The sequence below is a fragment of the Simochromis diagramma genome, unplaced genomic scaffold (assembly GCF_900408965.1).
Source record: "Simochromis diagramma unplaced genomic scaffold, fSimDia1.1 OVJJ01000368.1, whole genome shotgun sequence".
Classification (NCBI taxonomy): domain Eukaryota; kingdom Metazoa; phylum Chordata; class Actinopteri; order Cichliformes; family Cichlidae; genus Simochromis; species Simochromis diagramma.
Genome location: NW_024386800.1, coordinates 148,348 through 213,734, shown reverse-complemented (window position 1 = coordinate 213,734; position 65,387 = coordinate 148,348). Strand labels below are relative to the sequence as shown.

General features: G+C 41.6%; 1 protein-coding gene and 2 long non-coding RNA genes across 3 annotated transcripts; all 3 read left to right on the top strand.

The window, feature by feature from the left end:
• Positions 1 to 7,852: 7,852 nt before the first annotated feature.
• On the top strand, positions 7,853 to 23,703 carry LOC120729374 (NACHT, LRR and PYD domains-containing protein 12-like; the record flags this gene model as incomplete). The annotated part of the gene is made up of 11 exons (XM_040024904.1): positions 7,853 to 7,892; positions 7,973 to 8,074; positions 8,606 to 8,722; positions 11,673 to 11,751; positions 11,914 to 12,118; positions 12,247 to 14,041; positions 16,767 to 16,940; positions 17,491 to 17,664; positions 22,514 to 22,560; positions 22,736 to 23,336; positions 23,370 to 23,703. Coding segments are annotated over 10 exons (3,263 nt in total), but the record flags the coding sequence as incomplete, so codon positions are not given.
• A 10,243-nt stretch (positions 23,704 to 33,946) lies between these two features.
• On the top strand, positions 33,947 to 37,492 carry LOC120729375. Its single transcript, XR_005694922.1, has 3 exons — positions 33,947 to 34,149; positions 36,500 to 36,602; positions 37,462 to 37,492. It is a non-coding gene; the product is annotated as an uncharacterized LOC120729375 (long non-coding RNA).
• Positions 37,493 to 57,076: 19,584 nt separating this feature from the next.
• On the top strand, positions 57,077 to 65,082 carry LOC120729373. The gene is made up of 5 exons (XR_005694921.1): positions 57,077 to 61,245; positions 61,319 to 61,426; positions 62,134 to 62,244; positions 62,616 to 63,740; positions 64,864 to 65,082. It is a non-coding gene; the product is annotated as an uncharacterized LOC120729373 (long non-coding RNA).
• The last annotated feature ends 305 nt before the right edge of the window (positions 65,083 to 65,387 follow it).

Here is a 65,387-nt window from a genome sequence, read left to right as displayed (position 1 = left end):
GAATTCCTATCCCCCCCCCCGGATCCCTGGATCCTGCTCGTCATTTGTATATACAGTTGCACTTTGGTGATTTGTGTGAATAAACTGTGAACTCTGTTTTCAGGCTGGGTCTGCACTTAAATCCATTCAGTCTTGCTTGACACCTGCTAGCGAATCTGGTGGATTTGGTGACAGATTTGTTTTGATGTAGAATATTTAGAAGCTGTGTCATTGTTGTGAAGAACTGTGAAGGTTCTCAGTCATCCAGGTCATCATAGTCAAAGGAGCTTGCAAAGAAAAGCGTCTGGACTTCTTTAAGTTACTTGAAGACGTTTCACCTCTCATCCGAGAAGCTTCTTCAGTTCTAAGGTCAAATGGTGGAGAGTCCCAGATATAAACCTAGTGGGAGTAACCCCCCACAGAGGGACAAAAGGACCCCCTGATGATCCTCTAATCGCCTGAGCCAAGGTGTGAAACTGGGCGTGGGCCCCAATCAGCCAGAGTTTCGGGTGGGTTCATTGTGAAACCTGGCCCCACCTTATCATGCGAATTCCTGAGATCAGATGGCCCAGGATGTGAGTGGGCGTTAAGGCGTCTGGGAAGGGATCTCAAAACTGGATTATAGATGGCAGACAGTTGGTGTCGTAAACCCCCGCCTCTGTTCAAAGATGGTCGCTCACAGTGGACATAGATGGCCTCTTTCCCTCCTCTTTCAAACCATCTGTCCTCTCTGTCCAAAATGTGAACATTGGCATCCTCGAAAGAGTGTCCTTTATCCTTAAGATGCAGATGGACAGCTGAGTCTTGTCCTGTGGAGGTGGCTCTTCTATGTTGTGCCATGCGCTTGTGAAGTGGCTGTTTGGTCTCTCCAATGTAGAGGTCTGGACATTCCTCGCTGCACTGTACAGCAAACACCACATTGTTAAGTCTGTGCGTCAAAACGCCAAAACACAGTCGTAGTATTTGTTGTTTGTATTTGAATCAGAGCTTTTTAATAGACACTTCCAGTGGGTGTGAAAAATCTGGGACTCTCCACCAATTGTTCTCAGAACTGAAGAAGCTTTTTCTGACATATTGTCTTCAAGTTCAGACACTTTTCCCCCCCAAGCTCATTAGACTACAATGACCTGGATGACTGAGAACATTCACAGACATGGACACAGACACTCACTTTTCTCTTCTGACCACCAGAGGGCGAAAAATCAACTTCAATGGTGCACCAAACCCTTTCACATGTTAGTTACAGTGGGGCAAAAAGTATTTAGTCAGCCACCGATTGTGCAAGTTCCCCCACCTAAATGATGACAGAGGTCAGTCATTTGCACCAGAGGTACACTTCAACTGTGAGAGACAGAATGTGAAAAAAAAATCCATGAATTCACATGGTAGGATTTGTAAAGAATTTATTGGTAAATCAGGGTGGAAAATAAGCTTTTTAAAGGAGTCAGTAGAGTCTAGACAGCGTAAAGACAACGGCAGAGAGTTCCACAGCCTCGGTGCCAGTGCCTGAAAAGCCTGATCCCCACGTGTTTTGAACCTCGTACGTGGGACCACCAGTAGCCTCTGACCTGAAGACCTAAGTGCTCGGGATGAAGCATGAGGTTTCAGCAGGTCAGAGGTTACTGGGGAGCTTCACCAAGCAGAGCTCTAAAAGTTACAACTAAAATTTTAACATGAACCCAAAAATTTACAGGCAACCAATGAAGAGAAGCCAAAACTTGAGTAATGTGTAACCTCTTGTTTGTACCAGTTAAAAGTCTTGCTGCTGCATTCTGTACAGACTGAAGGCGATCCAGAGCTGATTTGTTGAGACAAGCGAAAAGACCGTTACAATAATCCAAACGAGAAGAGATAAAAGCACGAATAATTATCTCAAGTTCTGCCTTTGACGCTATTTTTCAACACTAGTATCTGTACGTTAAATAAATAATGTCTGTACTTTTACCACCTCTGCTGATAGCTTTGCATTGTTAAGAGCTGTATTTTCTCGTACAAAGGGCATTCAGCCCTTTTATTTACTCTCGAAACATGGTTATATGAAGAATGTGAAGGAAGAATGAGAGCTGAACGTCCGAGTGTTTGCCTGTCGACAGCCCGACCACCTGACTGCTGAATTGAGTTGTTGAAAAGAACGTGCTAGCATTAGTAGTATTACTGCATGTAGCTACAATCACCACTAGTTAAAGATCACCTTAGTCTATTAAAATATTACGTTCCATGACAATATTTAGTCTCTATAATGGTGGAGACAAATATGAGGAGGAAAATGAGAAGACCAAATTTCCTTTCTTTATGCAGCAGTTTCTTTGATATCTGATAGTTGAGATTCACTAACATAGACATCTACCTTGGTGTAGGCAGCCATTAACATTCAGTTTCATTGAGCTGGCATTTTACAGAACAATACGCACAAACAAACACAGAAATTGTATTTGAATGAAAACATGAAATGGGAGGATACAACACAGTGAAACAAACACATGTATTAAAGGTGGAATGTAGTTCTTGTTTTGCTGCCATGCACACACTGGTAAAAACAAACACATATAGTGCACTTAACATGACCTATAATAACTCTGCCTATTTGGGGTTTTTTTGACCAGCAGGGGGGTTTGTGTACACATGAAGCCCTCAACATTTGAACCTCCTTGAGGCAGTTAGCTGAAAGGCTTCAAACCCTGATGAAACTTTATCTTGCCATTACTAGGGAAACACAAACTAACACACAATGAACACAGGTTTCTAGACTGCTGCCTAATTATTTATTACTGTAACACAGAGTATGCACTGCTCTGGTTTCACAATACTGCCCAGCCAGCTGCTGTTTCCTTTTGCAGTGTCTCTACTGTCAGCTTCACTCTCCTTCTGACACAAAAACCCTCAGTCCCAGAACACTGCTGTGAAATCAGAGGGATACAATGAAAGCTTTGAGCTTTTTCAGCATTTCCCTGCAGCTAAGCACTCATGTTTTAAGACTGAGACTCTGAGGAAGGAGAGAAGGACAAAGAAGGTGGGGACAAGGGACTGATGGAAGGAAAGAAGTAAAAGAAGGAGACAACCAAGGAAAATGAGTTGGTGAGATGGAGGGAGGAAAGGAGAGAATAGGAAGTAAAAGGGAGAATGGGAGGACTGAGAAGATGATGAAGGAGTAAAGGAAAGAGGAGAAAGTAAAGGTGTAAGGAGGTATGAAGCAGGGGCTCCTCTTAATTGAAGCATGGCGTTCAGAGATTCCTGTCCTGCATCTCACAGGAACATCTGCTTCTCTTTAAAGTGGAGAAACACCTCTGAGCTTCCTCTGAACTGGGGACTCTCATAGAGGAGCGCCGGCTGAGCATGAACCTCAGCCTTCCTCAACTACTACACTGCTGTCAGACAGGCAACGTGAGTTGTATATGGAGCTGGCTCGTTTCTGGTCTGCTTGTTGTCACCTCAAGCCTCCAATTGAATGGAAAAACGTGCGCCATGGTAGAAAATAATCCTCATCAAAATCAAAAGAAATGGAGCTGTCACATCACGGCTGTGACGGCAGCAGCATCGACAAACTAAACTCGGAAAACTTATGAGAGCTTGTCACATTTAGAAATGTGGGAAGTGGAAAGGGGTCCTCTGTAGTGATGGGATTTCCGGCTCTTTTTAGAGAACCTGCTCTTTCGGCTCGGCTCACTAAAAAGAGCCGGTTCTTTCGGCTCCGAACCGGCTCTTCAGGTTGTTTTGTTGCTTAATTAATTTATTATTAACAATAATATAAAATTATGCACAAAAGGAATTACTAATGTTAAAAAAAAGTGGTTTTATTCATATATGTTTATATATAAATATATGCGGTGGCCCCTAGTGACGAAGCACGTACAAACTCCAAAAAGCATGTACAAATTCCAAAGCACATTTCTAGCGTTAACTGAACATCCAAAACAGTGCCTAATTACTATATTTTTCGAATGTGATGTTGTTGTCCCTGGCTCTCTTCTCTCTCTTTCCCTCTTGTTTTGTAGTTTGTAGTTTATCATTATCATTAGTTTTTACTTTGTAGTTTATCATTAACAGGAACACAGTGGAAAGAAACTATAACATTCGGATTGTCTACATTCAAAGGAACTATTTCCTCTTCCCGCCTTTCATAGTCATGTGCGAAACACGGCTGTATAAATGTCTCGCAGCCCCTTTGGCGTGCGCACTCACAACACTGGCTGAGCTTAATTGTGCGGATGTATTTTACCTCCACAAACAGCTGAGACGTGGTTTGTGATACATGTGGCAAAAAAGTGAAGTGCTTGCCAACCTTGAGACCTCAGAATTAGGGAGACATTCAAAAGGGCTGTTGGGGGTGATAAATACATTTTACAGTGTTTATTTATCGGATAAAATACGTTAAATGTCACCCGGAAACAGTCGGGGTGTCCAAATTCAGAGGCTGCTTCCACCTGGGGACCCGCCTTCGCGGTCTAAAGAAAGCCGGGTAGTACATCACGAGCTTCCTCGGTGGAGTGAAACTCGGCCGTCTGCTCCTTGGTATCTAAAATATAACCCCGCGCTGGAGCAAACTCTCGACCGTCTCACACTTTGTTTAATTAGTTTTCTGTTTGACCTTTATTCAGCTGTGTAAAAACCCCGGAGGAACCCTCCCGAGGGATTAATAAAGTAAAATTTAATTTAATCTAATCTAATAACTTTAATCTCAGCCAAACCAATTTACTCACGAAGAAATAAAACACTGAAAAAGCCAAACAATAACATAGAGTTGTGACATTTCCTAAATTTTAGAAACATCAAAGTTCTTCACAAACCATCTTCATCTTTAAAAGAGGAAATTGGGGATGTGGAGGTGACTTTAAGAAGCTGAAGAGTTTCTTCTTCAGAGGAAACACTAATGCTCACATCTCCTCCACAGCTGTGGCTGTAATAAACATTTGTCCTCCATCTACAGGAGCAGTCAGCTGACTATTTGTAAGTTATGATGTTTGATATTCAGGCTGATGAAAGTGTTTGAATTTAAAATAGTTGTAATGTTGGAGCTGTGAGCTGAAACAAATTCAGTCTGATGTGTGGAAACCATCACCTGCAGTTTATTCATCTACTCATTTTCTGCAGACAGAGGTTGTGTCAGATAACATCAGTCCATCTCCTTATTCTACAGCTCACAATACATCAAAGTCCTCCTGGAACACGTGCTCTTATTGTGAAAATCCACCTTCTTTCTCAATCAGAGGTGGAGCCCTGACACCTTCCAGGTAGCAGCTCACCTGCCTGTCTGTGCAGCAGGTTTGGACTTGGTTGGTTTGAAGCTGAATTTCAGTGAGGAGCTCAGACTTGTGAGACGAGAGGACTCACTTAAAAGGTTTTTTTCATGGAAGTCATTCAGGACCCACAGTGGGCCCACAGACTACGAAGCCTTTGGTTTATTATTTATTGCTGCAGTCAGTGGAACATTTATATAATGTAATATACTATAATATATTATGCATTTACAGCAGTAAAATTAGTTAAATGTTCAGACTGTCAAATGTGAAGTTTAGAACAGAACTCACTTACAGTTCATTAAGCTGTAACTGTACTTTTATGTTAATTTGAGCCTGGATTTTTCCATTTGGATCCATGTAGTTAATGACACTTGAAAATCAGGACTTTAATTAGTGATGTGCGATACCACTAATTTCTTTTCCGATCGAATACCAAGTAAAATTCAGGGTGGTATCGACGATACTGATCCGATACCGATACTTTGTACAAAAACTTTAATCTTTTATTATATCTCAAATTATAGCGTCATAATGATTACAGGACATCAGATTACTTGTTCTTATCACTTAATAATGCAGAATTCATCGTACAGAAATTTAAAAAAAAACTGAAGTTGTGGCTATTTGAACACCTTGCATGCCTGCAACACTAAAGGACTCCGTGAGAGACGTCTGTCTCGCGCTAGCAGCACTTGTCCCTGTCCACTCCTCCTCTTCAGTTCGCCTCAACATACACTTGTCATATTCTGTGATATGATTTACTCTGATGTGTTTGACAAAGTTAGTGGTGTTGCCACAACACCTCACTTTCTTGCCACATGTATCGCAAACCACGTCTTGGCTGTTTGTGGATGTAAAATACGTCCGCACATAACTACCATTACGCTCAGCCAGTGTTGTGAGTGCGCACGCCAAGCGACACATTTATACAGCCGTATTTCGCACATGACTATGAAAGGCGGAAGAGTAAGTAGTTCCTTCCAATGTAGACAATCCGAACGATATAGTGTCTTTCCACTGTAATCCTGTTAACTATAAACTACAAATTTACCCTAAGTTATTAAAATATCGATATTTTAATGTGAGAATCGATTCTAGAACATAAATGACTGGTATCGGAGGAATCGATATTTCAGGATCGATCTGCACATCACTAACTGTAATCCACAGTGAGAACGTCTTCCATCAACATTTTTCCGAATCCTCTAAATTCCTGATTGTGATGGATTTAAGTCCAATCTGACCACATAAAGTTACACAACCACAAATTATCAGTGTGAAATTAAGTTAATTGAAAAACAAAGAGCTCTTATTGTGAAAATCTGCCTCCTTGCCCCTCCCACCTGCCATGCCTCAGTTAGAGTCCCACCTCCTTCAAGGAAGCAGCTCACCTGTGTGTCTGTGTTTAGTGTCCAGGTGTGGAGTGGAGCTTGTTGTTGGTGTGTGTTTGAAGAAACTGTAAGTTTGCTTTATTTCCTTCTTTAACAGTTTATCTTCAGGAACTTTACTGTTTGTTCTGCTCATGTTTGATTTCTTCATACAACAAACTGGTTTTATTTCCATTCTCTCCAGTTTGTAATGTTTTCCTGGCTAACATCAGCTGTGTGCAGCTTAGTTCCTGCACAAACAGCACAAATCTGCCGCTCCATAGTTCACGGTAACGGACTCACAGCTGGACCAACGAGGCCGAGTGTGTCCGCCGTTTTGAGCTACGTTCGTGTTTGTGTACATATGTATAATTTGTACTTTGTTTGTACTTATAGTTTGTACTTTGTGAGTTAGCCTTTACCATCACTGTGATTAATATTTACAAACGAGACACCTGCCAGAGCTTGAACGCTAAGGTAGCCAGACAGCATCCTAATGCTAAGAGCTCTGAAAGACACAAGTTAAAAATCTATTTGAGCACTTTGTGAATGAGAGCAGCAGAGTTAGTTAATGGTCAGATGGTTACAGAAAAAGCAGCAGACTTTGTAAATTATGATTTATTCTAGCTGTAACTTAGACATGACATGACAGGAAGTGATGCCTTAACGTTCAGCTGTCTTTGGATGTTCTTCAGGAAATTTAGTTGCAGCTGTGAAATAAGGCCGACTGTGAGGAGGAAGTGTAATATGAAACAGGAAGCCTGTAAAAGCTGAAGTCACAGTGTCAACATGTCAGCAGAAAAACTCACCCATGACTGCTTCATCAACATGGAGCTCTGAGTGTTTATTAAAGGATCATTGTGTGAAAGACGCTTTAACACAGCTCACTGCAGCCTTTAGCTGTGAGCACACAGTGTCTCACGTTCACATTCACTTTACTGTTAAATACACTCATTAACTTTAAACAGCTGCTGTTATCAAGTGTCTTCTCAGACAGTCAAAACTCATCAGAGCTTCTCATTATCATCAGGACAGATTTAGGTCAATAACATTTCACATTTCTGTGTCATCATCCATCAAATGTTGACACATAGTGGGTTTGTCATTCTCTTAGCTGACACTGAGATGAAGCAGGAAAGAAGCAGCTGATATTTGGACAGCACACAGTTGATGTGCACATGAATGATTTGTGTTTCCTCTGCAGGTGAAGGTAGAACGTGTGTGTGAGCTGATGTGGATGTGAATTCAGCAGCATGGATCAGTGTGAGGACAGAGAGGAGGGAGTCCCTCCCTCTAAAACCACTCAGAGGTGAGATGACCATCTCTAACTGTCCATGACTCTTCTCCATGTCACAGCTCAGCACTCACATCACTGCACATCACTCACAGGGACCAACCTGGACCTCCACCCATTTGTGTGTCCTTAAAGAGTGATGCATCTAAAAATGAAGCCGTTAGATTTAAAGTCCAGCCTGTGTCTGCAGCAGAGAGGTGAGCTGTTAGTAACACAAACTATTTGATGTCAGTTTGGTGTCTGATTTAAATCAACTGCTTGTCTTTGTTTCCCGGTTTCTAAACTGGATCTCAAGGGAAGTCACTGAGCGAGGAATTCCTTTATTCTCTAAAACATGTGCAACATGTACATTTAAACTCCTGCTGCTCACAGTAAGCCCATCAATAGTCCTGCACAGTGTTAATGACTGTGTTTACCTCTGGGTGGCGTTATGTTCTTACATTGCCAACACTAGTTTGGCATTTCCTTCTGCTCAAGCTCAGTGTGCAAACCACTTTGTCTTTGGGATGAGGAAGGTCCAACGGACCCTGGATACACTGTTCTTTCAATTGTGTAACAGTTTTCATTGATTGTGCACTTGTATCAAATTCTCTTGTTCAGCACACATGCCAGCCAGCTTTCCATCTGACTGCACACTCCTCTCATGTCGACCTCACTATAGGAACGGACCACACCTCCACCACAGAAGGTATTCTAAGTCTTTATCAGCTTTTTTTTTCTTCTAACAGGATCCATACGACACCCGCTGGACCTGAACCTGATCCCAGCTGTGTGTCCCTAAACAGTGGCTGGTCTGCAGATCGTCCCATTAATTTTAAATTCGAGCAGGCATCTGTTGCAGAGAGGTGAGGTATTCGTAACTTGAACTCTTTGAGAGCTGATGTAACCGCTTGATGTTGTTGGATATAGACTGCAGTGCAAAGACATCATTCAATCACTCAATCCCATTAAAACTGTCTCTTAAAAATAAGTCTTTGGTTTCCATGCAACTAAAAATCCACTTTGGCGAACAGGAAGTGATCAGAGGGTCTGTCCCACCACCTGTCAGTCTCACCAAACATTGACCATAGATATTATTAATTCGATTAAATATAATAAATAATAGTCTTATTTGGACACTATCGAAAGGGAATACTGTATAATACAAATTTTGGAATAGATTTCTTTAAATGACATATATGATTGCAAAAAAAGAAAAAAAAAACACATCTTAGAATAGGATCTTCATGCATATAAATGAATATTTGATTAACCCATTAATTAAATGCAAAATTAATACATTGATATAGTTAATTAAATATGTGAACTATTGTTAATATAGTGACAAGTTCTTGACACCAAACTACATACTAGTTTCATTAATAAACCAAGCTCTTCGCATGAGGTTTTGAAACTGCTCAGAAAAGACTTCCTTAACAGGGACAGTGAATTTATTTACAAATGCAGAAACATTGTAACCAACAGTTCCAAAAATGTGATGTCCACTAATCCCAGCTCCCAGTGCAGTGTTCCAAATGCAAAACACACTGCACAGATTCTCCTGCACTATTTACAAAAAGTTTCTTGAGTTCTCTCTAATTCCGATGGTTTCTTGGATTTAAAGCAAAACATAGGTAAGTACACTTCACACAATGAGGTCTTAACTTACGAGCTGGGTTTAAACTGACTGGTTGTCACACAACAATCCAGCATCAACTGAAGCTAAACAGAAAATGACTAAACAGAAAACATATTTATTGATCACCTCTCCTATAAACCTGAAACTTGCTGAATGAAAAACTGCTGGAATCAGATGTTATCTGCCGAACAACAACTGCATCATGCAGACACACTCAGCTCCGTCAGTTTGCTGCCCTGGTCAGATTTTCTCCTGCTACATACCACAGCTCCTTAAAACTATTCACAGGGAAACTCTGACACCTGTCAGCATCACAGCTTACCTCTGCAGCCAGCGTCTATTGTTCTGTTGTCTCAGCATTTTCTGTGGATTTATAGGCTGGTGTTGCTAGCCAGATGTCCTCGTACAGGGGAGAAAATAAATTATTCTAACACCATCTCAACATTTCTGTTATGTTATACATTATTATGTCAGCAGATGGCATTCTTGTACTGCTGATGATCCAGTGAGTTATTAAAGCTGCAGGTTCAGACATGCACAGCTCAAAAATAAATGAGCTCTACAGGAAAGATTATAATTTTGTCTCCACCGATCAATCAGTTTTATACGTTTTATAGATCTGCTCAACAGCCTGCGAACTGCTGTTGGTCCAGATTGTGGTTCAGACTGTGCTTGAAAAATGAAGTTATCGTGAGGCATTTATTCATATTCATGATTTGTTACATTGATGATCTGGATGGAGCATAAAAGTATTCTGCTAGAAACTCAACAATAAATATTGTGTGAATCTCAGATCTTCTAGAAGCTGACCTGGTCATCTCCTGAGTCCAATTCTTTAATTACAAAGTGTGTTTAAAAACTTTATCAGCCAAATCTGATACTAAACCTAACCTTGCTTTGACTAGAAGGAATATTATTTACATTAATATCAGTACTTTCTATCACATTTTCAAAACGCGCTTGCTACTTTTTATTTGACAGTCAGAGGAGCAATCGTTTCATATCATTGTGCTCCTTCAAACAGCAAAGTAGTTTAGCCTTAACAGTAACACATGAAAGGCAATCATAATACTGCATTAATCACCAACGGTTATCACATATAGAGAGATGAGGCTAAAGAGGCTAAACCAGGCAGTGTGTGCAAGATTGAAAGCTAAATTTAGTTAGAGATGGGGACAAATGTAAGACAGACAGGACAGGAGAGGAAGAACAGAGGTTGTAGTTACAGGTAGGACTGCATTTGATGGAAACGGGAAGTTTAAAGGGAAAAGGATGGAGTGCCCACTACAGGTCAGGGACGAGTTCTTGCCCCAGTGGAAGAGTTCAAGTATCTCAGGTCACAGTTAGCCTACGTCAGGTGTAGCAGATATTCATATGAATTTTAGCTGATGATGCTGAGATTCATTGACTGAATTCCACCTTTATCCCAAGTTTAAACCATCTAGAAAACAGACAAGATAAACAGTGTACTGTGAGTGTAGAGGATTAAATCAGCCAGAACAACTCATAAAGCATCTGCTTACAGCTGGTTGAATTCAGTTGTTTACATCCACAAAGAGCAGCAGGTCAGCTGATCACAGCCTGTTCACTAAGAAAATCTACCGGAGCTCTCAATAGAATTTATTGCAAGTTATGATTCTTTTCCCCACATTGAGCCATTTCAACCAATTTTAGGTTCCCCCACCTTCTGAATCCACTTTAACCTCTGACTGTGCTCATTTTCCATTTTAGGTGGGGACGCAACAGAAAATAGCTTTTTTCTCTCTCTGTTGATGTTCAATAACCCAGCGGTGGGTTCCTGCAACAGCCTCTGATGTTAATTGGCAGCCTTTTATACACTGCTGATAATTGGCCCTAGAGCCATTCAATTATCTTCGCTTACATACTAAACTAAACTACACACAATTCTGATGTAATAGCTTTTCTTAATGTCAAGCCAAAACGGTAGACATAATTACAATACTTACTGTTTATTGAATAACATATTTTCCCACTTGGCTTACCGACAACAATCAACAATAAAACTAAAATGGATATTCAATCCCCTTTTTGATCACTTGGTGCCACAAGGAACCTTAAAAGGATGTTCAGGATTCCTTGGGACTATTATGGCTGATAGGCAGAAAACTTCTTGGTCTGTTCTGTGCTTGAAGTAATTCTTTATGATTCCTCCACAGATTGGACCAGGAGAGTTCAGAGGTTCCCAGTGATCAGTCTGCCCAGCACCATCAAACACACATGGACTCCATATTTATGGTCTGTACATGTACAACAACTACTTTTACATCTATTCTGTTCACAGTCATCTCCATGCTGCTCTTTGTAGACCAGTGGATTGTCAGTGTGCCCAACATGGATCTGATGTTTGGCTCCATGACTTCAGTCTAATTGGGTCATACATAAAGTATTCTGTTTCAGCTGCTGGAGGACAACATCATCACTTTTGTGAAAGATGAGCTGAAGAAGATCCAGAAGGTTCTGACTACAGATTACCCAGAATGTTTAGAGAGTCAGAGGGAGGATGATGAGCAGAGGAGGAGCAGCAGAGAGGCATTTGTGAAAATCACACTAAACTTCCTGAGGACAATAAGGCAGGTGGAGCTGGCTGACCGTCTCCAGAGCAGTAAGACGATTTCTATGAAGATTTAAGCTGCTGGATAAGTGAAACATTTGCTAATGTCTAAAAATATGTATTCAAAAAATATTCATATTGACTTTTTAAAGATGAACCAATTTTTTTTTTCTATTTAGAACTTTATGGTGCAGTTTGTCAACATAATCTCAAGTCTGTCTTGAAGAAGAAGTTCCAGTGTGTGTTTGAGGGGATCGCTAAAGCAGGAAACTCAACCCTTCTGAATCAGATCTACACAGAGCTCTACATAACAGAGCAAGGGATTGCAGAGGTCAATGATGAACATGAGGTCAGACAGATTGAAACAGCATCCAAGAAACCAACCAGACCAGAAACAACAATCAGACAAGAAGACATCTTTAAAGCCTCACCTGGAAGAGACAAACCAATCAGAACAGTGCTGACAAAGGGAGTGGCTGGTATTGGGAAAACAGTCTTAACACAGAAATACACCCTCGACTGGGCTGAAGACAAAGCCAACCAGAACATCCCGTTCACATTTCCATTCACTTTCAGAGAGCTGAATCTGCTGAAAGAGGAAAAGTTCAGCTTGGTGGAACTTGTTCATCACTTCTTTACTGAAACCAAAGAAGCAGGAATCTGCAGCTTTGAAGACTTTCAGGTTGTGTTCATCTTTGATGGTCTGGATGAGTGTCGACTTCCTTTGGACTTCCACAAAACTGCAATCCTAACTGACCCTAGAAAGTCCACCTCAGTCGATGCGCTGCTGATAAATCTCATCAGGGGGAGAATGCTTCCCTCTGCTCGCCTGTGGATAACCACACGACCTGCAGCAGCCAATCAGATCCCTCCTTACTGTGTTGACATGGTGACAGAGGTCAGAGGGTTCACTGATCCACAGAAGGAGGAGTACTTCAGGAAGAGATTCAGAAATGAGGAGCAGGCTAGCAGGATCATCTCCCACATCAAGACATCGCGAAGCCTCCACATCATGTGCCACATCCCAGTCTTCTGCTGGATCACTGCTACAGTTCTGGAGGATGTGCTGAAAACCAGAGAGGGAGGACAGCTGCCCAAGACCCTGACTGAGATGTACATCCACTTCCTGGTGGTTCAGGTCAAAGTGAAGAAGATCAAGTATGATGGAGGAGTTGAGACAGATCCACACTGGAGTCCAGAGAGCAGGAAGATGATTGAGTGTCTGGGAAAACTGGCCTTTGATCAGCTGCAGAAAGGAAACCTGATCTTCTATGAATCAGACCTGACAGAGTGTGGCATCGATATCAGAGCAGCCTCAGTGTACTCAGGAGTGTTCACACAGATCTTTAAAGAGGAGAGAGGACTGTACCAGGACAAGGTGTTCTGCTTCATCCATCTGAGTGTTCAGGAGTTTCTGGCTGCTCTTCATGTCCATCTGACCTTCATCAATTCTGGAGTCAATCTGCTGGAAGATCAAACAACCTTGAAAAAGTACAAATTCTTTAACAAACCAAACCTTCAATCTCTCCACCAGAGTGCTGTGGACAAGGCCTTACTTAGTTCAAATGGACACCTGGACTTGTTCCTCCGCTTCCTCCTCGGTCTTTCACTGCAGACCAATCAGACTCTCCTACGAGGCCTGCTGACACAGACAGGAAGTAGCACACAGACCAATAAGGAAACAGTCCAGTACATCAAGAAGAAGCTCAGTAAGAACTTGTCTGCAGAGAAAAGCATCAATCTGTTCCACTGTCTGAATGAACTGAATGATTGTTCTCTAGTGGAGGAGATCCAACAGTCCCTGAGTTCAGGAAGTCTCTCAACTGAACTGTCTCCTGCTCAGTGGTCAGCTCTGGTCTTCATTTTACTGTCATCAGAAAAAGATCTGGATGTGTTTGACATGAAGAAATATTCTACTTCAGAGGAGGCTCTTCTGAAGTTGTTGCCAGTGGTCAAAGCTTCCAACAACGCTCTGTAAGCTGTATGTTACTTTATTGAGAGGTACCTTAGGGTTCTGTTGATCCTTGCAGACAAAGTGGTTTCTGGGATCAGTTAGCGCAGTTGTTTCCAAACTTCTTTTTCCTAGCCCCCCCTTTGTTTTACAAGAACCCCACCCTTGCCCGCTTCCCACCAAAAAAGCACGAACACATCAACACACCCGTCCATATTTTGCAACTCCATTGCTGTTTATTTGACACCTCCAACCTTTTGTAAACAATGAAACAAATAAAAGTAAACCGACATAGGTTACATGTTGCAATAAAAAAACTTCTACCTATTTTTAAATAACAGAAAAACAAACCATGTTTGTGGTGTAATTATTCCATGTGTAGTTGTTTGTTTGTTTTTTTATGTGTAATTATATTCAACATTGCTATCAGTATATTTTTCAAAAAATGCCTCTCTGTGCAAAATGGGTTTAAAAGCAGAACACAACTATGGGATACTGTTTATCTGTGATTTGGACAGCCCATAGAATGCTCCCGATGCAGGGGAAACAAATTCTGTTGGGGATATCTAACTTGGTATTAGGGCTGGGGGTATCGTCACTGATTTCTATAATTAACTGGATTTCGATTTAATTCAAGGACAAAACACAGAAAAGCATAAAGGAGATATTCCTGTCCTGGCTTTTAATAGGAGATAACCTTAAAAATATTCTGCAGTAGAACAAAAACTGAAGAAAACCATGAATAAACATTTGAAAATTACCTGATGCTGCTGAAGTGAAGCAGAGCAAAGCTGTAGAGATTTTATTAGGGATACAGCGAAGGGTTTTGCAATTTTGCCTCATTTGAAAAAGTAAAACTTTCTTCAGTGTTGAACAGCAGAGATGTGGCTTTTTTTTATCAGAGGTAATTTAAAACAAACAAATAAACAAAAAACAGCAGTGGCCAACAGCTCTGAAGACAACTGTAGACTTGTGCATAATAAGCAAGCAAATAGTGCAAAAAAATAGAGATTTTGAGATTTAGGAAACTTTTCCTCAGGAAATGAAATGACTTTTTTGAGAGTGTCACAATCTGCAGCCATTGAGTCAGCCAATGTGCTATTGAGTCTAGACAGACCAAGTGATGAATGGGAGCTATGCCCTATTTACCCAGCATAGCATAGCACAGGTTGATCCTGTTCCTAATCACATTTTCAAAACCTTGGCTCACGTGATTAGGTAGAGGATCATTAGGCGGTCCATTGTCCCTCTCGGTACGTTACTCCCACAGGGCTTAAATCTGGGACTCTCCACCATTTGACCCTAGAACTGAAGAAGCTTCTCAAATGAGAGGTGAAACATCTTCAAGCAACTTAAAGAAGTCCAGACGCTTTTCTTTCCAGGCTACTTAGACTTGATGCAAAGTTGTTTCTTTGGTTTAACCCTGTGGGGTCTAGGGTATAATTGACAATTTTCGACTACTTTTGATTTGACCTTTATATTTCATCCTTAAAAACTGTTTAGCTTGCTTTGTTTGATATAATTATATTCAGCAAAACCTCAAATATCTGAAATTGGAGTTATTTTTTCATTTTGACATACTGTATTAACACATTTAAATTCAGACAAAAAACATAAAATCTGGGCAGAAAAAAGTTAGTTTTTTTCTGTAAAAGCCACAAACATGTTTATCGAATCATTTTAATAACTTGAAATGCAAATAGAAATTGTACATTTTTTTAAAATTGTGCATAAGATTTGCAAACAATTAAGTTATATGGTACTATTTACCTAAAAATGCAGCCAAGGTCTCAAGCGTTTTTATATAACCATTTAAAACTATCTACAGAACCATCAGGTGTTCTTCATCAAATAAGAAAAAGACAAAATATTTATGCAACTCCAAAAAATTGTTTCTCTCCACTATAAGACATGGGAGACCACCACAGGCCTAAATCATAGATGTCTGACACCAGGAGGTGTATCACACCTCCCATTTTCTAGCTGGAGACAGGGCTTACACTGCAGTTTGTCTTTGGTGGCTTTTTTGCACAGTCACAACTGTGACATTCAGCAGTATAACTGGCACACAAAACAACGACAACACTACATACTAACTATAGCCTCCAAACACACTGAATGTCTCTAATCTCTCACGTGTGAAAACTTGCTGTCTGTCTTTTGCTTGCTTGTCTAGCTCACCGGAGCCACTCCTAAAACTTTCCCCTCTTCCTAAACAACCAAATGCCAGATTTTGCCATATAATTTTTTTATTGGTTGACATGAAACACTTTAACACCAATAGTGAAGGAAAGGGTGTTTAAAAAAAAAAATATATATATATATATATATATATATATATATATATTTTACTCACAGCGGGGCGTGTTTGCTAGCGCTGTCTCTAGAAAACACTGTTTTTTTACCATTTCCTCCTGCTGTAAACCTTACTGTTTCATTCAGAAAAAAACATTGCGTGTATTTTTGATCATAACTCTTGTTTTATCTGGCATCATGATGGCAACATGATTTAAAAACTGGTATATAGTTTGAAATCTGGACTTTTCACACAAGTTGAAACCGAGCCTCTGTGTCGCTGCATCTTTTTGCTGTGCCGTCTTTAATGAGTCATGTGATTTTGACGTGCCGGCGCATTTGTCGACTTCAGAGGGTTAAGTATGAAGTAGATGATTAGTAGAAAAATGAATTCACTAATATCTTCTGGAATAAGAAATAATGTCATCTTACTTCCTATCATTGTTTTTTCAGACTTAATGTCTGTAACCTCTCAGAGAGAAGCTGTGAAGCTCTGTCCTCAGTTCTCAGTTCCCAGTCATCTAGTCTAAGAGCGCTGGACCTGAGTAACAACAACCTTCAAGATTCAGGAGTGAAGATTCTGTCCATTGGGGTGAAGAGTCCACACTGTAAACTAAAAAGTCTCAGGTCAGATGAATATATATGGAATATGTATGATATGGAATTGCTTTTTCTGTTAATTAAAAAGAATCACTATGAAATTGAGCTTCATATACAGGTGAAACTCAAAAAATTAAATATCGTGCAAAAGTTCATTTATTTTAGCAATTAAGCTTAAAACGTGAAACAAATGTAAATTATAGACTCGTGTAATATGCAAATTTTCCAAGATTTTACATTTGGGGTTTTCACAAGCTATAAGCCATAATTAGAAAAATTCTAAGTAACAAAATCTTTAAATATTTCGGTTTGGCTTTGATGAGTGTATATCCTCTATTAGTTTCACCTTTTAAGTTGAATTACTGAAATAGATAAACTTTTGCATGATATTCAAATTTATTGAGTTTCACCTTCGTGTTGTTTTATTTTTTGTTTCGAACTTGGCTGGTATCCTTATATTAAATAATCAAGTGAGAAGTGAAGTCAGAAAACAATTCCTGTTACCAAATCTAGTAACTCCTTTATATACCATGAAGACACTTTAACACCAGCGTTGTTTGTCTCTGTGGTTTTTCAGACTTAATGTCTGTAACCTCTCAGAGAGAAGCTGTGAGTCTCTGTCCTCAGTTCTCACCTCCCAGTCATCTAGTCTGAAAGAGCTGGACCTGAGTAACAACAACTTACAAGATTCAGGAGTGAAGATTCTGTCTGTTGGGGTCAAGAGTCCACACTGTAAACTAGAAACTCTCAGGTGAATTTGAGCATTAGATGTGTGTTGTTTAATGTTTTGTGTATTAGTGTATATTTCTAATTTTCTGACTTGACTGCAAATTTTTCTTTTCACTTATGTTAAATAATCAGATGAGAATTGAATTCAGAAAACTACATATTGCCAAATCTATTAACTCCTCACTTATAGCTCCTCACTGCATCATGAAAGCACTTTTATACCAATGTTATTTTATAATTTCACAATGGGTTTTATAATTTTCCAGACTAAGTGGCTGTAAACTCTCAGAAAGAAGCTGTGAAGATGTGTCCTCAGTTCTCAGCTCCCAGTTCTGTAGTCTGATAGAGCTGGACCTGAGTAACAACAACCTCAATGATTCAGGAGTGACAATGCTGAAGATTCCAAACTCTACAATTATCAGGTCAGAAATTGTAAAAATGAAACCACCTGAACGCCATCATGCTTTCAGATCATCATTAGTACTCCTGAGATGTCTCAATGAGCAAGTCAAGCTTTTTCATCTATTATATATATGTGTGTGTATGTATATATATATATATATATATATACATATATATATATATATTAGGGGTGCAACGATACACAAAATTCACGGTTCGGTTCGATACTTTGGTGTCACGGTTCGATATTTTTTCGATACAAAAAAAATGTTCATGCCTTTTTAATTTGTCATTTATTAAGATTATAAATATATATTTTAACTCAAAAGTACAGTTTTTAAATTTAACCCTAACCCTTGTGCGTGTTTTTTATTTTGACAGCGAATGCGCACCTGCGGACCACTTATGTTCATCCATCCATCCATCCATTCGCTTCTGCTTATCCTTTTCAGGGTCGAGGGGGGCGCTGGAGCCTATCCCAGCTGTCATAGGGCGAAAGGCGGGGTACACCCTGGACAGGTCGCCAGTCTGTCGCCGGGCTAACACATAGGGACAGACAACAGTTCACACTCACATTCATAGTGTGAACTGTTGGCGGGGTACACCCTGGACAGGTCGCCAGTCTGTCGCCGGGCTAACACATAGGGACAGACAACAGTTCACACTCACATTCACTCGCACATTCACACCTAGTGGCAATTTGGATTATCCAATTAACCTATCCCCAGTAGCTGCATGTCTTTGGACGGTGGGAGGAAGCCGGAGTACCCGGAGTACACTTGAGTGCAGCCCTGGTTATTTAGCTCGTCATATTGCAGCCACAGAAATTATTTTGTCCATGAAACCATAAAGCTGCACTTTCTTTTTGCCTTATAGTCTGATTTGTCATAACTTCTCTGTTTTGTGGTAAGCTTTATTTTGGCTGTCACTTCTTCACCCTGACCTGTCTTATTTGGCTCAGCAGAACTAAAATATATATCCTGCTGCTTTTACACACGCACTCACATAAGCTCAGCGATTCTCTGCGCTATCAACCTCTCACATGTTTAAGCTTGCTGCGGGAGATTTCACTTGTCATGTTTGCATAGTAAGCTAACGATTAATAAGACGATGTCAGAGGAATTGGTGCACACATTATCATCACTCACAGATCAGTGCTGTCGCTCTCTATACACAGTTCGCACGATTGCAAAGTGAAAGCAAATTCAAACGCGATTTCAATATGTCACATATTGACAGTGGCTCACCGATGCCAATGACATAATTACCCAGCTACATTTCTGAAAGAATGCAAAAGCACTGACATATATTTTTCCTTCCTACAATAGCCCGACGGGCAGGGAAGAGATAGATTTTGGTAGCCCGACTGAAAAAAATCGCTAGCCCCGGGACGTCGGGCTAGCGATATTGCGAGCCCTGTATCTGATTGAGGAATCACTCGTCTTTGGAAAAGAGAGTTTATTACACAGAAATGTCTCTTTCCAAAATAAAAGCTATACTATCCGCTTCTTCTGGGCTATATTCTCAGCATATTAAACATATAAGGAGAATCATGTGCTAACAGCTGTCTAAATGACTCGGCTAAAGTTAGTAGCATGCTTGCTTGTTTTTGTCTGCTTCCACTTGTCTTTGCACTAGGATAATGTCGGTGTAAATGTGCAGTCATATTCGTTGTGTTCCCACTAGTGCTTTCAGGTTAATCTCGTTGAAATGACCTTAACGCCACAACACGGCAAATCTCCGTTAACGAGCTACCGCCGATCGCCCCGTGCATGGGGCTAGACGGCCAACACGTTAACGAGCTAACTGCGCTAACACACTAGTTCCCACCCATGTAATTGAGCATTGCATGTCACATCCAACATACTGTTTCGCTTTAGTCCATGACTCGCTTACCTTCAGGGTCATACGTCACATGAAAACCAAAATAATTCCAAACGCCAGATCTGAATGAGGGTGGGGGAGGTCCATGTTGCAAGGAGAGCTTAACTTCTGTCTCGCTAGCTTGCCCTGCGCTCTTCCTTCTGACGATGCTGTCTGTGTTGAGCGCTCAGTGGATCTGCGCTCGACAGTGCAGCCTAGGCGGAGTAGTCGAACGCAGATTCACTGAGCGCTCAACACAGACAGCATCGTCAGAAGGAAAGTTGATAAAATAAATTACAAATTTTGTATTGTTCGATACATATGGGTACCGAACTGAAAGCACTGTATCGAACGGTTCAATATCGATACGAATATCGTTGCACCCCTAATATATATATATATATATATACACATACACGCGCACGCACACACACACACACACACACACACACATACATACATACGATAGTGCTGTCAATAAATGTGAATGGTGTGTTGCAAGCTGGGCGACAAGCCAAAGTCCTAGCAGCATCCCTGACTAACGTTTGCTTCGCGTCAATGTGATATTTTAAGCTGGAAGTGCTTTGATGAAAAGAAAATTTCTTCCTCAATAACGTGCATGTCACTTTATATCTGCTGACTGTTCCGTTTTGTTATTTTTTTAATACTCAAATTTCCCATCGAGAGGGCCAGTGTGTATTTATGTGCGATGATAACCCTACGTGGACAAACTGCCCAAAATGCGTTGACAGAAACATTTAAGGGATTTTGAGTCTGTCTGCGCTCCAGATGTGTTAATTGTGTTAAAATTTTTTAATCATGCTCACCGTGATGGCTGATTAATTTTGAGTGCTCTGATATAAATATATATATGTTTATAATCTCTTATGAATATAAATGATTTCTTTTAGGCACATCAGTTTATTTGTTGGCAGTTTTTTTTTTTGTTATATTGTTCACATGCAAAGTAAAAAAAAAAAAGTTAAATAATACATGCCCACCATGTACACACACGCAGAAGCACACATGTACATACATACACCCATGTATATATACCCATATATCAAAACAAAAGGAACAGTCAGTGCTGAAAAACAGGTACAATGCAGTGAGAACATTGGTTTTAAGTTCATCAGGGCTGCAGGCTGGAGTTCTTTTTCCAAAGATTCCAAATAGAAGTCAGAGAGGCATCAAATAATATGGCGTAGTAATAAGCTCTGTCCTTTTCTCTTCAGTCTTAGATAATTTGACATCCACATTCCACATTTCCAATTTCTTACTATTTTTGAAGAGTCTTGTATATTTGGGTTCGTTAGGCTTTTTTTTAATATAACAAAAGCATCAGTCCAAATTATGAGCCGTTTGATCCACATATGGATTGAAAAGGTTGGACTGTTCCTTTATGGAGTGGCTGTAGCTCAGGTGGCAGAGCAGGTCAGCCACTAATCAGAAGGTCGGTGGTTCGATCCCAGGCTGCATCCTGGCTGCATGCCAAATATCCTTGGGCAAGATACTAACCCCATGTTTGCCTACTGGTCAGAGGGCCCGGTGGTGCCAGTGTCCAGCAGCCTCTGTCAGTTCGCCCCAGGGCAGCTGTGGCTACAATGTAGCTTGCTGTGGCTACAATGTAGCTTGCTATTGCCAGTGTGTGAATGGGTGAATGACTGAATGTAGTGTAAAGCACTTTGGGGTCCTATGGACTAGAAAAGCGCTATACAAATGCAGGCCATTTACCATTTATCAGTGTCTAACAGTGGTGGTGTCCAAATTAATAGGCTGCATCCTCCTGAGAACACGGCCGTCGGGGTCTAAGTTTACCGGGTCTTCAGAAGTCCAGGTAGGCCGGAAGTGAGTGGCTGTGAAATAGGACAGTCTATCCTTCAGATTTGCGCCACCAGCTGTCTTGGTGGAGTTTAATGAACTCAGCCGTCTCCTACTTGCTTTCTAAAATATAACATGACGCTGGCGTAAATTCTCGATCATGCAACACTTATGTTTGATCAGTTTTCCGTTTGACATTTATTCAGCTGTAATCGCAGCCAAACCGATTTACTCACAAACAAATAAAACAGTGAAAAAAGCCAAACAATTAACATTTTTAAGTTATCTAAGTGCTTTATATATCATGTTTAACCTGAGTAGCAAAACACAGGGGTTTGAAAACAATGTGCCGGTAGTTTGCTGTTCTCACCGGCTCTAGTGAGCTATCGAGCTGGTGGGTAAAAGACGTCTCTGAAAATGTCAGAGCAACTTTGTAAATACATGATGTGTTCATAAACCGAGCAGATATTTGAAGTTTACTAAATTCTCGCCTGAAAATATCTTAAAAGTTTATTTTGTGACCCATAAAGTGAAATGAGAGTAATATTAAAACTAGTTTGCTACCGCCATTGTTGGAAGTTGGAATTGGCAGGGCTACGCTATGAATTCTGGGATATGGTGGGCTACGAAGGATACACCTGACCCATCCTTCAAATCTGGGGAAAAGGAGACGTAATTGGCCTACAAATGCGGCCTCAGGAGGATGGAGCCTATGAATTTGGACACCCCTAACATGTGTATGAGAGCCAGAGACTGTGCTGGTCTGACCCTCCACCTCTTTTCAGGGTGGAGCCTGCTGGAGTCCGATGGTTGAGACCAGGTCTGAGGAAGTGTAAGTGTGATTTTAATGTGATTCATGAAAACAAAGCAGCACACATTCAGCCATCTTCAAACTGTCACATCACTCATTCACATCTCTGATGTCAGGAGTCATCATCAAAGTGTCAATCAATGAACAGATGATGGATCAATAACTGCAGCTGGATTGTGTTTGTTCTCTCCATCAGATTCCTGTCAACTCACAATTGACACAAACACAGCACACACAAACCTCCAACTGTCTGACAACAACAGGAAGGTGACACATGTGAAGGACGTTGAGTCATATCCTGATCATCCAGACAGATTTGATCATTATCATCAGCTACTGTGTAGAAATGGTCTGACTGGTTGCTGTTACTGGGAGGTCGAGTGGAGAGGAGACGTTTATATATCATTGAGTTACAGAAGAACCAGAAGGAAAGGACGCAGTAGAGACTGTGTGTTTGGGCACAATGATCAGTCCTGGAGTCTAGACTGCTCTGATGATGGTCCTCAGTGTGTCTGGCACAATAACGGACAAATTTCCATCTCCTCGTCCTCCTCTGTCTCTAACAGAGTAGCAGTGTATGTGGACTGTCCTGCTGGCACTCTGTCCTTCTACAGAGTCTCCTCTGACACTCTGATCCACCTCCACACCTTCAACACCGCATTCACTGAAACTCTTTATCCTGGATTTAGACTTTGGTCTCCTGGTGCCTCAGTGACTCTGTGCTGAGTTGAGTGTAAAGAGTGTCCTCTGGTTAGAGAAACACTCTGACTGTTGAACTGATAGTTTAGTCTGTACATGTCTGTCTCTTTCACTCAGAAACACATTGTCAGATTCATGGATTCAGTTAGTTGATGTTTTAAACTGTTCTACATGTTGTTTTTCTGTCTTTTTCCACTCAAAGCTTCACAGTGAGTATCAGTATGTTGTATCTTTCTGAAGCCCAGTTCACAACCAGCTCCTCTGCATTTTCAACCAGTCTGAGTGCATTAAAATGAATCCAAACTTTCCACATGCTTTTACTGTTTCACTCATTGTTGAAAATGTTTCCGACATATGAGATGAAAATGTTGGCGCAATAGTTTTTAATGGAGTTTGTTTGTTTTGTGATAACGCATGTGACTTGTCTAATGACTATCAAAGTCTGCATTAAACATGTAAAACTAGTCTTGTCTTTGATAGTGTCATTTATCTCTGTCATGTCTTTTGAAAATTACCAGTGTGTTGTGCTGGTGCTCTATTAGAGACCCCAACAGAGCCACCAGATGTCCTTACTGTAGTGTAGTGAAGTAGATTTTGGGGTAGGATTTTACGTGATGTCTGCAAATGCAGCACTAACATCCACACCTTCCCAGCTGATAATTAGTGGCCTTATAAGAAACAGCTGCCCTTCACGACTACACAAAGGCATTTGGCAGTCTTTTTCCATCCAAGCTGAGTGCGTGAGGCAACTAAGCACTGCAGATCTCCTCAGGAAAGATGCTCATTTTAGTATTGCCCTTTAGATAGTGGTAAATGGGATGGCATATATTAGGGTGGGCCTTGACGACTGTTTCCCTCTTTTGTTACAGGATCATGCCATACTGCTGCTGTCTTGTTTTATACCGTTCTGTAGTGATGGTGAGATGAAGCCTCGTGATGAACTGAAGCTTTCCACCCAATTGGTCGACTCGTGGTTTGAAGAATTGTGATGATTCATTTGCTCTACTGCGCCATCAAGTGAACAATTCAAGTGAAGCGGGCTCTGTGATTATAATGATGTGTAAACCTCTAAACTGAATAAATAAATTGTTTTCATGGTTATTTATCCCGAATATTGTCTCAGTGTGTGTGATACAAAAGAGAAAGTGGAAACTATCAGGACAGAGTTTTGGTATGATTGTGTAACTGTTAGCCTTAGACAGTCAGTCAGTAGTATAATTCAGATCATAGATCAGTACATTTGCATATTTTTATAACTACAAAAAGAAAGCTGACACTATCGAGACTTTATCTAATGTGTAAGCATCACAGCAGATGCCGTAAATGTAGCTGAGCGGCTAAAACAGAAAAACGATTATAAAAAAAGTAATCAGCAGTAGATCAAAAACAAAAGAAAACCATTAATCAACAAATGAACATTACCTGATGCTGCTGAATTAAAGCAGAGCAAATTACAGAGGTTTTATTAGAGACACACCTTAGCGTTTTGCAATTTTGCATAATGTTAAAAAGTTTAAATTTGTTTAGTAACTTACTGAACGGCAGAAATTAGGTTTTCTTTTCGGAAGTATTTAAAAGGAAAAAAACAGCGGCTGACAGCGCTGTAAACAATAGTAGTCGTATGCGTAACAAACAAGCGAATAATGCAGAAAACAGATTTTGAGACAGAACTGTTCTGGAAGTATACTGTGTGTGTGTGTGTGTGTGTGTGTGTGTGTGTGTGTGTGTGTGTGTGTGTGTGTGAGAGAGAGAGAGAGAGAAAGAGAGAGGGAGAATATGAGAGAGAGAGAGAGAGAAAGCTGTGCATGAAGTGTGATTTTATCCTGGTGAAAGCAAAACAGCAAAAGCAAGAAGAAATCCATGACGATGTTTATGTGAAGCGTAGTTTGGATCTTCTTTTGCTGCTGGTTCGGTCAATTGTGTGAACAGAAATAAAACCTGCAGCTTCAGAATCAGCGCAAAAAATGCGTAAACACGAAGCACGGACCCGCCGATGGATCAGAATCAGTGAGCTTTCGGCTTTCAGCCCCGACCGTGTCCGTGCCGTCTGGTGAGAAAGCCGACATCTCACTGATTCTGATCCATCAGCGGTCCGCGCCTTGTGTTTACGTCTTTGTGCAGAATCATGTACCTGCTCTCATTTACTCTTTTAGCTGTTTGGTGGTTGTTGAAATGTAGTAATATTTATATTAAAAATAGATTCAGCATTTTAATGAATCGATATCATGTTATCCAAGCTAGAATCGATTTTAATCGATAATCAAATCCCGCTCCTAGTAACTGTGTAATCATGCTTATGTACATCTGGGTAATGACACAAACTAGTGTTTGGCGCTTCACTTTTTAATAAACTAAAGTCAGACAGTTGCCAATTGACCAGACAGAAATCTGATTATAGAATCTGTAGTGTTGTTTATTTATATTATGGCGCTTATCATTTGTGATATTTATTACTGTGTGCATACTTTATTAGGAGAGATAAAATTAAAAACAAATCTCGTCCTTGCTGGTTCCATCAAAGAAGAAATGCTCAAGTAACTATGTAACACGTACGTAATCCAATTCCACAACACAATGTGATGGAAAATCAGCTGTGTTTTGCTGCCCATTTTATTTCGAATCTGGTGCGAACCGGTGAACCGGTCCCTGAATCAGTCACGTGGTACGGACTGCCCGCGAGGCCTCGAACGTCACTGCATACGTAATCAAAGCAAGCCTCGATATGCGCTTCACAAAAATGCCCCCGAGATTACCCGACACACAATTCGACGCTTCGAGACACAGGACACATCACTACCATTCTGTCCTGTTTTGTTTTATTCTGTCTTGTTGTGGCCTGTTATCTTACAACCGTTTATGGACTGGCCTCGACTGACTCCTGGTTTTATGGGTTTTTTTTACTCTGAATTGTTTTATACATTTTAAACATGCTTTTATGAAGAACTGTAACTTAGGGTGTATTTGTTTTATTTATTTCTTTTAATATATATTTTTTTACTGGTTTATGCTTTGTTTTATTGCTTTAGTGAAAGGTTCTGCTTTTTCCTTTAATTTGTCACAGAGTGTCAGAGAAGCCGAGGCTCTCTGTCAGTCGTTTGAAGGAGACGGTCCCAGATGTGACTAAACCAGGTGTGGGCCACTCCAGGCCTCAATGTCCTGTGTCCTGCAGGTTTTAGATGTGTCCTTGATCCAACACAGCTGATTTAAATGGTTAAATTACCTCCTCAACATGTCTTGACCTTCTCCAGAAGCCTGGTAATGAGCTAATCATTTTATTCAGGTGTGTTGACACAAGGTGAGTGTTTACGACCCGTCTAGGGCCAGGCCATAACATGAGCGAGGCACTCGCTTCCCCCCCAAAACCCAAGCAGTCACACGAAACAAATCCGTTAGATATGAGGTGATTTATTTACAATGTGAATAAAGAGAACCAAAACGGGAGTGTCAACACTTCAGGGTGAGCCAAGGCCAAAACAATAAACAAAACAACCTACACAAATCCCGCACCCCTGACCTTACCAAAACAAAGTCAAAAATAAAGACAGAGTCTAACCTCCTTAACTAACTCAAAACAGGAGAAAACGGGTGGTCAAAAGAAACGGCAGCTCACTCCTACCCACTCCACTTCCACAATTTTCAAGCGTATACTGCAGCCAGCGGCTACCACAGGACTACTGCTGGGTGATGAGGAGAAACGCGAGGACCTCTCCCGCTGTAGCACTCCAGCCTCCTTTTAATGGGCGGGTCCTCCAGCTGGATCCAATCACACCGGGGCAGTATGTCCACGCACCAATCGGAACAGGGCCCTGGCACAGCTAAATTAACATAGGAAAAAAACACAACACCTGCACAAACAAACACATGGACATACAAGTTCGTAACACCCCCTTCCATAAGAATTAAACAATCCTCCTATTGTTTAATTCCTAAACTACAAAATTGCTCTCGACAGGGCGTCAGCGATGACATTTTCCGTCCCTTTCTTATGCTTGATCTGCAGGTTGAAGTCTTGCAAAAGAAGGGACCAACGCATAAGTCTCTGATTTGAGTTTTGCATCTGGGAGAGAAATACCAATGGGTTATGGTCAGTGAACACTTGAACAGGGATAGAGCTGGATCCGATATACACCTCGAAATGCTGTAGGGCTAACAACAAGGCAAGGGCTTCCTTTTCAATAGTACTGTAGTTCATCTGATGTTTGTTGAATTTTTTTGAGAAGTAACAAATTGGGCGATCCACGCCGCAATGGTCCTCCTGCATAAGGACAGCTCCTGCACCAGCCGCACTAGCGTCAACCTCGAGCTTGAAAGGGGACATGAAATTTGGTGCCGTAAGAACAGGGGAACTGCACAGTAATGCTTTCGCAGACTCGAAAGCAGTCTGACAAACAGGCGTCCACACAAAAGGCTTCACCGGACTGATCAAATCGGTGAGAGGAACGACAACAGTGGCAAAGTTCTTACAAAAACATCTGTAATAACCACACATTCCTAGAAATCGGCGCAGCGCCCTTCTCGTTTGTGGGACTGGAAACTCAACGATCGCCTGTATTTTCGCGGTCACCGGCAGTATCTGTCCCTGACCCACCTGTTTTCCCAGATATGTGATGGTGGCTCTGCCAAATTCACATTTGGCTAGGTTTAGTGTAAGCGAGGCTTCCTGAAAACGGCTGAAAACGAGGGAGAGTGTTTGTAAGTGGTCAGACCAGGTGGATGAGTAAATGACGACATCATCCAAGTAGGCATCGCAGTTATTCACGCCCGCCAGTACTTTGGCCATAAGGTGCTGGAAAGTAGCGGGTGCATTACGCAACCCAAACGGCATAACCGTGTACTGGAGAAAATGATCCGGTGTGACAAAAGCAGATATTTCGGATGCTCTGGGAGTTAAAGGTACTTGCCAGTAACCTTTTAACAGATCAAGTTTGGTTACAAAAGATGCCGATCCCACTCTATCAATACAATCTTCCATTCTAGGAAGAGGAAATGAATCAGGTTTGGTAACCGTGTTAACTTTCCTGTAATCATTACAAAACCGAGGAGTGTTGTCAGGTTTTGGTACCAGCACACACGGTGAACTCCATGCGCTGGCGCTCGGAAAGGCTAAACCGTGTTCTAAGAGATAGTCAACTTCCTTCTGCATTATCGCTCTTTTCACTGGGTTCACTCGATAAGCATGCTGCTTAATCGGTTTATGTCCTTCCACGTCAATGTCGTGGCACAGGACAGCAGTTTGACGAGGATGGTCAGAAAAGAGTGATAAATTATCCTCTATCAGATCAGTGATGTCAGCCCGAGTGGGCTCAGATAGGTGGGCTAAATATGTGTCTAAATCGTCTAGGATCTCCGAATTTTTCAACCGGCCACTACCCAGCGCTTCACTTTTCTGGAGCAGCCCGTCATCAGAGGGTTCATAAGGAGAAACAACACTAGCGGCGCACACTGGAGACGGCGCACCCGAAGGACTCCTCGAGTGATACGATTTTAACATATTAATATGACAAACCCTAGACTTTCTCCGGCGGTCTGGGGTCTGGATCACATAATTGTTGTCACTGAGTTTCTGTTCCACCACATATGGGCCAGCGAACTGAGCTAATAAACTGGACCCTACCACAGGCAGCAACACCAACACTTTGTCTCCCGGCTGAAAACTTCTACGAACAGCCTTTTTATCATAACGAGCTTTCATTTTTGCCTGCGTATGTGACAGATTTTTTCGAGCTAACTGACATGCAAGGTGAAGCTTTTCCCGAAGTCCGCTAACATAATCCAGAACATTATGCTGGGTTTCAGAAGCTTCTGACAACCACTTCTCCTTCAGAAGGCGGAGGGGACCGCGGACCACGTGTCCAAACACCAGATCCATCGGACTGAATCCCAAGGATTCCTGAGTGGTCTCTCTGACGGCAAACAACAATAACGGCAGACCCTCATCCCATTCTCTATCCGACTCTGCGCAGAACTTGCGCAGCATAGCTTTGAGGGTTTGATGGAATCTCTCCAGAGCACCTTGACTTTCCGGGTGGTATGGACTGGATTTTACATGTTTTATGTGCAACTCCTCCACAACCTGTGCAAACACTTTTGAAGTAAAATTTGTTCCTTGGTCTGTTTGAATAACCTTCGGAAGCCCGAAAGTAGAGAAAAACTTAAGTAGTGCTTTTATCACCGGTTTTGCTTTCAGCGTGCGTAGTGGAATTGCCTCCGGAAACCTTGTTGCTGAACACATTATTGTAAGTATGTATTGGTGTCCGGATTTAGTTTTTGGCAGGGGACCCACACAATCCAATATTACTTTTTCAAATGGCTCACCTATTACTGGAATAGGATGTAACGGAGCAGGTGGGATGGGTCTGTTAGGTTTCCCCGCCATCTGACATGTGCTACAGGTACGGCAATATGCCACCACATCAGCTTTCAACCCTGGCCAAAAGAAGTTGCGCAACACCCGATGATAAGTTTTGTTCACCCCAAGATGTCCAGCCATGCTGGCATCATGCGCTAAGCTAAGCACCTGCCCTCGATGTGGCTTCGGCACCACCACCTGCGTAGCACCAGACAAACCACACCGGTCAGAGGACCACCTCCTCATAAGAACTCCATCTTGCACAAAATAAGAAGTGGGAGATCCACTTCCTGCACTCTTAGCTGCAGATAGAAAACAGGGAGCCAGTGATGAGTCATTCTGCTGACCAGTTATCAATGCAGCCCTATTCAATTTCTCATCCAGCTCTGGCATCAGTTTTGTTACATCATTTCCGCTTGCTATTCCGCCACTCTCACGGCTGGGAGATTTTCTTTTGTCTAGCGTCGCCATAAACGTGTCAGCAACATCCACAACATCATCAAATTTGCGCGATTGCGCACGAGTAATAGCACAAACAGGAAACACACTTGATAAAGGGGCGGCAACATCAGTGACAGAAGAAATAGGTGTTTCCACCACTTCAGGCGGTGGGAAAACTGTTCCCCCAGCCAAGTCATTTCCTAGAATAAATGAAACCCCTTTAATAGGCAACTGGGAACTCACCGCAACTTTAACATGCCCCGTTTTCATGGGCGAATGCAAATGTACTTTGTGTAGCGGCGCCCGAAGAACGCTCATCTTAATTCCCCAAACCAACACGTCTGAATCACAAGCGGTTTTATCTGACAATGGCAGTACACTATCCAACATAAACGACTGATGCGCACCTGTGTCCCGAAGAATAGTAACAGGCACTTTATCCCTCTCTTCTCCCGTCACAGAAACAAAGCCTTTCGTGATAAATGGTTCAAAACGTGGCTCTATTTCCACATCCGCATGGTGCAAATCACGGGTGGGAGTGGAATGTGATTTAGGCAAAGGGACAACTTTGATGAGTCCTACGCCTGCTGGATTTTTAGAGCCTTTGCGCTGCTCTTTCCTCCGGAGCGCAGGACAGACAGCGATCAGATGTCCGGGTTCGCGACAATAAAAACAGTCGCGATTAACACCACCCTCCTGTCTATCTTTCAGTCCTATCTTTGGTGACTTTTTTTTCCTTTCCTGTCCCACCCTGATATTCTGTGAGACAGCGGCTGAAAATATAGTTTTGTGGGTGAGAGTAAACTCATCAGCCATCACTGCCGCTTTAGCAAGAGAGGTCACCTTTTGCTCATTCAGATAAATGACTACTTGGTCCGGCAAACATTTTTTGAATTCCTCTAACAAAAGAAGCTCTTTCAGCCCCTCGAGATCCTTTACTTTACTGGCCTGCAACCATCGTTCAAACAAGCGACTCTTTTCACGGGCAAACTCCACAAATGTCTGATTGGCGGTTTTTTCACACTTCCTAAATCTTTGGCGGTAGGCTTCTGGGACGAGCTCATATGCCTGCAACACAGTCTTCTTCATGATGTCATAATCCAGGCTATCTTCAATTGATAAACTGGTACACACCTCCTGGGCTTTTCCAACCAGTTTGCATTGCAACAGCAGCGGCCAGAATTCCTTCGGCCAGCTTAACGCGGCCGCTATACGCTCAAAAGCGTTAAAATAGGAATCCACTTCGGCCTCACGAAACGGGGGGACCAGTTTAACGTGCCTAGTGATGTCAAAACCTGTTGGGACCGCGGTGGACGTACTAGGATGACTAGAGGCAGATGTGGAGGGCTTTCGCTCCAGCTCCAAAGCTCTGACACGGAGGTGCATTGCTTGTACCTCAAGCTCTTTAGCACGGGTTTCCACCTCCCTTATACGGAGGGTCAAACGGAGATCTTCCGTAGACCGCCCCGCCAGGGGTTCCCCGGCCGTACCAGACCCAGCTGCTTCAGTCTTTGCCCTAGCAGCATCAGAGTCCGCCTCGGCTGCATCAGAGTCCGCCTCGGCTGCATCAGAGTCCGCCTCGGCAGCATCAGAGTCCGCCTCGGCAGCATCAGAGTCCGCCTCGGCAGGTAGCACGTTAACAGGCCCTTTGGCATCCAGCCCCGGCTCAGCCTCCGGAGCCACCTTCACACCCCCGCCATCAGGCTGCTCTACAGCTGCCTTCGGGGCAGGAAGGATGCCTCGCTCCACCAGCTCTGCACACAAAGCGTCCCTAACCTCCGCTTTGCGGGCACCATAGGACACTTGAATATCATAACAACTAGCGATAATAAGCAAATCCGCTTTCCTGCACTTCACTATTTTATCCCATGAAGGCGGAGTAACAAAATCATCCAAAGAAAACTCCATAATTCCACACACCTACCACCCCCACACCCAAGAAAACCGCCAACAGACCAAACACACGCGAAAACCCACAGAAAAAAAGCAGAGGACGAGCCCCCAATTCATGTTACGACCCGTCTAGGGCCAGGCCATAACATGAGCGAGGCACTCGCTTCCCCCCCAAGACCCAAGCAGTCACACGAAACCAATCCGTTAGATATGAGGTGATTTATTTACAATGTGAATAAAGAGAACCAAAACGGGAGTGTCAACACGTCAGGGTGAGCCAAGGCCAAAACAATAAACAAAACAAACCTACACAAATCCCGCACCCCTGACCTTACCAAAACAAAGTCAAAAATAAAGACAGAGTCTAACCTCCTTAACTAACTCAAAACAGGAGAAAACGGGTGGTCAAAAGAAACGGCAGCTCACCCCTACCCACTCCACTTCCACAATTTTCGAACGTATACTGCAGCCAGCGGCTACCACAGGACTACTGCTGGGTGATGAGGAGAAACGCGAGGACCTCTCCCGCTGTAGCACTCCAGCCTCCTTTTAATGGGCGGGTCCTCCAGCTGGATCCAATCACGCCGGGGCAGTATATCCAGGCACCAATCGGAACAGGGCCCTGGCACAGCTAAATTAACATAGAAAAAACACAACACCTGCACAAACAAACACATGGACATACAAGTTCGTAACAGTGAGATATAAAACTTGCAGGATACCAGCTCTCGAGGCCTAGAGTTTCACACTCCTGCTGTTGTGTGTAAAATGTGATGCCAACTGAAACTGGAAAAGATTCTGCAGTGTCACAAACAGCTCACAGCCAATGAGCTCTGCGCTTTATATCCTCCTTCAGGCGGCCGTGCCGATCAATAATTGGACGGATGCTTTCAGCTCTGCTCTCACTGCTAGCATTGTTTCTGGATGTGTGTTTAAAGCCAGCTGTCTCTGTCACCAGTGAGCTGTAGGCTGCAGCAGAGTATAGATGTATGATATTCATGAGTGTCTGAAAGAAACTGAGGACATTTATAGATCCTAAGGCCCATTTAGAGTCTCCTCAACATGAAATCCAGCTTCATGTTTATATTTCACCAAAGCAGGAAGTGCTGAGCTCAGCAAATCCATTTATTATTGACCTGGTTAGAATCCCAATGAGGAGAGCAACATTTATTATGTTGATTATCAGCAGAAAGGAAGAACCAATCATTCCTCAGATTCATGTTTATCCACATTATCAATAAAAGCCAGAAGCATAAAAAGACATTTATCAATAAATATTCTGAACATTTGTTTAAAAGAAAAATGAGCAGAATTAAAGAGCTTTTTATACGTTTCACCTTTTTAGGTTCACAGAGTCAAATTTAGCTTGAAAGTCAAAACAAAGAAATCCCAGATTTCCATCTTAATGAATGAAATGACTTAAAGTCAGTCAGCTGTTTTCTGCTTTATACTTTTACTTGTTGTGTTAGTAAAGTAAATTTAAAAGTTACTGCACCAACGCGCTATGAATACTACTGTTACTACTGTTACGACTGCAGGGTGTTCAGAATGTCGCTGCCAGGCTTCTGATAAAGCAACACAAACACTCCCATGCCACTCCCCTGCTGGTTCAGCTGCACTGGCTCCCTGTCAAGTTCAGGGCCCATTTTAAGATCATAATCATGACTTATAGGGCCCTGCACGGTGTAGCTCCAACTTACATAAGTGATCTTCTTCTTCCTTATCACCCCAGCAGGTCCCTGAGGTCTTGTGACCACGGGTTGCTGGTTGTCCAGCATACAAGGTCAAAAAACAAAAGGTGACAGAGCGTTTGTATCAGTGGCTCCCAGACTCTGGAACTCGCTCCCTTTGAGTTTGAGATCTGTGGACTCAGTCATGTCTTTTAAAAAGCAGGTAAAAACGAATCTGTTTAAATTTGCTTTTGGTTGATTTTGTTTTGTTTGAGATTTTAATGTCTGTTTTCTGCCTCTGTAAAGCACTTTGTGATTTTCTCTTGAAAGGTGCTATATGAATAAAATTTTACTTTTTACTTTACTTTACTCAGCGTCACCCTGAGCCAGTCCGAGCAGTCAGACAACATATTTTGAGCCCAGCACATGAAGGTGTGGCTCTCTCACACTTTTCAGGTAGAGTCCCGCCTCCTTCCAGGAAGCAGCTCACCTTTTGTCTGTGTTTAGTGTCCAGGTGTGGAGTGGAGCTTGTTGTTCGTGTCTCTGTGTGAAGAAACTGTAAGTTTGCTTTGTTTCCTCCTTTAACAGTTTGAATGTTTGTTTCTGCTCTGTCATGTTTGGACCAGATGTTCAGCTCTTCTTTCAGGATAAACTTTAATCACTCTTGTGTTTGAAGACAAATCCACATGATTATGGATTATTGATATTCAGTAACTCTGTACTGAAACATTTGTTACTGTGAACAACAATTTTAATCAGTCTGTGTGGAACACTGATCAGTAATCTGATGTAACATTGACCTTCCTTTAAATAAAATAATTTTGCTCTTAAGAAGTTGATATTTACGTTTTACTGAAGTGACATAAAAAAAACCACAATGAGTATTTAGGCATGTTTAAAATCCTACTATCCTACTGATAATATCTGCATGTGGAGGTTTACATGCATAATGTGCAGAAAACTCTCTGAGAAAAAACGTGTTTGAACTTTTTATTGTGTTCCATTGTTTTCATGTTCACTTTGTACTCAGTTCTCCTGGATTTGGTTCCAAACCTTTTCCAACTAATGCCTTGAATCTTATCTTAAACACAATTACAAAGTTCCATAATGGTATCTCAAGATGAATTGATACATGTTAAACTTAGTTCGTTGTAATTAAGTACTCTTAGTGAGTTATAAAGTTAAAGTTTCACAGCCTGAAACACATTTATAGCTCCATACACCTCACACAAGAATGTGTGAGGTGTATGGTTCAGAACCCTGATTCTATTTAAATTTGTTGAAAGGTAAATACACATTAACTGTTAAAGAAGGTTGTTTTTGTTCCCTTTAAGAAAATTTATTCCACGGATAAGAGGAGATTCATTTAACCCTTTGTCTGTGCTCTGTAGCAACTTCATTATTCTATAAAAAATACATTTTTAGAGTAGGTATATGTAAAGGTTAACATCACCACACAGGACACAATGAGAAACACAAATAATCACAAATGAACATTACTTAGTGCTGTTATCTGCTATCAGAGTCCTTATATATCAGGGACTCAGTGAACTCTGTCTCTTGTAACTTAGTTGGAAATGTTCAGGTGTGAAGGCCTAAACCACTTTAACAGAATCGGATGGTTGTGTCCAGATGATCAGGTCTGAGACCTGGTTGTCTCCTGGTCAGCAGAGTTGAGGACCTATAAATCAGGAAGCAGCCTGCTGGTGTTTTCTTGTAACAAGGACTCAGATTTGTTAATAACAAACAGAAGTAAGGATTAAAAAACGGAAAGAACAGAGTGGAATATCATTTTAATAACCTCGTCAATAGTCAGACACTCTCAGACATGAGGAAATGTTCAGGTAAACAATCCCCTGCTGGCAGCCGATGATTGAGGCGTCACAGAAACTGTTGGAACAGAAAGAGCAGAACAGGACATGAGACATTTTTATTTGCTTTACCTACATAAAACAAATCTGATGTATGATTTAACATATAAATCAAATATACTAATATGTGTTAGTGTTCAAACAGGTCTGTTAAATAACATGTTGTTACTGTTGGTGCCTCACAAAGATCAGCTGTGCTGGAAACTGAAACTATGCTGTGTGCAGTTATACCAGTTTTTCTAGTTTAAACTTCAATGAAAATTATTACCTTGGCTGAAAACACCAAACATCATAAAAAGCAGTTTTGTTTCTTACAAATATGGTGGAAAACAAAGGAGGGAAATAATGCTGACTTGGAAAGTTTTAGAGTTTTTAGTTTGTATCACTTTGAAAGACAGCCGTTAAAAGTATGTTGTTTTACTTTTTTAAAAACTATTCATATTTTTTTCTCTCTGATTGATGTTCCTCAGTTAACACTTCCTCCCAACCATCTGCATGTCTGAAGCACATTTAACATAATCACTCAAATGGTAAATGGTCTGTATTTGTATAGTGCTTTACACATCCAGTCATTCACACATTGGTGATGGCAGCTACTTTGTAGCCACAGCCGCCCTGGGGCGCACTGACAGAGGCGAGGCTGCCGGACACTGGCGCCACTGGGCCCTCTGACCACCACCAGTAGGCAACGGGTGAAGTGTCTTGCCCAAGGACACAACAACTGAGACTGTCCGAGCTGGGGCTCGAACCGGCAACCTTCCGATTACAAGACGAACGCCCAACTCTTGAGCCACGATCACCCCCTATGTTGTTTTACCACTACCAAGCTATGTTAATTTTAACAATGATGTATTTTTCAAAGAACTTTACTCATAATTATAATTTTGGAGAAAGACACAAAGTCATTTCCTTATGTTAATAAAATGAAGCCACTTAGAGAGAAGAACAGGGAAATGAGACAAATTTAAATCTGACATAAATGATCAGAAATTTATCTTAAAATCTGCTTCCTCCTCCTTGCACCTCTCCTGCTTCAGGTGGAGTCCCGCCTCCTTCCAGGAAGCAGCTCACCTGTGTGTCCGTGTTTAGTGTCCAGGTGTGGAGTGGAGCTTGTTGTTCATGTGTGTGTTTGAAGAAACTGTAAGTTTGCTATGTTTGCTCTGTAAAACAGTTCGTCTTTAGTAGTGCAACAGGGAGTGAGACATTTCTGTTTACTTCACATAACATAAATCTGATTCATGATCTGAATTAATGTGTATAAGAGAATTAAACTGATGTGTTAGTCTACATATAATTATTAAACAAACAAACAAATATCCAAAATCTGCAGCAGATGTTATCAGAGAGCTGCTGAACATGTTTTCATGTTAGTATCTGTATCATCCATGGAAAAAGTACTGATTCAGTTCACCAACAAGGTTCAGGGGAATGGCTGCAATATTTCCCAAACAGAGCCATCCAATAACAAAAGAGAGAATTATTTCTCTTTTTGAATTTGTTTCTGCTTAATTAGCAATCAATAATTGAACATAAATATTACACTCAAGTAGGTAATAAAGCCATCAACCTAAATTTACAAAATTAAACACCATCAAACAAAAATAGAAATAAATGAGTGTTTGCACAATAAAAGCAATGGTTTTATGTTAAACTAGAGCTGAACACCAATGAGATTGAGCAGGTTTTTAAAAGTTTTTAAATTAATGAGAAATTGGGCTGCTCATATGATAAGGGGCAGGTTAAAGGTCAGAAGCCAAGACCAAAAAGACTCTATCAAAATAAAAACAAAGTCTTCTTATTTTGAAAATTTCTGCACACACTATTCCTGAATTTACATAGACAAAATGTCACTTCTTATTTATCTCATTAGCAGTAAATTGGAGTGCGTGTTGTTCTCTGCACATTCAACGGGAATAATCAGTGTGTGTCAGTGAATGCATCTTGTGTCCTTCATGATTTCAGTTGATGTGCACATGAATGATTTGTGTTTTCTCTGCAGGTGAAGGTAGAAAGTGTGTGTGAGCTGATGTGAATTGAGCAGCATGGATCAGTGTGAGGACAGAGAGGAGGGAGTCCCTCCCTCTAAAAGCACTCTGTGTGGGGAACATGAGAGCCAGACCAAAGCTCAGAGGTAAGATGACCATCTCCAACTGTCCTTGACTCTTCTCCATGTCTCAGCTCAGCACTCACATCACTGCTCCATCATTATTCACAGGAACCAACCTGGACCTACACCTAGCTGTGTGTCCTTACAGAGCAGCGACTCTAAAGAGCACTACGTTGATTTTAAAGCCCAGCAAGCGTCTGCTGCAGAGAGGTGAGCTCTTTAAGTTCATGTACAATAAATAGTTCATGTACAATAAATAAATAAATAAATAAAACAACTGACTGTGGATTATCAAACTGTACAAAGCCTGGTTACCTCTGTACAGAAGTCCCTGAGCCTCTGATCCTTGGGATATTATCACGATAGGTTAGTGAAAACTTATTTAAGCCAGTTGTAAGCAGGGTTCCCCAACACATACTACCTCGTCTGAATGGTTCCCCCTCAAGTAAGGGGGAAGATACAATCAACAGCCATCTTCATTAATGGTAGGAGCAACAACTGAGCACAAGATTGATAAATGACATTGAATTTCAGAGAGGATACATTATAATTTAATTTAGCAAGGGCAATGCAAAAAGCACAATCAGTTAAAAATAATCAAATCATTGTGAATTTGGGGTGGTGCCCAGAGCACAACTTCCTGTTCCTGCATACTGTGGTGTTTTTATGTAGCTTATCTGAAAAAACATTGTATAAACAACGTTTATATAACTTCTTATTTCATTGTGTATTCCTTACGTTTCCAAAGTGTCTTTAGGGTTTCGCTTGCTTAGCTTATCTCATAGCCGACTTGCTAACAGCATGGCCTCTTCAACTGTCCCCCTACACTTTCCTGCTCATTGTGTCGGATATTTAGTTACTCCTCTGCCTTCTTTAGCAGTATTGATACTTGTAATAAATGTAGCCTATTTACAGCTCTGGAGACAGGAACACTGAACTGGACACTCGGCTTCGCACACCCTGAAAAACCTGTAGATAGCCAGGCCCCTGTAGTAGGTACAGCTGAAAATAGAATAGGCCCCACTAGCTGTCCCTAGGGATACACTCCCCAAGCGGCCAGGGAAACAGGATGGCTGGGGGACAGTGAGGCAGAAGCATAGTCTTAAACAGAAGCCTTCTAGGGGGATTTAGGTAGATGCTAAAAATGACAGCCTCAACATGGCATTTAATCTGTTATTAGACTCAATTGGCTTCTCTCAAAATCTAGAAGAACCCACCCACCACTTTAACGACACTCTAGATCTTGTTTTAACATATGGAATAGACACTGAACATTTAACAGTGCTTCCTGAAAACCCTCTTCTGTCTGATCATTTCCTGACAGAGGCGGAGCCAGACATTTGAAACACCCGGGGCTTAGCCCTAAAGGGTAGTATGCATGTGGGATTATTTTTTTCCCTTAGGAGGGGGGGTTAGAAATGACTGAAAGATTAATAGGCTCTGTTTTGAGTTTTGTTCAAAAAAGAATGACTTAATATAGGGAAAAATATATATCACATGTGCAGGACACCTTAACCAGACCCAGAACTGATCCGGAATTAAAACAGGACTACAACAGTTCAAAATCAGGGCTACTGAGGACTTAACCAAGACAGAACCAGAATCAGAACTAGATGATAGTAGCACTAAAAATCATCATAGACCTGCACTACACTTATTTTTTAATTTTACCAAAGTACAATATTTAGATTGAGAAAAGTTTATATAATTATTTAGCCTTATTGTGCAAACAAGCCTGCATAACTTAATAAATACAGAATTTGAAAAATAACAAACCTTAAAAGAAACACTAGGTACAAGATACATGAGTACCTATGATACGGTGATACTTCTGGTAAACGACCATTTGACTAACATGTGTGTCTCACCTGCTCTTGTTCATCTCTGTTCCTCTCTCTCTCTCTGTGCTGACAATCAAGCCAAACACCAACATCATCAAATATACAGTTGAAACCAGATATTTACTCTTCAGATCAAAACACAAACACTTTTTTAATTGTAACATCAAATCAGACTAAATGTTTATTTTTTTAGATTGATAAATATAAAAACCATATTTGTTAACTTTAAGAGTAAAGAGAGAAACTATCTGTATTTCTTAATTGCAAATGGCACCAAATTGTATTCAAAATTGAGCCACACTTATGGAGCTCCACAGTTCTTTTCCTGGTGTTTTGGTTGACATCTCTTGATGTTCCCATGTCACAGAAACAGGCTCTGTGTTTTGCCTTATATGCATCCACAGCTGTGCCACCAGTTTACTCACATGGACTCTACTAACCTATCAGAAGCTTCTTCAGCTCAGAATGGAATCGTCTGGAGTTTCTTATTAATTAACAATAAACTTAGTGTATATGTGCTCCTGAATTTGATGAAAGTGATAAAAAAAAGACAGCTCTGTCTCTCTTTATTCTGACATTTAACTAATTCAAAAGATATTTCAATATTAATCTAAAACAAAAGTTTACTCTAAATTGATGTTGTACAGTAAAAATGTTTTATGTTTTCTCCCTAAAGTGTAAATATCTGGTTACAAATGTGAATATCCTGCTGTGTACTGAAATCCCTCTTGTTTTGCATAGAAATATACTGAACAACATATAAATCATAATATATAAAATAACATTTACCTGAGTTTTTTCTTCGAAAGAACCCTCTAATGTCCATTCTTATATTTCAGTACATAACTGAAACCGATTTAGTCGGGGAGGGTAACAACTGAAAATATGAAATAAAAACACATAAGCTAAGACTCTCTAAAGAAACAGCATTTGTTCGGCTTTTCATTTCACCATTTGTTGATTCACTTGAAGAGCAAGTAACGTAATATTGGTCAAGTGATCAGTTTGATATCAATCTTTTGTGATACACCGTCATATTTACATTATTTGTACGGTATGAATCATTTGCTTTGGTACCTGGTCAAACTTAAGCTCTCCTTAGTATGGCTGGCTCCGTTTCTCCAACAGTGCACTCACAGGCAGCAGCTGCCCCGCCCCCTCGCTCAGTTGCTTAGTGCCTGAGCTCGGATCATACCAATATCAGGGGGGATTCACGCACAGTCGTAAATTCCCACAGTGTGCACTATGTGCTTCGAATGTTGTGTGTACTTTTTGTTTTATACAGTTGTCAGCCAGGCATGTAGCTATGAAAAAATTACACTCCAAAATACCCCGGGCTTCTGTTAAAACAACCCGGGCTTAAGCCCAGTAAGCCACCCCCACGCTCCGCCCCTGTTTCCTGATAACATTTAAATTTACAATAATTGATTACACAGCAGTCGGGAGTAGACTTCTTCACAGTAGATGTCTTTCTGAAAGTGCTGTACCTAAGTTAAAGAATATAATCCACCCACTGTTATAATGAAGGTCAACACAGAGCAGAGCAGCCACCTGAACATTTCTCCAACAATAAACATGGCCAACACCATTGCTGTTGTGTGTGTCACCCATGATACTCGTTTCCCTCGCTGCTCTGTCTCTTAGTTCATAGTTTCCATTTTAAATTTTATTTTATTTTCTTGTTTGTTTTGGGTTTTCTGCATCAATAAAGCTGCCGTTTTCAGTTACCTCCTGTGTGTTCAAGTCATGTGTTTGTGCCCAACCTTTGCCTGCCACACATCACATTCATGAGGGTTTGATTATGATTTCATTTCCACTTGATTCTGCGCTATTCTGCATTAAACGTTCAGTGTAACTGAGTTCTGACTGATTTTTCTAATAATAATAACATTAAAATAATGTCTTGTCTTGTTGTTATAATGCCTCATTATGTTAATCTTATTCTTCCTTATTCCTCCAGAGTTGACCGGGAGAGCTCAAAGATTCCCGGCGGTCAGTCTTCCCAGCAGCATCAAACTGATCTGAACCCTATATTTATGGTATGTACAACAACTACTTTTTTTCTTTTTTAATGTTGTGCCTCGGGAAGTAGAGCCACTTTTCGATCAAACACAAGGTTGGTGGTAAAACCTTTGGTTTTTATTTTTTCTGTAGTACTGGAAATGAGCCAAGGCAAGGCAAAGTGAGGCAAATTGGGAATCCAGTTCTGCACCATTTAAAGAAAATGATACATTCTGGCAGCTGGGCTTGCCCAAACAATTTTAAAGTATGTCTTATTATATGTACCATTTACTAATTTGACCAATCTTGACCTCAGCAGCTGCATTTTATCCATAAACTGTTTGCTGTATTCTGATTGTCCAGCGTTAGGTCTAGTGTCTAGCATTAGGCTCCAAACATTCCTTTTTGATAAAGCTAATACTTAAGGATGGATCAGGTGATCTGTCTATCTGTCTATCTCTGAAGAGACAGATATCTGTAGATAGAGAGTGAGAGATAGATATCTCTTTACTGTGTGCATCTTCCATTTCCCGTTTGTTTTTTTTTGTGTTTGTCATTCTTGATCTCCCTGTTTTCCTGTCTTATCTTTCACCAGCCATTGAGTCAGTATTATTGGGTGACTGTGACATTCACATGGTGTTCTGTTCTGTTCAAGGTCCTGCAGGACAACATCATCACTTTTGTGAGAAATGAACTGGAGAGGATACAAAAGGTTCTAAGCTCAGATAACTCAGAATACTTGCAATGTCAAGGGGGTTGTGCGGATGTTTTGGAAGGTGAGGATGAAGAGCAGAGGAGGAGCACCAAAGAGGCATTTGTGAAGATCACACTGCACTTCTTAAGGAGAATGAAGGAGGAGAAGCTGGCAGCCTATCTAAAGAGCAGTAAGGGGATATTTCCAAAAAAAGCAGACATTTCCAAAGTCAAGATAACTGCGGCCAACTTAAAAACTAGAAAATCCAGCGGCACTACCCAATCTTAAATCTTCACCATTATAAAAATACAATAGAAAATGATGTATTTCTTCGGAATTGCATTTAGAAAAATGATAAACCACACAGGATATTGACTATGAATTGCTAATGCAACCCAGCACTCTGCAAAGTGTTAAGCCAATGTGTGACCCACCTCCCGCTAGGACAGGTTAAATACAAGAGCAGTATATTTAGACAAGAGTAATATTGTTTGAACTCACTTTATATATATATATATACATCTAAAAACATTTAGATATATACATTTAGTATATAGAACTACCGTATTTTCACGACCATAAGACGCACTGTACTAAAAGGCGCAATCTCAGTTATGTGTGCCATTACTGTATTTAACACACACATAAGGCACACTGGATTATAGGGCGCATACAAGTACCGTATGCGTATTTAAAAATAAAGCAGGAGCAAAACTGAGTTTGGTACTAACATTTTTATTACCAGTAATCGTCATCATCAACAACACACAAGCATACAAGTGTGCGTATTTAAAAATAAAGCAGGAGCAAAACAAAGTTTGGTACTCACATTTTTATCATCAATCAAACCCATCGAAGTCCTCATCCTCTGTGTCTGAATTGAACAGCTGCGCTAAATCTCCATCGAACATGCCAGGTTCACTTTCTTCACTGTCAGAGTCACTTTCCGTGCCGTGCGGCTCCTCGGAAATGATGCCGGCTTTTGCGAAAGCTCGAACAACAGTGCCAGCAGACATGTTAGCCCAAGCATCTACAATCCATTGGCAAATTGTGGCGTAACTCGCCCGGTGCTGCCTTCCACTCTTGGTGAAACTGTGGTCTCCATCGGTCATCCATCGCTCCCAGGCCGCTTGCAGCCTTACTTTGAACGGGCGGTTCACACCGATGTCCAGCGGTTGGAGTTCCTTTGTCAGGCCTCCCGGAATGACAGCAAGCTCACAGTTCATTTGTTTCACTAGTTTTTTCACATCGGCTGTGAGATGGGCACGCATAGAGTCACAGATTAAGAGTGATGGTGATGCGTGGAAAAAACCACCTGGTCTCCTTACATACACCTCCCTCAGCCAGTCTTTCATCCTTTCCTCATCCATCCAACCCTTTTCATTTGCCTTAATGATGATTTCTGCTGGAAACTTCTCTTTAGGCAAAGTCTTTCACTTAAAAATCACCATAGGCAGCAGTTTCTGTCCATTAGCATGGCAGCCAAGCACAACAGTAAAAGAAGACTTTTCATACCCCGTTGTGCGTATCGCTACCGTGCTGGTCCCCTTCTTCTCCACAGTGTGACTCACCGGGATGTCGAAAGTGAGCGGGACCTCGTCCATGTTTGTGATGTGGCTGGGCTGGATGTTTTTGTCGCCAATGTGTTTGCTGCAGTAGGAGCGGAAGATGGCCAGCTTTTCATTATAATCCACTGGAAGTTGCTGCGCTACCGTATTCCTGGTCCGGATGGAAAAATGGCACCGTTTCATAAAAAGTGAAAGTGAAACTGCTTTTAGCCGAATGGTGACCGTCGAAACGCTTCTCCCGCTCGCTCTTTGCTCGATGATCCACCGCTCGAGTCTTTCCTCCAACTCGGGCCACCTCGCCTTGTGTCCGCGGAAACTCAGCTGCGTTTTCTTGACCTGCCGGAGCTTGTTTTCTAACTTCCTCCATTTGCGAACCATCGATTCGTTAATCTTAAATTCTCTCGCCGCTGCTCGATTTCCATGTTCCTCCGCGTAGCTGATGGCCTTCAGTTTAAACTGTGCTTTGTAAGCGTGTCTCTTTGCCATTTTCAGGATTGTTAAAACAATGATGTCCTGCATAACGCACATACCTGTTCTTTTATACAGGTATGTGCGATAAAGTCAACGTCCACACTTCACCCTTTAGCGTTCTCATGGTGTTCTCTACTATGTCCTCATTACAACATACAGGGCGCACTGCGCCATAGAGCGCGCCATACTTTTTGAAGAAAATCTAAGGCTTTTAAGTGCGCCTCATGGTCGTGAAAATACAGTAACAGTTGTAGTTCAAAAACATTTCGTGGGGCCTACTATGGAGCCCCAGCCTACACTTTAGGAATTACTCTACTAAAGATATAAGCACATTGATAAATTGGGCATTTACTAATGCAGTGTTTTCCAATCACTGTGCCACAGCACATAGGTGTGGTGTGAGAAGAGATCAAGTGTGCTATACTCTAATTAAAGGTGTTGTCAACTGACAGTAAAAAGAAGTCGAAGAAGAAATTACATGGTCATGCTGAGACAACGCAGAGTATAATTGCAATAGATAAATATCTGAAAAGTAGTTAACCGGTCCCTGAGAAAGTTCTGACCCAGATGAAGGCCCTAGCATGAGTAGTGGTCAGAAGAAAGATTAAAAAAAAGATATACTGGGAACAATTCCGTTTGGTGGTGTGCTGTGGGATTTTTCTAAAGTGAAATATGTACCATAGCTAAAAAATGTTGGGAAACATTGTACTAACCTTTCATGAAATTGAAACGTCATACCTTCAACTGACTCTATAACAGATTTTTTTGGTTTGTTTGTTTTTTGTTTAGGAACTTCCATTAGGAACTGGCATTGGAGTCAGCATGAACTTAAGTCAAACCTGAAGAAGAAGTTCCAGTGTGTGTTTGAGGGGATTGCTAAAGCAGGAAATCCAACCCTTCTGAATCAGATCTACACAGAGCTCTACATCACAGAGGGAGGGACTGCAGAGGTCAATGATGAACATGAGGTCATACAGATTGAAACAGCAAACAGGAAACCAGACAGACCAGAAACAAGAATCAGACAAGAAGACATCTTTAAAGCCTCACCTGAAAGAAATAAACCAATCAGAACAGTGCTGACAAAGGGAGTGGCTGGCATTGGGAAAACAGTCTTAACACAGAAATACACCCTCGACTGGGCTGAAGACAAAGCCAACCAGGACATCCAGTTCATGTTTCCATTCACTTTCAGAGAGCTGAATGTGCTGAAAGACCAAAGGTTCAGTTTGGTGGAACTTGTTCATCACTTCTTTCCTGAAACCAAAGAAGCAGGAATCTGCAGCTTTGAAGACTTCCAGGTTGTGTTCATCTTTGATGGTCTGGATGAGTGTCGACTTCCGCTGGACTTCCACAAAACTACAATCCTAACTGACCCTAGAAAGTCCACCTCAGTGGATGCGCTGCTGATAAATCTCATCAGGGGCAGAATGCTTCCCTCTGCTCACCTCTGGATAACCACACGACCTGCAGCAGCCAATCAGATCTCTCCTTACTCTGTTGACATGGTGACAGAGGTCAGAGGGTTCACTGATCCACAGAAGGAGGAGTACTTCAAGAAGAAATTCAGAAATAAGAGGCAGGCCAGCAGGATCATCTCTCACATCAAGACATCACGAAGCCTCCACATCATGTGCCACATCCCAGTCTTCTGCTGGATCACTGCTACAGTTCTGGAGGATGTGCTGGAAACCAGAGAGGGAGGGCAGCTGCCCAAGACCCTGACTGAGATGTACATCCACTTCCTGGTGGTTCAGGCCAAAGTGAAGAAGGCCAAGTATGATGGAGGATCTGAGACAGATCCACACTGGAGTCCGGAGAGCAGAAAGATGATTGAGTCTCTGGGAAAACTGGCCTTTGATCAGCTGCAGAAAGGAAACCTGATCTTCTATGAATCAGACCTGACAGAGTGTGGCATCAATATCAGAGCAGCTTCAGTGTACTCAGGAGTGTTCACACAGATCTTTAAAGAAGAGAGAGGACTGTACCAGGACAAGGTGTTCTGCTTCATCCACCTGAGTGTTCAGGAGTTTCTGGCTGCTCTTCATGTCCATCTGACTTTCATCGACTCTGGACTCAATCTGCTGGAAGAACTACAAACAACCTCCCAGAAGTCTGAAACAAGAGAATCTGCAGAGAAACACTTCTACCAGAGTGCTGTTGACAAGGCCTTACAGAGTCCAAACGGACACCTGGACTTGTTCCTGCGCTTCCTCCTTGGTCTTTCACTGCAGACCAATCAGACTCTCCTACAAGGTCTGCTTACACTGGCAAGAAGTAGCTCACAGACCAATCAGAAAACAGTTGACTACATCAAGGAGAAGCTCAGTGAGAATCTGTCTGCAGAGAAAAGCATCAATCTGTTCCACTGTCTGAATGAACTGAATGATTGTTCTCTAGTGGATGAAATCCAACAGTCCCTGAGATCAGGAAGTCTCTCTGATGAACTTTCTCCTGCTCAGTGGTCAGCTCTGGTCTTCATCTTACTGTCATCAGAAAAAGATCTGGATGTGTTTGACCTGAAGAAATACTCTGCTTCAGAGGAGGCTCTTCTGAGGCTGCTCCCATTGGTCAAAGCCTCTAACAAAGCTCTGTAAGTAGTCAAGTCAAGTCAACTTTATTTATATAGCACATTTAAAGGACATCAAGTGACGGCCAAAGTGCTGAACAGAGGGATAATATAAACAAATAAAAAGAATTAAAATAGATAAGATGAAAACGTTATAGAAAACATTGTGAGACATCCATATATCTTTGTAAAAATATATGTGTACATGCAAATATGCACATATCTATACATTAAAAGGGGAATCATAGTTTCTCCATTTGATCACAAAGCCAAGTTAAACTGCGTTAGCCAGCATGCCACTGGGGCACAATTTACAGTCCAGTGCCAGAAAAGTAGCTGTGATTACCTACCTGGCACTGTGCACACCGTTGACAGCTTTAGAAGACAGATACTTGAATGCGGTTGTCAGGGTTCCTGGGTTGTATTTTCAGTTTGTTCATGTTGGGTTTATTTCTCACTCGTTCACATTTCCTGCCTTGTTGTGCCAGTTCCTTTCCTGTGTGATGTTAGTTTGATTAAGTTCAGCTGTGTACTCACTGGTCTCTCATTATCATCCTCATCAGCGCATTTAAGTCCTCAGTTTCCACTCGCTCACTGTCTTGTCATTGATGTTGTTTGTTTTCAGTTCAGTTCAGTCAGTCAGTCAGTCAGTCCAGTTGAGTTGAGTTGAGTTGAGTTGAGTCCAGTCCAGTCCAGTCCAGTCAGCCAGCCATTCATCTCCTGCTCTCGTTGTGTCATCCTTTCCGATAAACACCATTATCCTGCACCGTGAGTCGTGCGTTTGGGTCCTCTTCTTCTCATCCACACACAAGACCCTGACAGCGGTGACCGGCCAGACAGTAGTGCATGGAGAAGGGCAGCGAGGGCTCGCGTTAGCCTGGTGAGTCAGGTCCCCAGGAGAGTCGATCACAGGAAAAACGATAAAATCCAGGTTTTCCAGGGTCTATTAAAAAAGCCATGCTCTAAGGGTAAAACAGTAAAATTAAATACTAATTTTAATATGATAATCTAGATCAGATCTCTAATCCTTAAACCTAACCAAGGAAGAAAAAATGGCAGATTAGACTGAAAGTTTAGGCACATAACGATGTGTGCTACTGGGAAAGTTTCTGGGCTGCCTTTCCTTTTAACAGCCTTCCTTCATTGAAAGCAATGCATTATTAGGGACTGTAACATCTAGTCCTTTTTACTGAAACTTTAGCGAAAAATTAAAATGGAGCTAAACAGGGAGAACACACACATGGAGAGCAGTGGCAGACAGACACGCCAGCATACGCTCACCCGGAAGTCTAGCCCACAGCTTGTGTGTATAAGACATAACACATAAGTCCATTTTTCTTTTTTAAAATTGTTTATTAAAAAAAAAGATAATCAGGTACACAATATTTAAAACCGACACAATGTAATTTCTATAGGCCCCTCAAAACATTGGCAGCACTCATCAAGTATATGATACTTTCTTTTAGTTATTTCATAGCTGCAGAAATTGTCACAATTTCTAGAACATTTTAGTGTGACCCTTATCAAATGACCAATATTGCCCACCTTATGATAATCAATAACTTTTCAAACATGAAAAAAAAATCCTTACCAATTTTTTTTCATATCAAAAGCATGTAGACTTATCTGATGTTCTCTTCAATTCAGTTTGTCTCGGATGTTTGAAAAATGTCATAATCAGTGTTCTTATTGCAGAAGTATTATGCCTTACCACCCTAACCAGTTTACGCTCTCTACAGGGTGGGTCATTTATATGGATACACCGTAATAAAATGGGAATGGTTGTTTTTCTTGTGACATTACCAATAAGTTTTGATGTGTCACATGGCCCTCTTCCTATTGAAAAAACAAAAGTTGTATCCAAGATGGCCGACTTCTAAATGGCCACCATGGTCACCAACTATCTTGAGGAGTTTGCCCCCTCACATATACTGATCTGCCACAAACAGAACTTTAATATCACCAACCATTCCCATTTTATTACAGTGTATCCATATACACCAATGGCCCACCCTGTATAATTATTCAGCTTTTATTACCAAGCAGTCAGCGTATCCATTTTACCAAATTAAGAACATAGGACATAGGACTTAGGTTTACCAGCCTCAGGTTTCTAACACAGATTTCTTATATTCATTTTTTTTCTGGCTGTCAGTTGGTTTGTAACTTACTGTTAGTTTTTTTTTCTTTTCTCTTTTTCTTTTACATCTCTGATATGGCAATCATCATGAAATCCAAGTTAAAGGAAAACTTGGACTTCACCTTATTGGTCATTTAAGTTTTGAAGGTTTTCCAAGTGTGTTCAAAAGTGGGCTGCTAGGTATCAGAAAATTACAGCAAAGTAATAAAAATTATGTCTTCCTTGAAGGCTTCCATAATTGGAGTTCCCACTGAATTACATTTTACTCATTGCTTTTTTGGTATTTTAGAGCAAATGTTTTACAATTAATTCGTAACATTTTAGTTTCTCTCACATTGAAAGGAGTGTTTGCAGGCTGCAATTATATCCTACACTAAGCAAAATATTATCGTACTGTTTCCCAAACAAATGCCCTGGTGCAATATTTGTGTTTGTTTTCACTCCCTCCTGTCATATTTTTTAAATCCATTTATCCGTCCATCTTCATCCGCTTTATCCGAGGCTGGATTTTTTAAATCATGTTCTAAAATATATATAATTGTCTCTGAAGAAATTAGCTTTCCAATAATAAGGCAGATTTCTTTTAGTATGGTTACAGTTTTTACTAACCTCTAAACCATAAGTCATGGAAAGTGAATTTTACAAGAACTGAGGGCTGTCCTTAACCATACTTAAACAGCTTATTTTAAATAAAAGATGAGCTGATTGTCTATAGCATTGTTCGGTATGTTATTATAAAAAAAAAAAGATTATTTTGAACTGTATCAAGGAACAATACTCACAGATTTTAAAATTAGGAAAGTGATCAGCAGTACTATATGACTGTACCTGCAGGTACTGAACTAAATTGGTAAATGGTAAATGGCCTGTATTTATAGAGCGCTTTACTAGTCCCTAAGGACCCCAAAGCGCTTTACACATCCAGTCATCCACCCATTCACGCACACATTCGCACACTGGTGATGGCAAGCTACATTGTAGCCACAGCCACCCTGGGACGCACTGACAGAGTGCTAGACTAGAATCGCTAAATCTAACAAGTCCTTACTGGTTTCCATTTAAATAATGTGGTATATCTGTGTTTTAATGAGGAAATGTAATATATATGTATTTTAAGTTATTTTGTTATGCATTAGGTGTAGGGATGGGTATTGATACGATTTTCACGATTCCGATTCCATTTTCGATTCTGTTTAACGATTCGATTCTTTATCGATTCTCTTATCGATTCTTTTTAAAAAAGGAGAACACTAAGGTCGATTAGCTTAGAACTTTGTTTTATATCTTCTCTTTGAACAAGATAGAAATTTAGGAGTAACATGGCCTTACAAACCCAGCAGTGAGATCTTAAGAGATCCAGCCTACGGTTCTTCAATGTGGTGTCACAGGGACCCCGGGGAAAAAAATTGTAAATGTAAAATAATAAAATAAATATTCTTCTGTAGCAATAACAAAGTATAACATAAATTATTCTGTGGCAATTACACAAGAATATCCAGTAATGTCCCTGCCTACAATTAAACACATTCACTTACCGAAAATCGGGGGCATCTGCTGTGGCAAATGGGTGCAAGCCTTTTACCATAAGCTTAGTCACTGCTCGGTAACATTAGTCTATCCTGGCTTGAAAGGAGACGCTACCGGTAGACTGCAGCGAGAACTGCCAGCGAGCGCCAGCCAGACTCTGTCTGTGTCTCTCATCATGGTCACCTAGACGCACAGTAATGGCAGTAATGGCAGATAAGGCAGATCGCGCTAACATAATATGCACTGTTAGTTGATTATTTACCTGCCGCATTAACGGGAGAGGACGTGCAAACGTTACCGCTGCTGCTGGGTGGAGATTCACGAGTCCGGAGCGGAATTAAAAACATGACATTCATTTAAGGTTATCACGTGTTTTGTGAGCAAATGCTTTTGCATATTCGTAGTGTTTCCTGCCAGGTAAATTACGCTCCGCAACGTGGTGACGTCATTCAGGGCGACTGGAATCGATAAGGGAATCGTTTGCAAAAATGGCAAACAATTCCAAGGAATTGAAACAGTGGGAACCGGTTCTGAAATAGAACCGGTTTTCGATACCCATCCCTAATTAGGTGCATATTAAACTTTTTATCTTTCTTGTTTGGGTTGAACACTTAAATTGGTTTCATTTGATCCTAAATACCTTTGTTTTTCAGACTGTCTGGCTGTAACCTTTTGGAGAGAAGCTGTCAAGCGCTGTCCTCAGTTCTCAGCTCAATGAGAATGGTGGACCTGAGTAACAACAACCTGCGGGATTCAGGCGTTAAGCTTCTGTCTGTTGGACTAAAGAGTCCACACTGTACACTGGAAGCTCTCAGGTCAGCATCCAGACTTTTCCAAAAATTATTACATTAATTATACTCGTGTAATTAAACCCTTATGAAGGTAACATCGAGGGAACAGTTTACCCTGCCCGGGATAGGGTTACCGATCAACTGATCACCACCTGGTGGTGAGTTGGATCAGGTGGCGGGGGAGGACGCTGGACAGACCTGGCGCACCTAAACGCATAGTAAGGGTGTGCTGGGAATGTCGAGCAGAGGCCCCAGTCCGCGAGATCTTCAACGCACACCTGCGGCAGAGCTTCAACAGCATTCCAAGGGAGACTGGGGACATTGAGTCCGAATGGACCATGTTCAGCGTCTCCATTGCTGAAGCTGCTGCATTGAGCTGTGGCCGCAAGGTGGTTGATGCCTGCTGTGGTGGTAATCCCTGAACCAAATGGTTGACACCAGAGGTGAAGGGAGCCACGAGGCTGAAGAAGGAGTCCTATTGGGCTTGGTTAGCCTGTGGGACTCCAGAGGCAGCCGACAGCTATCGACAGGCCAAGCGGAATGCGGCTCGGGCAGTGGCTGAAGCAAAAACTCGGGTGTGGGAGGAGTTAGGAGGGGCCATGGAAAAAGACTTCCGGACTGCCTCGAAGAGATTCTGGCAAACCGTCAGGCATCTCAGGAGGGGAAAGCAGTGCTCTACCTGCATTGTGTATAGTGCTGGCGGAGCGCTGCTGACATCGACTGAGAAAATTGTCAGGCGGTGGAAGGAATACTTCGAGGACCTCCTTAATTGCACTGACACGTCTTCCGAGGAGGAAGCAGAGTCTGTGGATGAGGGGAATGACCCGCCAATTTCCGGAGGCGAAGTCACTGAGGTAGTTAAACAACTCCTTGGTGGCAGAGCCCCTGGTGTTGATGAGGTCCGCCCTGAGTTCCTGAAGGCTCTGGACGTTATAGGGCTGTACTGGTTGACACGCCTCTACAATGTTGCGTGGAGATCAGTGGCAGTACCTGTGGACTGGCAGACCGGGGTGGTGGTCCCCAGCTCTAAGAAGGGGGACTGGAGGGTGTGTTCCAACTACAGGGGGATCACACTCCTCAGCCTCCCTGGGAAAGTCTATGCCAGGGTGCTGGAAAGGAGAGTTCGTCCGCTAGTCGAACCTCGGATACAGGAGGAACAATGCGGCTTTCGTCCTGGTCGTGGAACACTGGACCAACTCTTTATCCTCTCGAGGATACTTGAGGGTGCATGGGAGTTTGCCCAACCAGTCTACATGTGTTTTGTGGACTCGGAGAAGGCATTCGACCGTGTCCCTCGGGGTGTCCTGTGGGAGGTGCTGCGGTAGTATGGGGTGTCTGGCCCATTGCTATGGGCCATTCAATCCCTATACAACCGTTGCAAGAGCTTGGTTCACATAGCCAGCAATGAGTCGGACTCGTTCCCGGTGGGTGATGGACTCCGCCAGGGCTGCCCTTTGTCACCAATTCTGTTCATAATTTTTATGGACAGGATTTCTAGGCGCAGCCAAGTGGTGGAGGGCTTTCACTTTGGTGGCCTCAGAATCTCATCTCTGCTTTTTGCGGATGATGTGGTTCTGTTGGCTTCATCAGGTGAAGGCCTCCAGCTCGCATTGGAACGGTTCGCAGCCGAGTGTGAAGCAGCGGGAATGAGGATCAGCACCTCCAAATTTGAGGCCATGATTCTCAGCTGGAAAAAGGTGGAGTGCCCACTCCGGGTCAGGAATGAGTTCCTGCTCCAAGTGGAGGAGTTCAAGTATCTCAGGGTCTTGTTCGCGAGTGATGGGAGAAAGGAGCCGGAGATCGACAGACGGATTGGTGCTGCGGCTGCAGTAATGCGGACGCTGCACCGGTCCGTCGTGGTGAAGAGGGACCTGAGTGTAGAAGCGACACTCTTAATTTACCGGTCAATCTACGTCTCTACCCTCACCTATGGCCACGAGCTGTGGGTAGTGACCGAAAGAATGAGATCGCGGATATAAGCGGCAGAAATGAGCTTCCTCCGAAGGGTGGCTGGCCTCTCCCTTAGAGATAGGGTGAGAAGTTCGGCCATCCGGGAGGGGCTCAGAGTAGAGCCGCTGCTCCTCCATCTGACAAGGATGCCTCCTGAGCGCCTCCTGGGTGAGGTGTTCCGGGCATGTCCCACCGGGAGGAGGCCCGGGGCAGACCCAGGACACGCTGGAGAGATTACATCTCTCAGCTGGCCTGCGAACGCCTTGGTGTTCCTCCGGATAAGCTGGAGGAGGTGGCTGGGGAGAGGGAGGTCTGGGCTTCTCTGCTTAGGCTGCTGCCCCCGCAACCCGGCTCCGTATAAAACGGATGAAGATGGATGGATGGAGGGATGGATAATTAAACTTTCATTTCATGTTTTTAAGAGGCAAAGCGTGAAATGGACATGGTAAACCTGCGTGTCTATTGCATGTTTTGCCATGATTCTGAGTTGAAGAGGGAGAATATAATACAGGAGACATAGCATGATGGAGATTGTGAAAACAGACAGAAGGAGACAGAGCGCTAAAATCATTGAAATCAGGAAGATGGAACACACCAGGAAAGATAAATAACCTAAATCTGACTAAGACAGGAGAAGCAAAACTGAACACGATGTACACAGGACAAGTGACTATCACAATAAAATGGACAGAGACCCAGGCAGAGAGCTAAACTTAAGAGACACTACTAAACATACTGAAAAGGTAAACAAACACAGAGATATAGGTGAGGTGTGGGAGAGGGCAGAAAAGAGAGACAGAAAGAAAGGGACAGAGAGAGAGACAGTATAAAGAGAGAGACAGAGAGATGCAAAGCAACTAACATAACAGAGCAAAAATTAAGAACCATAACAGATTTCAGATGCACAAGAGAATAATATACACAGAGACTAAGACCAATATTTAATAATTTCAAAAAGTCCAGAATCAATCTCAATATATGTCATGATCCTGGGTCCTTTTGACCCAGCGTTTTGTGTTTTCTCTTCGCGATTTTGGTTCTGTTCTCTAATTGGTGTTTACCCTGTTCCCCCCGTGTGTTCCTGTTTTATTGTGAAGGTCTGCGTCTTATGTGAGTGTTTTCAGTTTGCCTCCCTGGTCTCGTCATGTTAATCACTCCCAGCTGTGTCTCCCACCTGTGTGTAATCTCCCTGTGTTCTGAGTGTATTTAAGTTGTATTTTCTGTCTTAGTAATGGCTGGTTCGTCTGTGTTGTTTCCCCTCAGTCTCCCTGCGTGTATTTCCCCGGACCTCCCTGCATCCTCGTTTCTGGTTTGTGTTATTAGCTTATCCAGTTTAGGTTTCCGGTTTCTTGTTTTTCCACCAGTGCTGTTTTGTGCCCACCATTGTAAATAAATATTCACCTGCACCAGAGCTGCCGCCTTTTGGGTCCTTTTCTACTACTCCACACGGCTTGCCCCGCAAACCGTGACAATATACTTGGTCAACGAATATACGATGAGGATAAATATAAAGAGGAAGAGCTGTCTAGTTAGTTATTGTCATGGTCTTTGTTCTTTGACCTAAACCCCTCAAAAATGGCAGATTACCTCGGGTAAAAGACTGACAGTTGAGGCACAAATAAAAAAAAAGTTGCCTCAACAAAAGGACACTTTGGGCACCCATCAGGAAAGGGGCGGGTGCTCCCTCTGCACGTGCCTGAGCTGGATCCAGAGCAGCTGGGTCCACAGCAGCTCAATCCACAGGTTTAATCTTGTAGTTTTCCTGACCCAGCAAACCCAGGAGCTGTTCACAAGCCCACCCACCCTGAGATGCACTGGCATAGGTTTGGGATCTAAGAATGCATCTTTTTTGTTTTTTTACATATCGGTTATTATATTAATAGTTGATTTATTTATAAATTAATGTATTAATGTAACGTATTAATGGCACATTTCTGTAGGCTGTCAGGCTGTCTGATCACAGAGGAAGGCTGTACTTCTCTAACTTCAGCGCTGAGCTCCAACCCCTCCCATCTGAGAGAGCTGGACCTGAGCTACAATCATCCAGGTGATTCAGGGATGAAGCTGCTGTTGACTGGACTAAAGGATCCAAGCTGGAGACTGGACACTCTCAGGTATGGGGAGAATGTCTAATAGAGGAGAAAGAGCTGGAAACATTTCCAGTGAAAACTGAAAGCCTTTTCACTGGAACATTTACTGTGTCCTTCACTCACTTCCTGGTTGTTTCTCAAAACTTAAAATGTACAGCTCTATCACTTCTGACATAAATGAAGTAAGAAAACCTCATTTTTCTTACTTCAGGAATGTTTATAGGGTTACTGAAGTTGGGACTAGCTGGCATCTAACGATGTAAACACAGCAAAGACAAGCTGGAGAATAAACGCAAACTTTTTTTGCCTCAATAAATCTGAACTTGAGGGTCTTTGATGGTCAGAGACAAATGCAATTTAATAGCAGGAACAGATGCTGAAAACAGGCCAAACTTCAGTCAGAAGAATACCTGAAGCGATCCGTTCTCAGCACGAGGTCAGTCATTTATATACTGTGGCATAATTTGGATTACTTGCTACGAAAAATTCCTTATCCTCAGCTTCCTGCACCCATTGATATGTTTGTTAGCCTCAGAGTGATTCTTTTTATGACTTTATAAAAAATTTGCTGTCTGGTAAACCATGAGCTGATGATTAGTACGATTGATATGTAAAAAGAATTTGGTCATTAATTGGTTTCCAGCACTGCATACAAAGATATTTTCCTGTTGCACTTCGACACACACTTGACTGCCCATATGGAAAAGAAATAGTAAAAACATATATGATTTACTCATGAAAGTGGCCACTTTCTCATTACTTTCATATATATTTTTTAGTAAGTATATAAAACATAAAGTTTCATTATATAATTTTTCAAGGGATCTTATATGTGCTTTCACTCCTGTATGCTTTTCATATAAGTTTCATACAAGACAGATAAAAACTTTATAGGATTTATATATATCTTTTCCATATGGTTGACATTAGAGGGGAGATCTCACAGGCAAGGAAAAAATTATGCTTCCTGGGTACTATTCGTATCTTCATCATAAACGAAATACAGCCTCACAACACCCCCATGTGACAATAATAAACAATAGCTTTAAATGATGAAAAGGGGTTTAGAAGCCCTGTAACTCATGGGATATAAACGCATCACAAGTTAAAAAAGAAAAGGGCATAAATTAAATCTGTCAATGCTGACAGAAAGGACTCTGGTGCAGACTCAGATTTTAGGAAAAGAGAGTTCACACGTTTATTTACAATCCAACAGTGCAACATATATACAAGGTGTCTCCAGGGAAAGGAACGGGGGAAAATAGTCCACACTCTCACTCCTCTTCAGCCACTTATGCTCATGCTCCTCCAGACTCCATACCACTGGAACAAACAGGTATCCAGGAAGTACAGGGGATTTGTATTGAAAAGACATGAGTTCACAGTTTGAGTCAGTCATATTTCATTCAATACAGTGGTGTACTGACAGATCCAGGATCAGACCAAATCATCAGCAGTTTGATCCACGTATGGATTGAAGTGTATTTCTGAAAATGTTGGACTGTTTCTTTATCAGTGTCTAACAGTATGTAGACACTGATAAATATGAGAGCCATGTGATGTCCATGTGTGCATGTTGGAAGAGACTGTGCTGCTCTGACCCCCCTCCTCCTTTCAGGTTGGAGCCTGCTGGAGTCCGATGGTTGACACCAGGTCTGAGGAAGTGTAAGTGTGTTTTTAATGTGATTCATGACAACAAAGCAGCACACATTCAACCATCTTCAAACTGTCACATCACTCATTCACATCTCTGATGTCAGGAGTCATCATCAACGTGTCAATCAATGAACAGATGATGGATCAATAACTGCAGCTGGATTGTGTTTGTTCTCTCATCAGATTCCTGTCAACTCACAATCGACACAAACACAGTTCACACAAACCTCCAACTGTCTGACAACAACAGCCAGGTGACATATGTGGAGGAGGTTCAGTCGTATCCTGATCATCCAGACAGATTTGATATTTGCCCTCAGCTGCTTTGCAGAAATGGTCTGACTGGTTGCTGTTACTGGGAGGTTGAGTGGAGAGGAAATGTTCGCATATCTGTGAGTTATAGAAGAACCAGAAGGAAAGGAGAGAGTCCTGACTGTGTGTTTGGATGGAATGATCAGTCCTGGAGTTTGTGGTGCTCCAATTATATTCCTCTTTGTGTCTGGCACAATAACATAAAAACATCCATCTCCTCCTCCTCCTCCTCCTCTGTCTCTAACAGAGTAGCAGTGTATGTGGACTGTCCTGCTGGCACTCTGTCCTTCTACAGAGTCTCCTCTGACACTCTGATCCATCTGCACACCTTCAACACCACATTCACTCAAACTCTTTATCCTGGATTTACAGTCTGGTCTGGTTCGTCAGTGACTCTGTGCAGGTTTGAGTGTAAAGAGTGTTCTCCTGTTAGAGAAACAGTCTGACTGTTGAACAGACTGTTGTTCAATCTGTACATATCAGTCTCTTTTACTCAGTAACATGTTTTCAGATTCATGGATTCAATCAGTTCTTAAAAAGTTCTTTTAAACTGTTCTAAACGATTCCTTGGAAACTTCTTCCTCTTCAGTCCTTAAAAAATGGAAGCTACCATTATTCCAGGGTCCAGATGTTATTTTTCTCTCTTTTTTCACTCAAAGCATGGAATTTACAGTGTCGCTTATGCTGTGGTTATTTGAGTCATTTTTGGAAGCAGGACAGGAAGGAAGGTCTGAACAGAGAAGATAAGAACACAGTTTTTGAGAAGACATTTGGGAGTTTCAGAGGTACACCTAAATTTAGCACAGCAACTCTACTACATCATTTCTATAGCTCTGGTGACCGGATTGTTCAATAACAGTACAATCATGTTGGTTTATGGAAAGATGTTCCTAAATAGATTTCAGTCTAAGCTGCTGTGGTTAAATTCAGTGTATTTACTGAATTAACTGATGTTTTTTTGTTTCAGTAGGAGTGAAATCTTCAGCTTATCCCTGTTTATGAATAGTAAATAAAGAATAACGCCCAGTCTTATTATGGTAAATGTAATACAACGGTCTACAGATGAGTATATTTACATATGATTTTGCAAATGATGTTAAAATAGTCTTTTTAAATGTAATCAAATAATGTAATCTGTGTGATGAAATGAGCGTGCTCTTTGAACTTAGTGTTGATTCTGAATCAAATAGAAAAGCCTGTACTGGTCTGGTGTCAAGAGAAGTGGAAATTCATTATCAACTTTCTCAAGAGAAAGCCGGTGAAGAGGATGTAAAAAATGTTGTCTGAGAATATTTAGTTTTTATTTCTTCTAGTTTGGTGCAGTGATAAGAGATAATATTTGAGAATCTATATTTTAACCAAATCACTGTGGAGTTAAAATTTGGAAATGTAATTGTTGTTTTTCTCTGCTCACTTGTGTGGAGTTGATTTGAAGCCGAGAAGACTTGGATTACTTTCAACTGAGTAACTGCTTCCATATGTGGGCTTGCGCTAGCAAGACTGGGAGAAGAATGCATTACTGGCCAGGACTTGACTCTCTCAACCATCCACACAGACCAGTAGATGAAATTGTAATCACCATAGAGTAGAGTAGGAAGTTTATGGAATTTTTTAATTAATCTGACTGTATAATTGAGATCATCTGATTAAGCGGTTTTCTTTGCTCCTGCAACATTGCTTAAATAAATATTCCATCTGGATTTAAAGTCTATATTGTCGAAATTCCCTTTATGGCTTTAATAGTACAGGTTCAAACTTCTGTTTGAGTATTGCATCTTTAAATGGCTCTTTCCAAAAGAGAACCCTTTTCATGTCTTTTTCCACTCAAAGCTTCACATTGGATATCAGTATGTAGTGTTTCTCTGAAGCTTAGTTCACAACCAGCTCCTTTGCATTTTCAACAAGAAATCCAGCTTCATGTTTATCTTTCATCAAAGCAGAAAATGCTGAGCTCAGCAAATCCATTTATTATAGACCTGGTTAGAATCCCAATGAGAAAAGCAGCATTTATTATGATGTAGTCAAAGGAGCTTGCAAAGAAAAGCATCTGGACTCCTTTAAGTTGCTTGAAGACGTTTCACCTCTCATCCGAGAAGCTTCTTCAGTTCTAAGGTCAAATGGTGGAGAGTCCCACTATCAGATGAGTCATTTTTGTACTGAACGCTTTTATTTCACTCTGCTGTTTAGCTGTAAAGGACAAGAAAACGTAAACAAAAGGCTCTCAGTTTCCTCTTGGATTAAACTGATTATTTTGTTTGTTTGTTTTTTAAAATTATCTGTTAAAGTTCTACATCAGGAAATAAATTTAAGTGACAATGCAGATAAAATTAAATCTTAAATGACTCAAAAAAATGGTTGTTATTTTCTAACTTCTACAAAAAAATGTCACTCGACACTTTTCTGAAAATCCCGTTCAAAACAAGCTGACAGTGACACATGAAAGTGTTACTGGAAAGAGCTTCTGTTGTGTGTTTCTCTGTGTGTATTGTTAGCACAGAATTAGTTGATGGTCAGATGGGTAAAAAAAAATCAAGAGACTGTAAATTATTGTTTAATTATACATGTGACATGTAAACAGTTGGCTATCCCCAGTTTCCTTTTTTTAAGTCAGTCAATCAAATAAGTCAACAAATAAAGAAATGAGTTTAAAAGGAGAGAATTTTTGGAAAAAAGAAAACATACATGTATAAAGAGAAGTGTTGTCACTGTGCAGACTGGTGTCATTAAGAGCTCAGAGTCCAGCAGAAACAACAGCAGCAGAAGGCATTTGATGAACATCAAACATCAGCCTGTATCTGCAGCAACAGTGTTGGTATCCAGCAGTGACCTTTGACCTTCAATCGCATCCAATGATTTATTTTGCTTTCCTCCAGTCTGATATTTTTTAATGTGTTCAGATAATTGTTTGAGTCAATATATACAAGAAAGGTTTTAACAACGTGTTAAATATCTGATGGCGTTATCAATATTAGCTAACCCTGACCCCATCTCTCCAGAGTTTGAGAGAGGAGCTGAAGAGAGCAGCATATTAAGACAGTGGAGAAGAGGTGAGCATGCGACACAGCAGACACAGGAGAGTTTAAAGGAGCCATTATGGCTCAATATAAGCTCTGAGATCAAAACCTGAACTCACACTGTCAACATGACCGAAGCTTCCAGTCACAGTGAATCTGTGTGTCAGGGACACTGCTGTCTGACTGCATACAGCTGACAGTGAGATGAAGCAGGAAAGAAGCAGCTGATATTTGGACAGCACACATGATGGAAAAGTAGTTAAAGTAAAGGCTGTAAAACCAAGTAAACGCTGAAAGTACAAAAATCGCTAATGTCACATAACTTTGCCGACATGTGTCCAACAGTAATGTTTTAATGTTCTTCATTATTAAACATTTGCACATAAATAAGAACCATAATATTCAGTACTTACTTTTAAAGTTTACTCTTCAGCCGCCCCACTTCAGCCGGGTTTTTTTCCGGCAAAATTATCCACACTCACCGCCGCGCTATGAAGTCTGGGATATGTTGGGTCCATGAAGTCTACACCGCCACATCCTTAAAATTCAGGGAAATGAATGGGCCGTATTTCGAGCAGCCTTTGAATTGGGACGGCCTTCGTCACGTTGCTGTGACGTATTCGCCCTTAAAATGCAGCCTTCAAGGCTGCAGACCCTGAATTGGGATACAGCCAGTGAATCAGTGTGTATCAGTGAATGTATCATGTTTGCTTCACGGCTCCATCTAGTGGACAGATAGTAGAAGTAGAGCAGCTGAAGTAGAGCGGCTTCCTCTGCCTCACACTGCTGTCTGACTGCATTCAGCTGACACTGAGATGAAGCAGGAAAGAAGCAGCTGATATTTGGACAGCACACATGATGGAAAGGAGGATTTCAGTTGATGTGCACATGAATGATTTGTGTTTCCTCTGCAGGTGAAGGTACAAAGTCTGTGTAAGCTGATGTGGATGTGAATTAAGCATCATGGATCACTGTGAGGACAGAGAGGAGGGAGTCCCTCCCTCCAAAAGCACTCCGTGTGGGGAGCACGAGAGCCAGACCAAAGCTCAGAGGTGAGATGACCATCTCTAACTCTCCATGAATCTTCTCCATCTCACAGCTCAGCACTCACATCATTATTCACAGGAACCAACATGGACCTCCACCCAGCTGTGTGTCTTTAAAGAGTGATGCATCTAAAGATGAAGCCATTAAATGAAATTAAAAAGCCCAGCAAGCGTCTGCTGCAGAGAGGTGAGATGTTACTAACATCAAATCTTTGATGTTAGTTTGGTGTCTGATTTAAACACTGATTTACACTGCCAACACTTGTTTGGGGTTTCCTTCTGCAAAAGCTCACACTGCAAACCACTTTCTCTTTTGGTATGAAGGAAGGCCTAAAGGACAGTGAACTGACACACTATTCTTATAATTGTGTAGCAGTTTTAATTTATTGTGCAGTTGTGGACGATCATGGCTCAAGAGTTGGGAGTTCGCCTTGTAATGGGAAGGTTGCCTATTGGCTCCCTGGCTTGGACAGTCTCGGTCGTTGTGTCTTTGTGCAAGACACTTCACCCGTTGCCTACTGGTGGTGGTCGGAGGGCCCGGTGGCGCCAGTGTCCGGCAGCCTCGCCTCTGTCAGTGCGCCCCAGCTGTGGCTACAATGTAGCTTGCCTTCACCAGTGTGTGGATATGTGTGTGTGAATGGGTGAATAAGTGGATGTGTAAAGCGCTTTGGGGTCCTTAGGGACTAGTAAAGCGCTATACAAATACAGGCCACTTACCAGTTGTATCAAATTCTCTGGTTCGGCACACATGCCAGCCAGCTTTCCATCTGACTGCACACTCCTCTCATGTCTGACCTCACTATAGGAATGAACCACACCTCCACCACAAAAAGTATTCAAAGTCTTCACCAGCTTCTGTGGCTGCAAATGAACAACACATTTTTCTTCTCACAGGATCCGTGGGACACCTGCTGAACCTGATCCCAGCTTTGTCTCCCTAAAGAGTAACTGGTCTTCAGATTGTCCAATTAATTTTAAAATCCTGCGGGCATCTGCAGCACAGAGGTGAACTGTTACTAACATGAACACTTTGAGAGCTGATTTGACTATTTGATGTTGTTGGATATAATCTGCAGTGCAAATACATAATTCCCTCGATCCCATCCCCGCACAGCATTGGTTTCAAAACAACTGAAAGTTCACTTAAGCCAACAGGAAGTGATGCTCGTGTTTGTGTTTTCTTCTATCAGTCATGTTGTGATGTATGTTGGAGGAAGTTAGAGGAGGTAACACTAACTTTGGTGCAAAGATTTCCCTTTTACTCATAAACTCAGAGCATCAATGATGCCCCAACTTTTCTGATAGTCAGGGTTTTGAACAGAAGATAATTTTTATTGTCATTATACAAGTTTATTCTTCACATGGTTAAACTGCAGGATCACAGTGGACTCTGCAACTTACCTGACAGACTTCGACCTCAGTGGGAGTCTTGGTTGCATGACCTGGGAAACCTTGCAGACGCAAAGGTTCACAGATGCTACATTCCTTCTAACTTCAAGGCACAGCACTACGAACTTCATCATTTTTCTGATGCAAGTGCATCTGGATATGGAATGTGCACTTACCTCAGAGCAGTAAGCACAACTGGTGAAGTCCACTGCTCATTGGTGATGGGAAGATCAAGAGTTCCACCAACCAAAGTCACAACTATACCTCGGCTTGAGTTGTCAGCGGCCATTGTTGCTGTGCGCACTGGTGACATGCTAAAAAAGGAATTGGCAATGGAAATTTCTGAAGAAATTGGACTGACTCGAAGGTGGTACTCGGATACCTCAGCAATGGAGCCAGAAGATTTCATGTGTTTGTTGCAAACCGAGTGGAACGCATCAAACAAAGCACAGATTCAACCCAATGGAGGTATGTAACTTCCGAAGATAATCTGGCGGACCACCCCTCAAAAGGCCTCACAGCAGAACAAATTGTTGCATCAAACTGGTTCAAAGGCCCAGACTTGCTTTGGCAGAAGGTCATACCCAGTGGTGAAATTAAGGTGGGAGAGTTATCAACCAGTGACCCGGAAGTTAAGAAGGTTCAAGTCCACAAGATACAAGTGGAGGAACAAAGGTCCCTGTTAGATCGCCTACTTAAGTTTTCCGACTGGTCGAGAATGATTAAGGCAGTTGCTAGACTCAAGCGGTATGTGAAAGGAGCAAAGGATCACAAGAGTAGATCACATGACAAAAACAGCAAAACAGAATTGTTAAAGTATTCATTTTAAATTTCAATTCAGGTTAGTTTTTTTGTGCGCAACACAGATTTTCTGTGCACAGAGACCCTGCCAGCAGTGCACAATTGCGCACGTGCGCAGCTTAGAGGGAACATTGCCTCCTAGTCTCCTTTTTTGCTAGCACACATGGTGTCTGCATGCTGCAGCTCACAGTTAGCTCCACACATGGAGAAAATATCATTCAAAGAGTAGAAATAAGTGAGAAAGAAGATGGAGAATAAGGCAATAAGGCCCTAAAGGACTATTTAGCACCTCCTGGATGTCAGCTCACGAGGTTTGTGTGTTTTATTTTCTGTAATTAAGGATTTTTGATTGATTGACACTACGTACAAGAGCGCATTTTGATGTGATGTTTTTGTTTTATTGTTTTGTCCGTGAGCAGTTCTCACGGGTTGCCAAGACTAGAATAAACCCTGTTCTATAACTACATCGTGCGTACGTCAATCCTTGAGGGTGCTACAGTGTAACTGTTCATATAGAGTGTTATTAAGTTTATTGGTAATGCAATCATATGGCACACTGACTTCTGAGAAAATTTTAAATGGCACTCGCCATCAGAAAGGTTGCCTACCCCTGCTATAAACCATTGAATCAGATACCGAAGCAATTAGGTTCTAAATGAAGCTTCAGACGTCACTGATCACAAGACCCTGACCAAACGAATCAAGCTTCAACACGATGCTTCTGAAGCAAGCGGGCCATCACTACGAAAACTCATTTCAACTCTGATGTCTTCTTAAAGTCATTGCTTAGTAACATCTCGTATGATTTCAGATCCTTGCTGTTCCCCACCTGCCCTGTAGGTGGGGAACATTTCATTCACAAAACAACATCTTCAAGAAAGATGTTGGTTCCACTTTAAAGCTTTGCTTTTGGGAAGGAATATTAGGAAGAAGGTTTGTTAGGAAAAAGTTCCCATTTTGATGGGATTTACGAACAAAGATACAGTAGAGTGCATCCCCTCACAGCTCGTGGGTTAGTGTTGCTTCTTTGTGTATTTGATAGTGATAGAGATATGAATCTCTATGGGAACATTTTGACCTGATCTTGTGCAACAAGACATGAAAACTCTTCAGCAATGTCATTATTCATGTTTGTAATATAATCTATTGTGTTTTCACATATTTTATACTAAAGTGTTTATTGTCTGGCAACATAAGTCCAAATCTCACAAGGCTGGCCAGCATGATTGACAGTGGCTAGAGCCACGAGCAGTCAGACTTTGTTTATTGAGCACAATATGGATAAAATAATTGAGAAGCTCACGGCTCTGCATCCGGAGATCTTGAATTGGGACCAGTGATGGACATTAGAGCAACTGCGGAAGGGAATGAATTTCTTCGGCCTAAACCTAACCTAAAAAAATTCACTATTTTCATGTGGCCTTCCCTCACCAGATGGAAGCTCCAAGGATGAAGCTGGAACAATTACCCCAGATTACAAGACTGGTTTGACTCTCTGCCCTATCCTTCTACTTCCTCAAGGTCACCTGCGTCAACTACGGGATTGTTGACTTTTGCTTAACTGCCTGAAAGGACACTCGGGAGTTGGACACACACACACACACACACACACACACACACACACACACACACACACACAATATACAGTAAGTTGTGAGATTTAATGAATGAAAATCAGCTCGTCTATCTTGGCTAAATGTCAAACTGCATGAAAATGAGGAGAAGTGAAGTTATTACTATAGCAACACACTTAGGCAATGTATTCATATTTGTTAATTGACTAACAACATAAATAACAGAACAAACATGGAACTTGCAAAGTTTCTCTATTTTCTGCCGGTGAACAGGGAGAAGGAGCTCGACGATTCCTTAGTTTGCACGATTTTTAGTAACATACAGTCTTTCAGTATCACAGAAGAGAAAAATAGTATGGAATTTGTTGAAAATTAAATAAATAA